General features: G+C 36.5%; 1 protein-coding gene across 1 annotated transcript; it reads left to right on the top strand.

The window, feature by feature from the left end:
• Nucleotides 1–31,002: 31,002 nt before the first annotated feature.
• On the top strand, nucleotides 31,003–65,176 carry slc19a1 (solute carrier family 19 member 1). The gene is made up of 6 exons (XM_039756358.1): nucleotides 31,003–31,327; nucleotides 35,705–36,436; nucleotides 55,825–56,584; nucleotides 60,864–61,056; nucleotides 63,185–63,326; nucleotides 63,904–65,176. The coding sequence occupies exons 2-6, from the start codon at nucleotides 36,248–36,250 to the stop codon at nucleotides 64,114–64,116; spliced, it is 1,497 nt and encodes a 498-aa protein (XP_039612292.1). The 5' UTR covers nucleotides 31,003–31,327; nucleotides 35,705–36,247; the 3' UTR covers nucleotides 64,117–65,176.
• Nucleotides 65,177–72,089: the final 6,913 nt, after the last annotated feature.

Raw genomic sequence — 72,089 nt, 5'->3', positions numbered from 1 at the left:
CATGCACACAATCATGTCTGTGTTCCACACCCACATTCAAGAAATGGAACAGGAGAACATGTCCATTATGGAAGTGAAGAAGATATTAAACAATATACATACCATTCTTCTTCAACACAAGAGCAACAACTTCATGTTCCTTAAAGTTAAGGGACTACTGGCACAGAAGCGCAAAGATGGACTTGACAAAGGCTGTGACCAGTTTTGTGCAGATGTGCATGGCATGTACAGTGCATGTCTGGAGTATCTGGAGAAGTGGATGACTCCCATGGAAGAGTTCTCAACATTCACGTGGATGGATCTGAGTGAGCCACCAAACTGGAATGATGTGGAGGCATGTATCAGTTACCTTGGAGAGAAGGGGGTGGCAGTTGATGATGTTAAGTGTTTTGAGCAGGTCACCAATCTGATGAAATTCACAGAAACGTGCAACCATGATGAGGAGTTCAGTGGCCTGCAGGTACACCAGAAGTGGACCAAATATTTTGAAAAGGCAAAAAGCATTGCATGTTACTCAGAGCTACTGACAATTGTAAAGTTTGTCTTTGCACTTCCCTCTCACAATGCAAATTTTGATAGGGTTTTTTCACTAATGCAAAGCCAGTGGACCAAGGAGAGAAACCAGCTCTCCATAGAGTCACTAAAGGAGATTCGACTAGTTCAGTACAACTTCAAAGACATGTCTTGCAAAGACTTTTATGCTTATTTGTTAAGCTATCGAAAACTGCTAGGAAAGATCAGCTCTACAGCAAAATATTGATGGGCTGACAAGGAGGATGAAGAAGAGAAGCAGGATGAAGAAGAAAACTAAAGATGAAAAGTCTAGATTCTTTTTGTTTAAGTTTTTTTGTATTTGTGAGACTCTTCTCTTATTTATTTTATTACATTTAAGAGATATATTGTTGAAGCTGGAACAGAATAGTTCATATTTAGAACAATATTTAATTATTTATTTGAAAAGTCTAAGAGAGCTATTATTTTGTTATAAGTTTTTACAGATTTCATTTTATTTTATTACAGAGGTTAATTCTGCACCATTGAAGTATAATAAATAATGTTCATCAACCACCAAGAAGCTTGTCTGAATTCGTCTGGAGGCCGTGCCGATCGTCCTCTTTTTTGGAAATCAAAATATGGTCACCCTAGTTAAACCTCAAATATGAATTGATGCTGACTCTAGTACTTTGATTCTACATTAATGTTAAAATATAAACATAAATTGTATATTAGACAGACAATAAAATATGTTTAACTACATTTGTCGCTAAAAGTTAATACTCCCAGATTTCTTGTGATGCATAAATATTCTTATATTTATTCACATTATAGACATAAAATTTATATTATTATATAAACATAACAAATTTATATTAAAATATAAACATAACAAATTTCCAGTGTACATTGACAAAACCATTACCTTTACCTACAAGCACCATCTACAAGAACATTTCTTGAGAAGGCAGGCACTGTATCTCATGATATTTTACTACATTTACCATATGGTCAGACTGCTTTTCACATGCAGTTACCTACTGTATATTATTACATTTAATTTAAAAAAAGAACTTGACATTTAATTTTCACCTTGAACAGCACTAAATTATTGTTGACACTGCTGTTTTTTTTAATTAAAGTTAACAAGAAGCTACAGCCATGAACATAGATATAAGTTAAAAAATAACAATCAACATAACTAGTAAAACAACTCCCTCCACAGTACCCAAAATAAAAGAATCAAAATTCATTCACTCCATGCATGACAGGGAGAAATGCACATCAGGCACAGCAAGCCCGAAAGCTGACAAGACACAAAGAAAAAAGGGACAAATTAGAAATGAAGACTGAGAAGGCACTCTGGACCTCTAGTCAACCAGCTCCCACCCATACACACCTCTTAAAATTGGAGCCAGATGATCCATTGATCCATACTGCTGACAGGAAAAGTAACACCAGAGGAAAGAAAGAGAATTTCCAGAAATGAACAGAGAATGAATCAGAAGATTTCCAGTGAAGCTAGGAGTAATTTAGCTCTTACCATAACCCAGAACAAGTAACCTGTGCTGGACAGGTCAGGTCAGGCAAGAGCAGAGAGCTTCAGAAGAAAGAATGTATTAGGCAACAACCAGAGAGAATAGAAGATAGGCATATCAAAAAACAGAGACTGTATGTTGCTGGTATATTTTAGGCATGAATTCTGTAATGTGCAGTAGGGATCCACTTTCTCCTGCTGCTGAATTCCTTCTGTGTGGCAGGGTGTCATTTAACCCCCTAGCAGTACTACACCCTACTTCTGCATCCAATCAACAGTGATCAAGGGACCCTACACCTCATAGGGGATATCTCCCTGCAGGCTCTTCATACCTGATGTTTATATCAATAAGCAAGAAAGAAGAGCAAGTGTTCTTTCTCACTTTATTTATCCCTTAACTGTTTATTCTGTGTAGTGGAATTGCAAATTGCATGAAATGTAATAACACTGAACTCTAAGCAAAAACATAAGAGTAAAATTCTGTTACGTAAAAGTAATAAATACAATGCACAGCCTACTACAAAACTTCAAAAATCAAAGTTCTTTCAATTTGATCGAGTTATAATTTAAGACTGTGAAAGAATAAAAATAGGACAAAAACCTCTAGCAGAAAAGGGGACCAAAATATATAGATCTGGCCCCTAACTGACAGCAGAAACGGTTACTAGCACACAATTGCCTTGCATAATGTTATTGCACTGTTGAAAATTCTATTCCTTTCATAATAATAATGCATTTGATTACAAGAGTGGACATATTCAAAGCATCTTTACATAAGAAAGATACCATGGAAGTTACAGATATACAAAATCTTGTTTTATTTACATTTAAATACACAAGAAAGGAATTAATAGTTAGAACTGAAAATACAAACAAACAAGACAAAAAAAAACCTTAGCTGCTCAAATAAGCTTAATTAACTGTTTTGTAGATGTGGTAGGGTGCACTTCTCTCAAAAACATAGTCCCCTTTCTGTGCAACAAGGTTCATTTTATGGATGCCCAACTCCAATTCCACTTAATGCACACAGCCATTTCTCTGCTATTGTTCCTCTGGAATATAGTCCAAAGAGTCACAGCCCGCAGCTTGTGCTTCCTGGTTCAGATGGCTTGAGATCAGTCAGTCCTAAGGCTGCTACTGGGATCCACTTTGTCCTGCTGCTGAATTCCTTCTGTGTGGCAGGGTGTCATTTAACCCCTTAGCAGTACTACACCCTACTTCTGCATCCAATCAACAGTGATCAAGGGACCCTACACCTCATAGGGGATATCTCCCTGCAGGCTCTTCATACCTGATGGCTATATCAATAAGCAAGAAAGAAGAGCAGGTGTTCTTTCTCACTTTATTTATCCCTTAACATCTTCTGGCTACATGCCAAATCATTATTCTTAATGGAAACATTAAGTCTTTTAAAAATAATTATATAATTGTCATTATAATATGAGAAAAGATTCAAGCAGAATTTATTGGCAATAAATTTAATTGCACTAATTTACAGCTGGCAAGCTGATGTTTGTGCCACCCAGAGCTTCCCACAAATGTCTAGATGGGCCAACATAACTGACATTTATAAAATACAAAATGATAAAATAGCTGAGGTTTAGTGCTCTTACAGGAGGGAAAGCAGAAACATGGAAAGTCAGTACCTCTAAAGGTTAATAGCGTATGCTTTAAAATTTAGGGAGATGGCTAAATTGAAAACTGTGAATATATATGTACATATATTAAGAACCAGAAGAACCTAACTAAAAAGATTGCTTAAAGAAGTTTTCTTGCCAAGTCTTTCCTTTATTTATCAACAAAATTCAGACCCAAAAGTCTGGCTACCATAATATTGTAAAATGCCTAATAATCATGTGTAAACTGTTGTGTCCATGTAAACTAGAAACACAAAACTGTACTGTCCACTCGAAATGGTGTCACCCATGAAAAAGCATAATGAACTAATTTTAACAAAATAATGCCAAAATTAATGAAGTATAAAACAAAGTCTAACATTATATAGACCGTCATGATAATGTGTGTTTGAGAACATAAATAATAAAGAGCAGAACAGATACAATAACTAACCACATGGATGAAAATCCCTGACATTACAGACAGGCAGACTGTAAAAGAAGAAGAGAAAAAAGCATCACAACCATTTTGTCTATTTGTTTTCTTGTCTTGGTGAATGCTATAGTGATAATAAAAGGAGCAGGATGGAATCAAATAAGATAATAAAAGATTCCTTCTTCCATGCAGTCAGTCAGTCAATCATTGTCCAACCCGCTATATCCTAACACAGGGTCACGGAGGTCTGCTGCAGCCAATCCCAGCCAGCACAGGTTGCAAGGCAGGAACAAACCCCAGGCAGGGCACCAGCCCACCGCAGGGCACACACACACCAACTAGGGACAATTTAGGATCGCCAATGCACCTAACCTACATGTCTTTGGACTGTGGGAGGAAACCAATGCAGACATGGGGAGAACATGCAAACTCCACACAGGGAGGACCTGGGAAGCAAACCAGGTCTCCCAACTGTGAGGCGGCAGCGCTACCACTGTGCCACTGTGCCGCCCTTCTTTCTTCCATTAGTCTTCAAATTGTCATAATTTTCTTGTCTTGAAATATTCACCAGAACTTGGAAACAGGGTAAGGGGTACATCAGGTAAGCTGATTTATGTTTTCTACTAAACAAAATGAAATTCTGCATTTTAATAGATTCTTGTTTATCATGGAGCTGGAAAGTGGCAACATGTTGCAGTCTGGATGGACATGCAGGTAAGAATTTAAATGTACTCTGTACGTGTGAGAATACTAATACCACCACTGCCACCACTAGTACTGCTACTACTACTAATACTTCTAAATTGGTCTATTGCTGGACAATTGGTCTAGGGATGGTGTTTTTGGTTACAGTCCAAATTGACTTCACCAGCCAAAGTGAATGATAAACATTAGGTAAGCAGTTCATCATGGAAGACAACCTAGTAGGGTTGCCAAAAAAGTTACCTAATGTCTGTTATTATGTCTTTAATAATTACTAGCAATGGTACCCATCAAAAATAGGCAATGGAATGACTTAAAAATATTTGCAATCTCTTGCCCTATGTGTACTTCCAGCACCTTTCTTCTCTATTTGCATGTGTTAATGTCTCTTAAGTGGCCCTTCATCTCTTGAGCACATTCCCATAACACCTGCATCTCAGACTCTGTCATCATTTTCATGTTCATCAAGGAAAAAATACAAAAAATTATAAATAATGTGCAATGGAAGTTCACACTGAAAATGTAAATTTGAAATGAACAAGTAAATTAAAAAATGCAATTGAATGGCACTAATAGGGCACTAATAAGATCCTTTTTAATGTTTTGCAGCCAACCACACAGTAGCCAGGTGAGTCCTGTCATAGAAGTCTAGATGCCACAGCCTCAGTGATCTTAGGTAGGCTGTGTATAACTAACTTTTGCAAGTTTGCAGTGATGTCTTGTAAGAACGTTACATAAAAAAACACAAAGAAAGTTTTGCTTGGTTAGGGTATTAGAGCACAGTCCTTGCTAATTTTATTGTACAATACAAGTTGCACCTTAGTCTCAATTTCCTTAGCTATTCATCTACAGTGCAGACCTTTATAACTTCTGTGGATGTGAATCTCTATGCTTTTTTTCAGGGTTCTTTCTTTAAGAAATGGATCTTTGTGTATCAGATAATGTTGTTTCAAGAGTCCTGATATGGAAACATGAATTATAAGCATATGATCATGCCTCAATCGATCCCATGTCTGTTGTTACACCATCCACCTCTCTTTGATTAGCAGCAGCAGTTACTCAGCCCTCACTTAGGAGTCTACTTGATATTTAAGTGCCTTTCATATTTTGTTCTAGTTCATGTTGAGTTTCTGCCCTAAAGTTGTCATGCCAAGACTTCATCTTTCAGCCTTGCAGTTTACACTGTGTGTATGCCCAAGTAATTTACTAAATTCTGGCTAAATCATTTTTGTTATTGCTTATATGCCATTGATACACATGTCTCCAAGTTTATCTATAGTCTGCCCCACATCATTAAATCCATCTTTAGAGAATTTATTTATTATCCTTCCATGCTTGCAAAGTCCTCCACGTCATAGGCTTCTGTGAAGGGAGAACATTAGAACTAGAAGTGTGAGTAACCCAAGCTCGCTTTACAGAATATTTGGCCAATGCTGAATATTAAAAAGGAACCCAGAGGGTTGCCTGCCACTTTAAATGCTAGCTGTGTCTAAGAATTTCAGGGATATCTGGGGCCACTTGTTGTAGTTCTTGGCAGACAATCCTAAGAGCTCCAGAGGACAGTCCTGACTCCAGATATGAGTGGAGAATATAATCCTGAATTGATCCCTTTCCAACACACCTCAAGTGGATTCTGAGTCAGTAAGGATGGCAAGAGCCTAATTGACAGTCTTCTTCCATCAAGAGAGATTAGAAGAGAGAACAGTGAGAAGGGAAATAACCATAAAAGGTACTTTGTGGAAGGCAAGTGGAGAAGCAATCCAACCTGGCACAGAGGGAGAAAGTTAAAAAGGGTTTTCTTCTCTTCTAACTGTTTTTGTGCCTTGTGTTCTCCACTGCTTATGTATTCTCCCTTTGCATTTATTTTTGTAACTCTTCTAAATACCGCCATCTCATAGGTGATTAGCTTTAGATGCCCAAGAGTGCATGAGAACCTAAGGTGGGAAACATAGAGTGTGCAGCAGCATGGCTCATATGTAGTAATTTCTTCTAAATTTGCACATTTCTTTTATATTTGCTTTACTTGGTGAGGTGGACGGCTGGGAATCCTACACAGCCGGGATGCCTGGAGGGACCAGGAGAGGGACAAGGCCTCCCCTGGGCCATGAGAGAGCAGTTGCCCTGGTCTGCATGTGTGTTAAAGTGTGTGTTTTGGGACTTCTGGCAGTGTCTGTCTGTGTCCGGGCTTCTTTCACATTGTAAACTAATGAGAATGTAAATAACATAAAAGATTTTGGGGCTTCAGCCAAAAGACCCTGTTTAATGTGAAAAAAGTGAACCAAAAAACAAAAGGAGAGATGCGTATAGCACAGAGAATGGACACATTGCTAAATCTGTTACACCTTTACACCTTGATTATTGTGTTCTTATCCTGTTGTCTTTAACCTGTCACTCAAATAATGCTGATTTCATTAACATTTACTTTTCATAGTTTCTCTGTTAAGCAAACATTCTAATAGGATTTTTTCTCCACTTAAATCGTACACACTAATATTTTCCTTGTTATGATTGTTTCATTAGTCATGTATTTTAAGTGCTAAGAAAAGTGTTTGCCAAGCAAAAGATTAACTGCCATTACCAAAGCAACCTTAATCATGTGGCATGTTGACAGACCCCCTGGGGCTTCTTGTCCCATCTGTTTTATGGTGGCCGGCCTGTCCTTTGATCATTTACATATATCAAAATATTCTAACTTTTTTGTTGCTGGCAGGCATCTACTCATGGAGTGTAGCGAGAAGGATATAATTTATGATTCAGTGGCAAAAAGAGTTATTTCATTTAATTATTTTTTTGTGATCAATTTTTTATTGAAACACAAGATAACTAAAGGCAAGCCAATTAAAAAGTGAATATTGCAACCAACAGTGCCAAAAAAGACAAGACAAGACAAGACTTTTAATCCTGCAACAAGACGTGATCTTTTGAAGAGAGACACTTGCATGTCCAGCGAGACGAGACATTGTGCCAAGAGATTTAACAACGCCTGGGGCCGGAAATAGAAGACAAAGAGTAGATGACAAAGTAAAACGTCGTAAAGAGGTTCAAAAACGTTGGCGCAATACACATGCAGAGCAGGTTAGAGATAATGAAAGTACTAAAATTCAAAAGTCTCAAAAAAGTGATAATAAAGATCGCATTAGCACAAAGAAACAGAAATTATTACTCGGTGAAATAATGGAACAGTGAAAAGAGATTGAATATATTGTTTAGATTTAAACTTTAAGTCAGAGACTTGTAGATTGTCTAATTTGTGTTGCCATCAGGGAAAAGTAGTGTTTCTTCACAATGAAGGGGCATATCCACAAGAATTAAAAGATTTGTTGTTTGGTGAAAGTGAAATCCACATACGCTGTCACACTTGGGTCACAGAGTTGCACAGATACACAGGAGATTTTAGAGACAGAAATGTTACTCACACACTTCAAACAAACATAAGTCTCTTTCAGGAGTGAATCAAGCTCCATGTGTAGTCGGAGGGGACAGTTCTGTCTCTCAGTTCACTTCATAGGGATGCACATCGGGAGCATGACCCCCAATAGGAGCAGAGGATGTCTAGGGGAGAAGAGAGACAAGGCAGTGAGACAAAAGGACAGCTGCTCTACAGGCTTTTAAATATTTGAAGTGCTGCGTGAGATGCAGATCACGCGGCATGGCAGCAGCAGCAGCAAGCCAACAGCTGATTGAGCAAAGAGGAGGTAAAAAAAACTGTACTTTTTTCCCATTGTATCACCGTTTAAGAGGGGGTTTCGGAGGAGCGACCGCGTCTCCTTGGAGTGCGTTCAGCCCCCCTCTTCACAACACGAGCATCAGAGATGCGAAGTGGTGTGTTGCACAGGCGGGAGGGGGGTTGTTTAAGCAAAGCGAGTAGGGGGCAAAGCCCCCTAATATATTATATAACAAAGTAATACACAAACATTGACAAGTAGTGAGATAAACGTCTTCACAGATGGGAATTTATCTTTAGACAGGAGAAAAATGGCAGTGGTGCCAGCTATAAAGTGAGTGTGGTGGAAGGGGCGGGTCTAGAAGTGATGTCATGTTCCCGCAAGATGTTGGTTCCTGGATCTGCAGAGGGAAGGAGAGAAATGTTACAAAACAGTGCCAACCCTTGGCTTGGGGTGAAATTACAAGTTGGCAGGACCTGAATTTGTCTCTTTGCCACATGTGTGTGACAGGGACCTAGACAACCAGGTTTTAATTGACTCAGCTGAAGAAGACCAGGTCTCGATTGATTTAATTGAAACACAACTGATTCGATATGAGGACAGTTTTTTAATTTATGCAGAAAAAAGTTTGACAGAGATTGCAAGTGACTTAGGTGGCACAGTGACTCAGTAGTTAGTACTGTTGCATACAGCTCCAGGAACCTGTGTTTCATTCCCAGCCAATTCCCTGTCTGCATGGAATTTATGCATTACACCCATGTCTGGATGCCTTTTCTGCAAGTACTGTAGGTCTCTCCCACATTTCAAAGGCATACTGTACATTACAGGTTAGGATGAAATGGTCCCATTCTGCATTAGTTCCTTCATGAAACCCAATACTTCTAATTCCCCACATCCTATTACAAAATGAGCAGGTTCAATAAGATCTTTCCCATATTCCAAAGACATGCTGTACAGTACATATTAGGTTGATATAGTCAAATTCTGAATTAGTTCCTACCTTAAAACTAATACAGTACTTAAAAATCCCCCAAATCCTGCAATAAATTTAGTAGATTTAAAATATGGAAGGATAGGTACAAGATGTCTTGGCAATCTGCTGCCATCTGCTGGAAAGATTAAACACTTAATCTACTTGATCTTTGACAAATCTTTCTTTGATCATTGAGAGATCTCAATGCATTCATATTTTTTTTCTTAGGTTTAAGACATTTTTCTTATTAATGTTATATATTTTCCTGAGGTTTTTAGAAACAAATGTCAGTTTTACTTGTTTTAGTGTTTTCAAATTGGTAAATTTTGTCTTGACTGTTTTATTTTTATACAATGCTATTCCTGGTGGATTACGTGATCGGGACTGTCATGGCTTTGACATCTTCCATCTTCTGGTATAAATATGTCAGCTATTGACAGGTTCAATATTACTTGGTGGATCAACTTTTTTAAAAAGCAATTCTTAAAATTTGTTTCTACTTCCAACTTTCAAATAAAGTTTAGAATTCTGTGCTGCTTTGGTTTTCAGCTCATAATTTTGTAATTAAACAACAAGACACTCTAGTCCCCAAACCCATTTTTTTTGGCTTTGTCCTTTTGGTTAATCTCAGACTATCCATTTCTCTCATGCCATTAATTTCAAATCCTGGTCATTTTTATCTTCTGTAGACTCAAAATCTGTCAGGTTTTACTTTGCCCTGATTGCTGCCATTTAAGTTTAATAAGACAAGAATCTTTAGAAATAGCTGTTCACTTAAAAGTTCTTTTTTTTATTAGTAAAATCTAGAATTCAGTATCTAACATGATAAAGAAAGAGTTGTTTACAATTTCCTCTGTTAAATCTGCTGACAATAAGTCTACCTAAAGCACCTAGCCATGATATAACACTTGTGGATAAAATGAGCTATTTCGGTGAATTGCTTATCTTTGTAGCTGGGTTATAATGCTGATTATTCTATTAGTAACATCTATGTGGTAGGCTGTACAATAATAGGAGTCTGGATTCAAGACCTGTCCAGTCACAGTGTTCAATTTGCACATTTGTCCTTTGTCTGAATGGATTTTTGTGCAGATATTCTTTTTTTATTTCCACATACTGAAGGCACACATGTTAGGCTGACGGAAGATATTGTGGAACGTGACCCGGACACAGACAGACGGACATCGTTTCTCACCCAACACACTTTTATTATATACAACTATTTACAATTACTTTACGTGCACCCCCAGTGCCTCCAGCACCGACCCCCCAAAGTCCAGGCCTCACAGTCCGATTGCCTTTCTCCTGGCTGCCTCCAGTCCTCTCTCCAGCTCCGTCCTTCGTCTACCCGACTTCCACTACTGAATGAAGGGAGGCGGCCCCTTATATAGGAACCCGGATAGGGCTCCAGCTGCTTCACGCCCCAGTGTGGCGGAAGTGCCGGCTGCGTACCAGGAAGCCCTCCGGGTGTCCCCTGTCTTCTTTCCCCCAGCACTTCCTGGTGTGGCGGAAGAGCTGGGCTCCAGGTTTCTTCAGGCACTGGGGCGTCGCCTGGCGGTGGCCACAGGCCCCTACAGGGTTGGGCTTCCAAGCCCTCTACCCGTGGCCCCCAACACAACCAGGGCGGTCGCCCCCTCGCGGTCTGGAGGAGGTACAAGCCCTTCTCTGGTCCTCCTGGGCGTCCCGGCTGGGCTCCACCCCCAGCCGGATGCCACAATATTAAACTACTCTGGTGTGTAGGAGTGTGGGAGTGTATTGTGAGGCTCCTTGTCTGAGGATGGTTCATGCCTTTCACTCATTTCTGCCAAGGTGGAAAAAAGGATAGGTGGATGATAGGTGTGGCAGTATAGTTACTGGTGGGAAAATATGCAGCAAAATGAATGGACTGTTTGAATCATTACATTATTTCCCCAACCCTTTGTTCTGACAAATACATCTTGCGACCAGTATTAGAGTGACTATACTGGAAAAAGTGGGTTTTGAAAATAAATTTAATTAGTTACCATTAATGTAATATCCTTGAAGTAGATCTGTCCAGGGTTTCTTCCTACCTTTCCTTCTAAAACCCCTAATCAAACTGTGACTCTGTTCATGACAAAGCAGTTTAAAAAATTACTGACTGACTGAGCTTTATGTATTGTGCTGTAAGTCATAACAATGAGGTCAGTATGATTTAAATAAATAGAACATATCTATACATTATTGATTGGAAATATATCTCCCGTTTGTTAGATGACAGAACACAGTAACCAAATAGAATAAATTTAGCTGATCACAAAACTTTAAATGCTACTGAAGGCTTACATTTTGCACATTGGAAGGAAAAAGGAACAAAAGATGAAATAGCATCTAAAGAAAAAAATTGATGGCTATTAAATACATAAAGAAATAGAAAGGGCAATATATATGACAGATGTACAAAAAGTTATTGATGGATGGGTGCTGCTCTTTTGGTGACAAGTCTGTTCATCTCCGCCACTGTCTGAGTTTTGTTGAACTTTTTACTTGTTTGGATTAATTATTAAATTCTAGGATCATTTTTCTGCAGTAAGACATTTTTTGCTTAATTTGTCAACTAGTCACATGAAAGTGTAACAACAGTTACTTTCACAGGTTTCTGGTGTCTTTCTTCTTTTTTTTTTGTTTCTCATTTCAAACACCTTTGCTGGCTTTTAAGCCTACTTGCTGTATTTTTTTTCCCTAGGGGTGCCTCTAACCTGGAGAAGTGACTTTTTATGAGTGACACCACCACGCCGGAAACACGTAAGCAACATTGCACCTTGTTATTTTCTATTTTGTGGTTGTGTGTGTGTAGACATATTGCTGTCAGTTTTTTATACTTGTTTTCAGAAATAGTAGTCAAGACACGTGGAGTTCACCCCACCGGGCCGAGACAAGACCCCCGGTGTTGTAGAGCTTCCAGGAGTAGTTCTAATAAAAGAAGTCCCACAAGCTCATTAACAAAGGATGAGCTAGACAGGCAGAGATCACTTTCATCAGCCTATGCAAATGAGGTATTGCCTTTCATGAAAGTTTAACACCCATTATTATTATCATTATTATTATTATAATTATTATTACTTTCTTCTGTCTTTCTTATTTTATTTTTTTGTTTGTCATTTCAGTCACCTCTGCTGGCTTTCCAGCCTATTGGCTGGTTTTTTCCCTATGGGTGCCTGCAATCTGGAGAAGTTCCATGCGTGAGAAGTGAATTTCTAGACCTGACACCACCAGGAAGGCAACACATAAGCCATGTTACATCTTGATAGTTTCTTTGTAATGACCGTGTGTGCAGTCCTATTGCTGTCAGTTTGATATGTGTTGGGCTTCCTCAGCCGGGGATATGTGCTGTATACACTACCTGTCTAAACTTTTACAACACCTCATTTTTATGGAATTGCACCCAGTGGCACAATGGCTGAGAAAAAAAATAAGTCAAGGAATTTTGTAAAAACTTTTATTCACATATTCACAAACTTTTCTTCTGGCTCTGTTGGATCTCTTCCTATCAGAGTATGTTCCACTTTCCAATTGCCTTTGGATTGTCTGGGACAGAAGTACTCACTGTCACTTTGATATATATATGTTTTTTTCACCATTTCTCTAAATGAAAGACCTTACTTCTAAGGATAATAATGCTCTGCCTCATTCCATCCATCATCCAACCCGGTATATCCTAACTACAGGGTCATGGGGTTCTGCTGGAGCCAATTCCAGCCAACACAGGGCGCAAGGCAGGAAACAAACCCCAGGCAGGGTGCCAGCTAACTGCAGGGCGTACACATACAAACCCACACACCAAGCACACACTAGGGACAATTTAGAATCACCAATGCACCTAACCTGCATGTCTTAGGACTGTGGGAGGAAACCGGAGTACCTGGAGGAAACCATTGCAGACACAGAGAGAACATGCAAGCTCCACACAGGGAGGACCCGGGAAGCGAACCTGGGTCACCTAACTGTGAGGCAGCAGCGCTACCCACTGTGCCACCATGCTGGCCCACTCTGCCTCATTTCATTAGTTAATTGTCTTTTTGTTGCCATTATCTCCGGAATGTACAACTTTCTACAGTGTAATATTGTCCAACTAGCACTTTGCAGGGTGTAGTGACACAATCAGTTCCAACTCCGCCTTAACACTGACAGAGGGTTTTGAAATAGTCAACTGAAATTGGGACACCTGTGCAAATTGTTGGTTCAACATAAAAGGTTTAGTTTACTTATGTCAATTGCTGCAAAATATCCTTAAGTTGTAATCTATTAGTTGTCCCCTGAAGAAAGCACTTTTGTATTATTCTGAATTTCCCTTTCCTTTCAGTTTTTGCAAATTTTGTGTGGATGTGTGTGTGTGTGGGGAGGTGGGATTGGCGGGGCTCTTATTCCTGTTTGTTTAATATGTGATTTTTCTCAGTTGGGCTTATCTGTTGGATGTTAAACAGATGTTTGGGAATAGTAATCAAAATCATCAGGCTTTGTTCTATCATCCTGATGCTCAATCCCAGTATTATGAAGCTTCTTGGATTGGTTGTGAAATACAATATTCCACTGTTCCATCATATGTGAAAGAGTTAATTAGGCAGGAACAGAGAGGGATAAAACACACCTTGAAGTTTTTCTTCCAAAGCCTCGATAGGTGTCTGAAGCAGATATGCCTCCTTCCTTTCAACCTATCTATTAATATCCACTACTGTGGCTGTGGTGCAGCCTTCAGAAGGACTTGGGGTTGGCTTCCTCATCTGGGGTTGTCTGCTGTATACACTACCTGTCTAAACTTTTAAAACACCTAATTTTTATTAAAATATGCCCAGTTTAGTGTCTTCCTTTTTCATAAAATCAAAGCATAGAAGAAATAAACAATGACAGAGAAAAAATAAGTCAAGGAATTTGGTGCAAAATTTTATTCACATTATTGATTCATCAAAGTAGCCACCTTTGGCTGATATAACTGCCAGAGACTGGTAACCCTTTGGATTAAGCTCTTCTTCAAGCTGCTGTGCTGTGAGTCCCCTATCATGCAAGCTGGTTACCTTCAGAAACTTGTCTTCTGATTGGTTTGTGACTTTGGCTCTGTTGGATCTCTTCCTATCAGAGTATGTTCCACTTGTCTTTGGATAGTCAGAGACAGACGTCACTGTCTCTTGGATTTTTTTTTTTTTTACCATTTCTCTAAATGAAAGATCTGCACTTCTAATAATGTAATAATGTTGTGTCTGATTTCAAGAGTTAATTGCCATTTGTTGTCATTATCACCGGAATTTACAACTTTCTACAGTGTAATATTATCCAACTAGTACTTCACAGGATGTAGTGACACAATCAGTCCCAACCCGCCTTAACACTGACAGAGGGTTTTGAAGTAATCAGCAGAAGTTGGGACACCTTTGCAAATTGTTTCGTTCAATTTGCAAGGTTTAGTTTACTTCAATTGCTGCAAAACATCCATAGGTTGTAACCTATTAGTTGTTCCCTGAAGAAAGCTCTTTTATAATATTTTGAATTTTCCTTTCCTTTCAGTTTTTGCAAACTTTAAATTTAAACCTCTGGCAGTTTACTGCTTACCCTTTCACCATTTTTGGTCTTTCATTGCATTTCAACTCATGAAATCTGAAAAAAAATTGGAAAAACGAAGGTGTTCTAAAACTTTTGACCAGTAGTGCATTAAATACGTTTTCGTAATTAGTGGCCAAGACAGGTAGGGCTTGCCCCACTGGGCTGAGGCATGACCACAGTATTGTAGAGTTTCTGGGAGTAGTTCTAATAACAGCGATTTTCTAGGTGACCCCACCAGTCATACCTTAAACCGTACTATGACAGTGACAGTGACGGTATGGTCTCATTCCTGTTTATTTGATATGTGGTGGATTTTATCAGCTGGGCTTGTTTGCTGCACGTTAAACAGCTGTTTGGGAATAGTAGTCAAAATCATCAGGCTTTGTTCTGTCGCCAATCTCAGTATCGTGGACCTTCTGGGATTGATTGTTCCCTGGTAGAAGAATTCCGCAGAAGAACAACTGTACAACCTATGTGACTGGGAAAAACCACATCTTTAAAGACTGTGTGAATAAAATTAAAACAAAGGAGACAACAGTGATTCGCATAGACTTGGGAGAAGAAGATGAAGAGGAGAAATAAGAGGTGGTAAGTCCTGCACTTTTTTTGACACCAGTGGCAATAGTTAAAACTGGGACACCAAGCACAGTCCCTGAAGATGGCGAAAATAAAATCCATAAAGAAGACACAATATTCCCATTCTCCCTGCCCAAAGAAGAGTTGGATAGAATAAAAGAATTAGACAAAAATGTAGAAGGGAGATTACAAACTACAAGAGTACAAGCAAAAGAAATCGAAACAATCTTTGAAGACACACCAAGCATCTCACTGATAGGTAGTTGGTCAGAACCAGAAAAGATTCAGCAAGAATGGTATGATGTGTCAAGAAAAGAAGAAAAGGTAGAACTGGAATCCTAAACACTTGTGCAAGAGAAAGGTGCCATGGAGGAAGGTTCCCAATTTCTCCAGAGAGAGGCAATTAAAACCTTTTAAAAACATATATCAGGGAGAATAACAAAAAGAGCGAAAGAAAAATGGTGAAAGAAGAAAGAAACAAAAGCAGAGAAAGGAAACTACTAGGCACAATCCAATGGGAAATCGGCTCCATTAATGTAAGAAGCATAAAAAAGACAAAGAAGGGAGGTGATATATAGTTCTTAAGGGACAGTGGATTCATACATAATCTGCGCAATTCCTTTCTCCGAAAGTTATAACCAGTATGAAGAAGGATGTGAAAAAGGGAAAGCTTTTTTCTCCAGTACTAACCTAAATAGAAACGCAGGTATTAGGATTATCATCGAAAACAGGGAGTTGTCAGCAGAGAGTCCAAAGGTCCTAGTACAGGGTAGGGTGATAAGTATTAGCATCCAAACAGTACAAGGGGAAGAAGATTAGATAAATCCTCAAGAATATTAAAAACTCTCTTGGACAACCATAACCAAGTTTTTTAAAAAAAAGAAGAAGGACATACTTGGAAGGGAGGAAGAGGAGAGAAGAAGTCAAGAACAATTATAAGACATAATGCAATCAGAGGTACAATAAAAGTTGCAGCGATATCTAAGAAAGTACAGGACAGTAGACTCAAGTGGTATGGACATGTGATGAGAAGAGACCATGAATATGTGGGTAAAAGAGTGATGGGAATGAAGTATAAGGGAAGAGAAAGAGATGGAGGGAGGCCAATATGGAGGTGGATGGATAGAGTACAAGAAGATCTGAAGGAAAAGGGTTTGACTGAGGAGGAGTTACAGGACCAAGCTGTATGGAGAAGATTCATCAATCTCATTGGCCCCACATAGAAGTGGGTAAAGATGAAGTAGATTGAAGATTTGAGTAGATTGATTTTACTGAGCAAGCACAATGCTTAAATCAGTTTTTGATACAGGAGAGATTTTTTTGTTCAAAAGAATATGGAGAATATTTAAAAAAAATTACTAAATCTTGGGCCAGATAATCTTAGTGGAAGGCAGTTAAATTTTTTATAGGGTATGTCTGTCTGCCTTTTTTGTCCTCTTAAGTGAATTCAGGCTCTGACATCACTGACAATGAAATCATTTAAAAAACTTAAAGAGGAGGCTAACAAAGAAAAATTGGAATGTTTTAGATGGACTTCATTTTCTCTGCCAGCCTAAGAGAGGAACATAGGACACCACTGTTACTTTGCTTCACCTTTTGTATAATCACTTAAAGGGCATCAAGACTCTTCAGAGTCTCCTCTGTTTTGTAGACTTGCCATCATCATTTAGTGCCACTCTGCCCCACCTTCTTGCACAGAGATCTCTCTATTATATAAAAAAAACTTGGGCCGAGATAAGACCTGTTTATAGAGACGAGACGTGACCTTCTCAGAAGGACACTTTCGTGTCCGGTGAGACTAGACTTTGTGCCAAGAGATTTAACCATGCCCGAGGCTGGAAAAAGAGTAGATGACAAAGTAGAACGTTGTACAGAATTCAAAAACATTGACGTGATATATGTAGAGATAATGGAAGGAGGAAAATTCAAAAGTCTCATAAAATGAGAGTAAAGATCGCATTAACGCAAACAAATGGAAAATATTACTCAGTGAAATAACGGAACAGCGAAAAGAGATTGAATAGTGTTTGAGGATCTCTGATGGAGAAGAGAGACAAGACAGTGAGACAAAAGGACAGCTGTTGTATAGGCTTTTAAATGTTCGAAGCGCTGCACGAGATGCAGATCACGTGGCACAGCAGCAGCAGCAAGCCAGCAGCTGATCTATCAAAGAGAAGTTAAAAAAAATATTGTATTTGTTTCCCATTGTATCACCGTTTAAGAGGGGTTTTGGAGGAGCAACCCCATTTCCTTGAGATGCATTCTGCCCTTCTCTTCACAACTGCATGTAGTGCAGGCGGGTTGGTGAACAAAGTGAGCAGGGGGCAAAGCCTCCTAATTTATTATATATTTAATTTAGATTTCAATTTGGTAGGGTGGCCAATTGAACTTTTAAGGGAGAGGACTCTGAAGAGTGAAAGTCAATGGCCATCTAACAAGCTGTCCTCCCCATTAGTGCTACCTTCTTTCACCTCTTTTGTACATCCTCTACACAAATGGTTGTCACAGTTAACTTGAAAATTGGTTCATCTTAAAATCTGCTGATGCCTCTTTGATTGTTGCCAGCTAAATGAGAATCAAATCAGTTAAAATTATTGGTTTGCAGTTGATCTGTCACTGAACTGTATTACAAATTTATTAAAAAGAAGACTGACTCAATTCTGTTAGATGGTAGCCATCCTCATTCATCTCTATTTTTCCAAAATATTACTTGATTACTTCATCCTGTGTGTCCACATTAGACTGCTTGGCAGAAAATGTGGTAGTTTGGTCAATCACAAACAAGCAACTTGTGTCATAACATTTTGAGGTGCCTTTCTTTGAAGAAAATGAATGTCAAAGCACTCTATGACCTTCACTATGTGAAACATAGTTCACATTTTTGCTCAGCTTGATGGTTTTCTTCCCCATGGTATTGAAAATCAATGTAGTAATCCAATTATACTTTACAAAAAAAGGGAACACTGTTTCAATTAAAATTATGTACATGTAAATTCAGAACCTCTTATGTGGCGAAAGAAAAGCATTTCATGCTGGACAATATGACATCAGAAATACAAAGAATGGGAATACTCCTTCAGACAGTGAAGACTTTCTATAGACTGGCTTTATTAACTGTCTGAAGATGGCACAGACCAAAAGCATCATCTTGACAGGAGAACTTTAAAACAAAACCACAAACTAATCATGATGGAGGACATCATCTAGGCAGTTACAGTATATAAATCATTTAAACCACCAGTCCTGCAATAGATTTTTCAAGAAGTGAAGAATATAAAGGACAATAAGGATCAAGACTGAGACTGAACTCCTGCAAAGCAACCACCATGACATCACCCTGCACTACACTGCATGTATGTATCATATCCCATTTCCCAATCCCAATTGTTTTTTAGAAATCTGTTCAGAAGGGTTTTGATGGTAAACAAATATGTATTTGTTAGAGAGGGTGATTACAAATGGGCCTAGATTCACTCAAATCATCCTAGAATAAAAAAACCATAATAGCATTATTCCAAACTTACTAAAGAAAACAATCAAAGTTACATAAACTAAATATACATATGCAATGCAAATAAAATAATCAAAAAAATAATTTCTAAATGGCTAAATAGGTGCAGCAGAAAAGGCTATAAGAAAGAAAAGGCTAAAATAAAGACAGGTAGAAAATGAATGCTATTATCATAATTTTACATTTGGTTCATATCTATATCCAAGGCACATTACAAATCAAAATACACATACAAATACAGTACAATTTTTTTTAACTACATATATTTTTATAATTTTACAAAACTCAGATTGAGCAGCTTACTCAGGGCTATTCACTAAGTCTGAGGCTGACAAAAAACTGCCAGGTTTCTGATTTTCAGTTCAGTTGCTTACCCAGTATGCCACGTTGTCTGAAAACAATCGATAAATACACAAGATCTTTGACAAAACAAAAATTATGAGATCGACATGGCTTTGTCAGACAAAGTCACTAAATAATGAAAACTGATAAAAAGAAGAATATTTTAGGGAACCACACAATAATAATGAAATGTCTCTTGTTTAAATATGTGCAGCACTTGTTCAAATACAGTTTGTTGGAAGATTGGAATGTAAAATGGTGGAAAATGGAGAAGAACACAGACAAATATTACATTAAATTTACTAAATAACAGTTCATGGGAAGAGGTTAAAAATCTTGATAGACAGAAACAGGCAATTGATACCAAGTGACAAAATGGAAAGGACAAAATTAAAGTCTGTAAAACACCGGATTTTAATAAGATGGGGCACTAAAGGTGATTAAATCACCAAGGCCAGATGGCAAGTAAATAATTTATATGTACTCCTGTGTAGTCATTAGAAAAATAAAATGTTTTTGCAATTTTGAAAAATGGTAACAAATCAAATCAAGCTAATAAAAGTCCAGGAAGTATAGCAGATCATTTTTTTGGGTTAGATATATCTAATCAATAACAAAATATTTTAATGAAACTGTATGGCTTTGGCAAAAGTATCTATAGTCAGATTAGCTTCGAAGAGTTTTAAATCTGTAAAATATGCAATACATTCAAAGAATAACATACAGTTTTACTAATATGGATTCTCTGAAAGCATTTGACCCAATACATGATGAAGGTTACAATAAAAACATTGTACTTAGTGGTTATCAGTAAGTAAAAAGCATTGCATGTAGAAATGCAAGAACAGAGATTTTTTTCTTTTATTAATTTTATTGTAATCATTCCATACAAATGAATCGATTTTTACAAAAAGTAGGATTGAGAACAAGTTGACCCCCACCCCTGAGAGAGAGAGCATGACCAATTGGGTAAAACTTAAGGCTTGTAAACATACCTAAATTGATGAGTTTGATAGGCAATAGAGATGAATGGAAAAGAAAAAGAAATGAGGAAATAATTGCTTCCTCGGTGCTTTAAAAGCTTATTCTAAAATATTATTGATTAGATCCTGCCATCTTTCTGAAAAAAATCTGTACAGATCCTCTAACTGAGTATTTGAATTTTTCCAATTTCAGATAGTATAAAACATCGGTTTTCCACTGACTTAAAAGAGATTTAGGATTCTTCCAGTTTAGAACAGAGAATTTTATAGAAAGGCACCAGTAATATAGCGGGTTTCGATAAAGAATGGATGAATGGATGGCACCAGTAATGGCGCACTGCATGATAACGTGCAGTGAATACACTTGACTGAAAGCGTTCTAGCTATTCTTATGCGATCAGCATCTCTTTGTTGTTGCTGGATAGCATTTTGTTTCGTCTCATTTGCCATTGCAGTTCTGGCACATTTGACCACTGATTGCCGACATGAATTAGCCTCTTCCTCAGTCTTATTTGTGCTTGCGATTCTCTTTCGCTCAGTATCGGCCTGTCTTCGTTATATGGTCTGTTCTTTGCTCTCAGTTGCTCGAGCAATTTTCTTTTGCACTGCGTCAGCCTGTCGTAAATGCTGAGTGTGCTCTTCATAGTTTTCATACTCTTTCCTGCACGTTTAGCATTCATTTGCTCAGAGGTTGATGGGCTTGATGCTTCCTGAGCAGATCTTCTTTTCTTCACCGTACTGGCCAGCTCCTTCTCTTCTTTCATCGGCATCTTTTCGCATTAAAACTGATTAAGTCAGTTTTTGTGTTGCAGTTACTTAGTATGTTTTCCTTAATTTTTCACTTAAGCTGGCACTTAAGTCTTCAATCTGCCTCAAGAATGGGGAAGTGACGGTGAAAGTATAAGGGATAAGAACGGTGCCTGTACGCATGCACCACACGCCCGCCATGCTGGCAACTGCCGAGAGTTGATTCAACAATAAAATACAATAAAAATAAAAAGAGTAATACTTTCAAAATTCTTTGCTTTTAATATAAAGCTGTAGTGCAGAGTTTCAGCATTGTATTTGTGTACCAAATTTCAGGCTACAGGTTATTGTATTTTTGATCTTGACCTTCCGGTGTTGACCTTTGACCTTGGAGGTCAATCATCACCCTGAAAATGGACAGTAGAGGTTACGCAGTATATGTGTACCAAATTTCAGATCAATAGGTCAAAGGATTGCAAGCTGCAGGTGATTTAAAATCCTGGATAGACAAACGGAGACCCACGGTAGCGCATTATATAAGAAGAAGAAGACCAGGAGCAGTCTATGATTAGCACCAGGTTTTGTGGGAATACAATTACAAATATTGAGTTGCTTATTTTAGATGTATTTACGTATTCTGTTAAAATAAGTTCATATTGAGGACAGTGGAATACAGTTTAAATTATTTTATTGCATAGTAGACATAGCAGTGTTTGGAAACATTCAAAAAAGACTAGCATGATGTACAGTATACCTATATTAAGCACAATAGTTGAAATAAAGAGGTTTTAAATTATTGAAGAGCATGACCAAGATGCTTTTCTTTCAGAACGTTATGTTTCCTTTACAAGTTCAAACAGGAGTAAATCAAGTTCAGGAAGTTCATATGGATTAGCCTGTGGAATGTGCTGCCTACACAGAAAAATGAATGCCTAACCCTTTTAAAAATAGCCTGAACCAAATGCTTATGTATATCCATGGTGGGATGAATGATTGTATGGCCACTGCATTTAGAGTGTTTTTCCTTTTTTACATGTGTGTGGCAGCAACAGCATGACAAGTAAACTAGGGCTTAAAATGGCAAATTCTTAATGAGCACTTGTGGGATGAGTAACTTTTTTTCAATCACATTTTTTATGTTCAGTACAGTATCAATACCACTGATCACAAGGTGACAAGGTCTTTGTGTGCTGACTATGTCCCGTCTAATATCCAGATTAGTCTAACTTGCAGGCATTGTATTATACAACTTTACACAGCAAAAATATCTAGCTAATTTGAAAATGGTAGGAAAGGTAAATACAGTGCAAGATAGCATTAAGACCCTGAGAACTTTTGGAGACATGGAAAATAGAACAGACTTGATTTAGTTAGATAATCTATTTCTGATATAGCCAAAACATTTCTGGTACTCACTGCAATAACTGTGTGGCTCCCATCAGCAGCAGCACCAATTGCTCCATACTGTGAATGAGTGTGTAATTTGATTTAAAGATAACATGCCAGAGAGCAGAGCGTAAATGGAGAAAAACTAAACTAACTATCCACTATGAGATATCGAAGGTTAAAATAACAGAATACAATAACACAGTCCATTTTGAGAGGCGCTGTTATTTCTCTACAAATATAAATAACAATGCTAGTAATCCCAGAGTCTTATTCTCTATGATTGATTGTCTGCTAAACCCAGGTAACTCAAAGGAATGCTTCCAAAATACTTCCAGTGAAACTTGTGAGGCTATTGCTGTACTTTTCAATCAAAAAATTAATGATATTACAAATAATATAGTATATCTCCCCAACACTGTGGATCCTCTTAAGCCTCAGTACTCCGTTATAAACAAATTAAACTCTTTCACCAGGACAGATTTACCTGATTTATATATAATAATTTCTCAACTGAGACCCTCCACCTACGTCCTCGACCCAATACCATATCGGGCGTGCTAATTGATAGTATTCTTGACATAGTAAATTCATCATTTGATACGGGGGTCTTCCCAAATTTTAGACCCATTTCTAACCTGCCTTTCTTAAGTAAAATTCTAGAGAAGGCAGTCATTATGCAGCCAAATGACCACCTCAATAAACATGCTATTCTTAAGTTTCAGTCGGGTTTCAGAACAAATCACAGCACAGAAACTGTACTCTTTAAAGTAGTAAATGACTTGTGGGTAAATTCAGACAGAGGCCATTTATCTGCTCTCATCCTCTTAGATCTGAGTGCCGCATTTGATACCATTGATCACTATATTCTTAGAAATCGCCTTAGTCAATGGGTGGGGCTTTCTGGCAGGGTCTTAAATTGATTTGAATCCTACTTGGCAGGTAGAAAATTCTTTGTTAGTCGTGGTAATTATAACTCAAAGACACATGATATTCTGTATGGTGTTCCACAAGGTTCTATCCTGGGTCCGCTGCTCTTTTCGATCTATATGCTTCCGTTATGTCAGATTATCTCAGGGCATAATGTGAGCTACCACAGCTATGCTGAAGACACGCAGCTGTATTTATCAATAGCACCTGATGAGTCTGACTCTGTTGTTTCACTAACACAATGTCTTACTTGTGTTTGTAAATGGATGAATAGTAATTTTCTCAAGCTAAATAAAGAGAAAACAGAAATTATAGTGATTGGCAATAATGGATATAATGAGGTTATTAGAAATAAACTTGATGCATTAGGATTACAAGTCAAGACGGAGGTAAAGAATTTAGGGGTAACCATCGACTGTGACCTGAATTTTAAATCGCATATTAATCAGATACAATTATACAATACAATTTTTATTTATAAAGAACAATTTAAAAACAACCGAGGTTGACCAAAGTGCTTTACAACACTATTAATAAATACACAGTAAAACAGACACAAATTATAAAACATGATATCACACAAGCTGTAAACACAGGCGAAGTTCCTAAGGCCAAAAACACAGAACAATAGTTCAAGAGATGTTGAATGCCAAGGAAAATAGATACGTTTTAAGAGTGGACTTAAAAACAGACAAGGTTGGAGCAGTTCTGATGTGAAACGGGAGATCATTCCATAACTTTGGACCAACAACAGAAAAGGCACGGTCACCTCTGGTTTTTAGTCTTGACCTAGGCACTTGCAACAAATTAAAATTAGTAGATCTGAGTGATCTTGGTGGAATGTAAGGCTGTAACAAATCAGTTAAGTACTGTGGGGCCAGACTATGTAAAGATTTAAAAACACATTAGGATTTTGTAATCAATTCTATATTTAACTGGCAGCCAATGAAGTGAAATTAAAACCGGCGTAATATTCTTGTATTTGCAGTTTCCTGTGAGAAGCCGGGCTGCTGCATTTTGGACTAACTGCAATCGAGAGACACAAGACTGAGAGACACCGACATATAAAGAGTTGCAGTAGTCAAGCCGAGATGTTACAAATGCGTGCATAGCTATTTCAAGCTTCTTTGGAGATAGAAATGGCTTTACTTTTGAAAGAAGACGAATATGGTAAAAACAAGACTTAACCACTGTACTTATCTGCTTATCAAATTTGAGGTTACTGTCAAACAAAACACCCAGATTTCTGACACATGAGGTACTGTACGGTGATAGAGATGTACTTTTAAAATCATATACGCATTGATCAGTGGGACCAAACACTATGAATTCAGTTTTACTCTCATTGAGGCTCAAAAAGTTTGTTGCCAGCCAAAGTTTTAGCTCCTCCAAACAATCCAGAATAGGCTTAAAGGCATTCTTATTTCCACGCTTTAAAGGAATATAAATCTGAGTGTCATCTGCATACAGATGGAAAGAGACCCCATATTTACTAAAGATAGACCCTAATGGAAGCAGATAAAGAGAGAACAACGCTGGACCCAGAATCGATCCCTGAGGTACACCAGATCTTAACTGTATCTCAGAAGAGGAATGGTGCCCAATATTGACCACAAACCTCCTATCAGAAAGATATGACCTAAACCATTGTAATACTATGCCCGTAAACCAACGCACGTTTCAAGACGTGAAATTAGAACGTTATGATTGACCAGATCAAAGGCAGAGCTGAGGTCTAACAAAACCAAAGCCGTAAACTGGCCAGAGTCCGTAGTCAACATGACATCATTTAAAACTCGTAAGAGGGCTGACTCCGTGCTATGGCAAGATTTAAAACCAGACTGAAACTTTTCGCAAATAGAATTATAAGATAAATGTGACTGAAGTTGGTTTAAAACAACTCTCTCAAGGATTTTAGATAAAAAAGGCAGATTTGAAATGGGACGGAAATTAGACAGCAGTGTGGAATCGAGATTTGTTTTTTTAAGATGAGGTCTCACTGTAGCAAGTTTGAAATCATGGGGAACAGTACCAGTTTGGAGACACTTGTTAATAACAGACAGCAGATCAGGGCCAACAGTGTCAATAATCTGCCTGAGAAAGCGTGGTGGAATAACATCCTGGGGACACATTGTGGATTTCAAACTAGACATAGTCCTAATCAAGGTGTTCAGGTTCACAGACTCAAATCCAGACCAAATAGAACCAGAATATGGAGCTTCAACCAATTTATATGAAGACATTGACAATGTAGCTGTTATTTCAGAGATCTTATCATTAAAATAAACAGCAAAATTCTCACATAGAGTGACAGATACCTCAGGAAAAAGATTAACTTTTGGATAAAGTGCAGTCTCAATAGTAGAAAATAAAATATTTGGCTTATATCTGTTTTGTGTTATTAACTCTGAGAAATATTTACACTTTGCTGCCTTAGCAGCTCGCTGAAAGGCAGAAAGAGAATCCCGTAGGATTTCATATGAAACTTGTAATTTGTCTTTTTTCCACTTTCGTTCTGCCTTTCTACAAGCCTGTCTAAGGGAACGAGTGGTATCATTATGCCAAAGTACTGAATTTTGCTTACGTTTTTTCACCCTTAGTGGTGCGATAGAATTTAAGATATTTAAACAATTATTATTAAAATTACTAAGATGTTCATTTGCATCCAAGCAACAGGTGAGAGAGTCCATAACCTGAGTAGCACTTAATAGTTCATACTTCGAAGAGAATTCTTCTCTTGAGCGATCCGTAAAAATACGAGTCCAGCGTAACAGTGATGATTGGCTTGGGTTATTTCCGTCGAACAACATAGAAAACCGAATAGGCAGATGGTCAGATATACCAGCGTCCATGATCTTTATATCAAACAGTGACAGACCACGAGATAGGATCAAATCCAATGTATGTCCCTGAGCATGAGTAGGTCCAGTCACCCATTGCACAAAATCAAAGGAATCAAGTATACTAAGTAAATCCTTTGAAAATGGTTTAGAGCCACAACACACATGGATGTTAAAATCTCCCAGTATTAAAATCCTGTCATAACTAACGACAATTTCACTCAGAAATTGAGCAAATTCATTAAGAAAATCCTTATTAACATTGGGTGGTCGATAGATGACAGCAAAAACAACAGGGTTCACTAGAGAAAGTTGAAACAGCAGAACTTCAAAACAGTTATGAGGCCCAGTTGACAGTCGGCTGCAGAGATACGAGTTTTTGAACACTGTAGCCAAGCCCCCACCACGGCCAGATAACCGAGGTGAATTTAAAAAGCTACAGCCGGGGGCAGGAGTTCGGTGAAGGGACTTAAATCACCAGGTTTAATCCAAGTTTCGGTAATACATAAAGCATCCAGAGCATGTAGAGTAAAAAAGTCATTTAAGATAAAAGTCTTATTTACCAGAGAGCGTGCGTTGATTAAAGCCACATGAAACGGCAACTCTCCCTGGGGTTGTGTGGATCTACGAAACGGTCGAAGATTAGACTCATTTACTCCACCACGACGAACACGCGGAGGAAAACGGCGCAAAGAAACAAGGCTGGGGACAACTGGTCGAAGCCAACGATACGATGCATCCAGCGAACGCCAATGAAGACGTAACCCGCGGATCATCCCAGTCCCGACAGACAGCAGGCAAGCAGAAGATCTCAAACGAGCTGCGACTCCACCTCGCTTTCCGCGTTTCCTCCTTCGCTTCCTTTTCCAGGGTAAGTCAGTAAGATGCCGACACTGGCAAACAGGGAAAATGCAGGAATGAGTGGGCCGCGGAAAGGGACAAGGCGCACAAGCGTCAATCCTAGATGACACGCAAGTGTCGGTCCTAGCTGTTTCAAAAGCCACTCGAATGTTCAGAAGTGTTTGGCGGTCATAGACCAACGCCGTTTCACAGCTAGTAGTTAAAATAGACAATAATAAAAACATAAGCACTAAAAACAACAGAGACAGAGAGAGCGAAAAATGGCATGCCAGATACAACGGCGCCATCTTAAATCAGATCACTAGGACAGCATTTTTTCAATTAAGAAATATAGCAAAAGTTAGACCTCTTATATCATTGAAAGATGCTGAGAAATTAGTTCACGCTTTTGTTTTCAGTTGACTAGACTACTGTAACGCACTCCTCTCAGGACTACCCAAAAAAAACATAAATCACTTGCAACGAGTGCAGAATGCAGCTGCTAGAATCCTAACTAGAAAAAGAAAATCCGAGCACATCACCCCAGTTTTGATGTCACTACACTGGTTACCTGTATCATTTAGAATTGACTTTAAAATACTGCTTATGGTTTATAAAGCCTTAAATAATCTTGCTCCTTCTTATAAATCGGAATGTCTGACGCCTTATATTCCAAATCGTACCCTTAGATCTTCAAATGAGTGTCTGCTTAGAATTCCAAGAGCTAAACTTAAAAGAAGCGGTGAGGCAGCCTTCTGCTGTTATGCACCTAAAATTTGGAATAGCTTGCCAATAGGAATTCGCTAGGCTAATACAGTGGAGCACTTTAAAAAACTGCTAAAAACACATTCCTTTACCATGGCTTTCTCATAACTTAATTTTTAGTTTAATCCTGATGCTCTGTATATTCAATTAATTATCATAACTATTCATGGTGGCTCCAAAATCCATACTAACCCCTACTCTCTTTTCTGTTCTCTTCCTGGTTTTCTGTGGTGGTAACCTGCGCCATCACCACCTAATCAAAGCACCATGATGTTCCTACATTGATGGATTAAAGGTCAAAAGTCCACATGACCATCATCATCAAGTCCTTCCATGAGAACCTTAAAAACAATGAGGACAGATCATTTATGTTAGGTAGAATGCCCAGAGGGGGCTGTGCGGTCTCATGGTCTGGAACCCCTGCAGATTTTATTTTTTCTCCAGCCGTCTGGAGTTTTTTTTTTGTTTTTTCTGTCCTCCCTGGCCATCGGACCTTACCTTTATTCTATGTTAATGAGTTTTGTCTTATTTTAATTCTTTAATTCTTTTTTCTCTTTCTTCATCATGTAAAGCACTTTGAGATACATTATTTGCATGAAAATGTGCTATATAAATAAATGTTGTTGTTGTTGTAACTTTCAGTCAGACAAGGTGTTGAACTCAAATGCTGAAGGGTCTCATTGGCTGCTGGTTTTCTTTCCAGTCATTTTCTTAATTGCTAGTGAAACACGCGTCATTTGCTTTCATTTGCTTACTAATATTCTGAACTCTTTAATTGTTTCTTTTCTCTTTAACCAGTAGCCAAACAACAATATGGCAAACCAACAGATGAACATCAACTTCATTATGTTTACACCTGCATGTCCATTATGCATTATCTATTTCAATAATGTATTTGAAAAGAAAAATATGAAAATCAGAGAAATATTAATGAGCTCTGTTTTACAAAAGATTTGGATAGTATGCTCAGAAATAAAAATCATCAGTTTCCCAGACGTTTCTGATAAGGTTCATTTATGCGTACTAAAGTCAATTGAAACTCCTTGACAGGTGATCTCAATTGAACAAGTTCTGTGTCTTCTAAAACCAAGTGGCTGCACCGGTGATGATTTAGACTTGTCAACTTAGGGGGGGCAAATATTTATGAAATCAATTATTTTATGTTTTATATTTGTAATTAATGTACACCACTCTGTAGAGATCTGTTTTCACCTTAGCATTAAAGAGTATTTTTCTATTGATAAACAAAAAAAGCCTAATTAAATCCACTGTGATTCAATGCTGTATAATACAATTTGAAAACTTATAAGGGAGTGAATTGTTTTATAGGCACTGTATGCTACCTATCCATCTATATAAATAATTTTGTACTTTCAAACAGTGCAGTGTTTCTTTCTCACTAAAGAAATATCTTAGAAGTATAAATTTCTGGCTGTTCACAAAATAACACTTTTAAGATTGCTAATAGATACATACATGTAAGGTTTTTTTTAATGACTGAATTTGATTAGCAGTACCCTGTCCAGGGTTTGTTCCTGCCTTGTGCTCTATGGTGAATTGGACAGGCTTCAGCAGACCCCTGTGCCCCTTTTCAGGACTAAGCAGGTTGGAAAATGACTGACTGAACTTGATTTAAGTTGTTTGTTGTACAGTGCATTATGTTAAATGTTACTGACACTGGCTGGATCATCGCTAGAGGTCTTAACTGATTATTTGAACCCTCTCTTGTCCAGTTTTGGACTATTCTTCCTGGTGCTGATTATTTATCAATAAACTATATAATAAAATGCTACTCTTTGTGTGTGTGTGTCCAGTCCAGTCCTCAATATGATTGGTCAGTTTGACATGACAGCATTTCAAAGACAACAAAATGAATAACTTACTAAGCGATGTTGGGTCACTAATACTAACAAAGAACAACCTAGGTCACCTTCAAAGACAGGAAGTATTTGCAAGAATACAAATTATGTTTTCACAACAGGTAATAGGGGCTTTCTATCATTGGTGCTAGTCAAAATGCTGTCAGGAGGCAAGCAAGACGCCTTGAAATGACAAGAGTTTAAAAAGCAGGCATAATGGGAGCGCAATCAAGAGAGGAAACGGTGGATGAGAGCTTGACACACATGAAGACAGTGAAAAAAGTATAGGAGACATGCCAAGGGTACACATAGGGCAATAGATATCAATTTCTAAAAATGATTCATTCAATTACCTGTCTTTGACAGGTAAGCAGAGCTATTATATCATAAAAATGGTATTGCATAGTTCTTGCCAGTGCTGACCCAAATGATTATTTCTCATTTTATTGCTTTTGTATGTAGTTTACTACCCTTGTATGAATTGCTTGTTTGTGGCACAGTACAACGGCGATCGAGTGAATGTGACAGACATGCATGCCCTTTTCATCGGCTCCCCTGCAGCTTGAAATGAAACTGCTGATTTGACTCAGCAATTACATCATTCTTTGTCCTGCCTTTCCTGGCTGATGTACTGTAAAAGTCACTGCTGTATTAATACTATTCTTCTCTCTCATATTTCTCTACAATTAACTCTTTTGCAATTTTTGTTTAAAAATACATATACCCTCTGTTTATTTAATTAGCTAAAGGGAAATTACATAATTAAAGCAGAGTAATGTTAACCATCTATTCTCTAATCTAACCATTTTTTTAAAATCACCATAAAATGAAATACATTGCCTATTTTATTAGTTGTTATATGTATTGTGTATTTTATTTCATATTACTCTATTAGAGTACTCCAGTATTTTTTTAGACTTTATTTCTTTAAATATAGTATTATGGATAAGATCTTTTACAGTTTGTTCAAAAGATATATTTAAGTTTTTTTATGCTGTGGCATGTGAAGTGACTATATTATTTGTCAAATTATTCATTACCTTTGTAATCTGCTTGTCAGATGCAAACCTGCTATTTTGTATTTGATGTAGATGTTCTACCTTATAACATTAGTAATCCAATTCAGGGTCGTCATGCTAGCCTATACTACACAGAAGTATCAATGTTAACACTCCTCTTCCAGCCGCGTAAATACGGTATTTCTTCCACGCCACAATTTGTCAAAATTACCCAGAACTCACAGCGCGCTGTTTACCGTAGACCAGTCGCGAATACAGCATGTGTACATAGTTGCACATGTTTTTTTTTTTTATAAAAAGACGCATAAAGGAGGTAAACCATCTTAACAAAAAGGCAAACCCCGAGAGCTGATTTGGCTGCTTTTCAAAACCTCGGACAACAACCGTTTACTCTTCGCGTTGCTTTCTGGGAATTGTATTTCACAAGACCTTTGACCCAATTCCTGAGCTTGGACACTCAAGTACTTATTGTCTTAAAGCTTAGACACTCAAAGGGAGACTTGAAAGGAATACAAGTATTCGAAATTGAAAACATGCAGTGTCAGTTTTCAGGTAAGTATGCCTTGGCGGTTTATTTATTTTAAAGGAGAATTTAAAACTGAATGATGCCACGTGTATCGATACATTTTAAAAGCGCCTGTTAAATAAAATGTTAAGACTGTAAAGACTGTTAAATGGGCGACGAGAAACAACTACAGTGGGCTGACACTCAGGTTCCGTAGAGTAAAGCTCTACTAAGAATCAGATAAAAAAGCATTTACTCCGCAAGTGCACCAGGGAAGAGGTAACTTTTACGTGTTCTTTAACGAAAAAGAATGTATCCACTTATCAACGGCTTTCCTTCCAACCGAGCTCTTCACTGGAGGCCGTGCTTTATATGGTGAATTCTATGCAATGCAGCATTTTTCCGTAGCTTACGACTATTGTGGTTCGCGCCGTTTTAATATGCAATTTTGACTCATTGGTGTACAAATTTATTTAATTTTAGTGAAAGTTGTATTCTTTGAATATAACAAGTTAAAGTTCAGTCAATCTTGAGTAATATCCTTTTTCTAAAATACACAGTTCACGTTATCTTCAAGTCCGGATCATCGAAAAAGTCTTAACTCGCCTTTTCATATTAACTTTAAGTAGACTAAATATCGGTAACAGATCTGCCTTTGAAAGAATTACATACACAGTGTGAGTTTTGTTTTTCAGAGTTTTTATTTTGTATGTTTGTTCCCCCAGGTTCTGACTGAATATGTATTTACTTGTGATTTTTTTCTGATACGTGTCGTTATGCGTTTCAGATAGCCAAGCGTTGGCCTCGTGTACTGAAAAAGTAATACAGTTGCCCCTTGCAAGATTTTTTTGTACAGCACTAGATTTTAGGATCCTTTAGGTCAGACATTAATAGTAATTAGCTGTTTCATCGCAGTAAATAACTTGAGTTTTTACTGAAATAGGAGTATCGGTCAGGCAGAGTCCAGAATCGATTTGTGTCTCAAATGGTAGCGTTCTTCCTGAACCCGGAAGGTATGATAAAATGTATAATAGACCCCCATCTGTCATCATAATGCTTATTTAACAGGGCTCTCAAATGTTATTGGCAGTTCAGTTTATTTTTAGTTGTTTATTCTATATTTTGTCCGAACATGTGGAGTTCTTCCCACTGTTTCAGTATTTTCATATGATTTATGCTGGACTGGAATCATCTTGTAATGAATCTTGTATCTTGCGTTGTGCTGTATAGTGTGTGTGTGTGTTTTTTTTCCTTGTGAAGTGCTCAAGGGATGGTGACTGCAGTGAAGGGTGCTTTAAAATACCGACTGATTTGCGTACTACAAGGTGGAATGACATTAGATAGGAGTGCCATTCGATCAGAGTGTATCTTGTATAGTTCTTTCACTGAGCACATCATCATATGGTGATGTACTTTGATATGAAAGACCATAACAGAGAAAGAAGTGAATGCCTTCAGGGTGTATCATGAGAAAACGGCTGTTACTGCATCTTGCAAGGACACTAAAACTCTTGTATAGCAAAGCCAAGAAAAGATGTATCTTTATTTGCGCAACTCATTCCTTGTTTGCTTGTATTTATAAGATCTGCACATGCTTTATTAGAATACACACGTTTGATTTAGAGCTTTGCACAATACCATTGACTGTTTAAATAGTGCTTTTTTTGTTAAAACCATGAAATAGTTTGTTCATGATTTTCCTTGATATTATGAATGGCTGCATTATGCAAGGCAACGTAGCTGCGCAGAGTGTTCACATATTCCTCTTATTCTGATTGCCGGAGTGTTTTTTTTTAAAAACTGCATTATGATTCTGCTGAGATTAATTGATCACTAGGTCAAATAGCGTGGCAGATCAGGCACTGTGACCACCTATTGAAATCACTGAGCCCCTAAAATGCAATGTCCAGGTTTTTTGGCACATCTTTTACCTAGTTTGTATTTAAAGTGCCACGCTTCTAGAACTGTTGTGCTCTGCCCGATTAATAGTGACTAAAACAGAGTCCCCTTGGTTCCCATGCACGCATCCTTTGTATGGTCAGTTAGGTTATTAGAAAAAACCTAGCCTCTTGGTAGTCTGTGAGTGTCTTCTCAGTTTTGCATTATTCTGTTATTAATACAGCTAAGATATTACGATAACTTAAATTAGACGTCTGCTTTTTAATACCTATCAATGCACACCACACCTGTCATGACTTGGAGGGAGCCAGGTTTCTCTGTTTTGTAGTTCCTTGTAGTTCGATCCCTGGGTCTTCTCTGGGGTCTCCTCCCAGCTGGTCATGCCTGTAAAACCTTTTAGGTATCAGATGCCCAAACCACCTCAACTGACTCTTACCGATGTGGAGGGTCAGTGGTTCTATTCCTAGCCTCTCTCAAATGTCTGTGCTTCTCGCCCTATCGCTAACATAGAGCACATTTCGGTCGCTTGGACCCGTGATCTCACCCTTTTTCGGTGATTGCCCAAACCTCATGACCATATGTAAGGGTAGTGATATAGATCAACTTGTAATTCTAGACCTTTCCCATCTGGCTAAAGTCCTTCTTCACCACTGCAGATTGGTATAGTGACCACACAACTGTGCTTACCTCCCCGATTTATCTGTTGCGCTCACCATCATGTTCGTGAACAAGACCTGGTGGTAATTATTTGAGGCAGTAACACAACTCTCACTCTGAGAGGACAGTCCAATTTGTTTTTACTGACAACCATAGCCTATTGGTTAAATTGGCTTTGTTGAAATTAGAATCAACACAGGGTAATCTCTTAGAATGTACTGCAAGTATGTGTTTTTCATAGTACTGTATCCACTGCCATCAAAACCCTGGTGTTGGCATGTTGTGGTATGTGGAATGCAATCAGGAAAACACTGAGCAACTCCCTAAGAAGCAAAATGGACAACACCTGATCATAAAATAATCCAGACCAGCTAAGCAGTTTTTTTTAGACTATTTTAATTTAATCATTGTATCTGCTCAGCAGAATTAAAGGTCCAGAATAGGAGCTTTTTAAACAGATCTAACTTAGGGCCGAATGCCTCCCACAAATCTCGCACCCTTTAACAGACGAACTACTCCTGGTGGGAACTGTTAACCTTGTCACCCACTCATTCATGCCAGACATGTTATTTCTACTCAAGATAAGTAATGGGGGAAATTTCAGTGCAGCATTTATAAAGAAAATGATTATGGACTACCTGATTTAACTTACCATTTACTTGCATGTACTCAGTTTAACTGCTATTTTCTGTTCAGTAATAAAAGTACATTACTGCTTAAAATCAATGCTAAATAAAAATTCTAACATGATATCGGTGACACGTAAATTGGTGAATGGCAAGATTATTCAGGATATTTTCATTTACATATACTCTCTTGTAGCTACACATTTTTCAGATCAGGTTTTCAGCATGTCTTTTTGTCAGGTTTGTCATCTTTCTGTTGGGAGATTTATGCTTGTATCAGCGTATGGAGGAAACACTAGATGGGTAATATCTATTACCGAAGGGTAATATTTAATAGGAAAATCAAATGAATTCAAAATGTACAAAATTTTATGCTGTGGAGTTCCAAATTTCACTTCAGTAAAATCGATTATTGCCAATTATTTCAGAGTTTTTGTAAAACAGCCTTTATTTTGGTGTTTTCAGTGTGCTGCACTTGAGTGATCAGATTTTATTAATGCTTATTCTGCATTCTAAATCAGGATTGGCCATTAAAATGAACTGATCTCCTAACTCTTCCAAACTAATCAAATAAGTTCAATATATTTTAATTAATAATATTTAAATTTTTATACTAATGAAAATTACTTTGGTTTCAAAAACCTAAAGAACGATACAAGTTTGGAGTTGCCCTGCTAACTACACATTACAGTGATTCTGCTTTTCAAGTCTACTTTCAAGATTGAATGAATAATTGTAGTAGTCTAGTTTGTCTTGTGCTCAGTGACACTAAATGCTTAAATTTTATTTTGCAATGAACGTACAGAACAGGTCACTTAGTAACTTTTGTTAAATGGCCTCAGTTACATTTAAGCCAGTAAAAAAATGGATGGAGAGTTGAACAGGCAGGTGTAACCATGTCCTTTTATATTGGTATGCAAACTGCATTAAAAAAACGATTTATTTTTCTGTAATTTTTAATTCATTTATTCAGGTGTAGGAAACAAATTAAAGTGATTACAACTCAGAGCTGATTGGTCAATAACTAATCATCTTGTTGTCAAAACAAACACAAATTAGGTGTTTTAATTTCTGAACTAATTCAGAATGGGATAAGTGTGCTAATCATGAGAGCCTTTTCTGATTTGAAAGAGACCAAGTTAAACCAGTGGGATTTTAAATAAAAACATGATAATGTGGTGAACAAGGAATTTTTTTAACTATTCATTAATTTTATTAACCAATTTTTATTTTTTTTTCCAGATACAAATTTGATATGACAACTGTACATGGTGGAGTAAAGAAAATAAGAAGTCCTTCCAACAAAATGGATTAAGCTGAATGATGAAATAAATAAGTTTGAATATATTATACTCCACACTATTTTAATACTTTTTTCCTCGAATGTTAATATTTCCTTTTTAATGTCTATGCAGTCTTCAAATTAACAAACAGAAACAATTTTAATATGGTTTGAGTGCCCCCTATATATAATCCATTCCTAATCAAATTTGAAAGCAAAATATTTTAAAACGTTTACAAAAATACATGTTTCATTTAATAGCTAAAGAGATGCTTGCAACATTTTATAACAAGGTGCACTTAAGTATATATCTGAACTATTTTTTAGTAAGAGGATTTATGGCAACTACATTCTCCTATACATAGTATAATAGACTTCCAGAATTTTCTAAGTTTTGCTGGCAAAACTGAGGAAGCATAAAGGTTGTCGCTTGTCTGTTATATATATTTTTTATTAAAGAGTAGTTTTTTATGAAAAAAAGTTAAATACTTTAACTTTTTAAAATGGCCCTGACAGAAGACTCCTCAAATCATGAAACAAACGTTTCTCAACAGAATGAACAAATCAATCAGCGCTGGAAGTGGTCTGTGATATTTCTTTGTTTTTATGGCTTCATAGTTCAGATTAAACCTGGTGAGAGCTTCATCACTCCATTTCTCCTGAGTTTTGAAAAGAACTTTACTAAAGAACAGGTAAGAATAGTAAAGAATTTCTGCATTTTTTGAGAAATTTGTTTTGTTTCCTTCTAATCTCTGGGGGGTTGGGTAGTGTGGGAGATTCTTTTTTATTTATTTTCTTACAATGATGTATGTTATTACTTTGAATAATGAGTTATTGGTACTGCTGGATGCATTATTGTTAATATTTTTAGAAATATTTTTTTTTGTTAAAATATTACTTTTCCCTGACACACTCCAGTAATCTGTGAATTTATGATTATTGCCCCATTGATAGTACGTACATCAACTGTAATGTATCGTGTATTTCAGTGAATAACGTACATTTGTATAACCAAGGTTTAAATTGCTCTTTTCATTATTATGTGAGTGTAATTCATCCTAGTTTTATAAAAAAAAAAGTGTTCTAAAGTAGTTCAGTAAATTGTGTAAAAGATTAAAAAATCTCATCATTATATACATTTTGTTTGCTTTATTTGTATAATATTTATTGTGTGATCATTTTGTTTTGTGTTTTTGTTAATTTTATATTTTCCTTATTAAATATTTCACCTTTATGCTGTATTGGACCATTAACAAGTTCTGTAACATTATTTTCACATGTGTAGTGAAATACTGTCCAGTGTAGGGGATTGTTACTTTTCTCATGAAATAAATAATTTTAAAATCTTAAAAAATGAGAAAAAGTGGTGCATATTAGTTGGGTACTGAACTAAAATACATGTAGAACTGAAAAAGAACAGATGGCACGATATTAAGATTCACATTATCACCTGTATTGTCAGCAAGTGTTGCAACATTAAGGATAGTGTCACATTAGAACATGTTAACAGTCTGGAAATTCACTCCTTTATGTACCCAGTATAGGGGACAGTGCTTAAGCTTATTGATGTGTATTTGATTGTATAGAGATGTTCAGAAATATTTGTGTGATAGATGCAAAGTATTTGGACAACTGTAAACATCAACCACTGATGAGAAGTTAAAGGAAGCTAGGTCAATAGTTCTCAGTGACAGACAATGGACAAAAGTGGAAATAGCACTGCAATGAGGAGATGCCATTAATTTAAATGTATTTGTGAGGTTTAAGGAGTGATGTATAAGTGAATGTTTTTTTTTTTATTGAAAGGCATTTAAATGTTTATAGACAGGTGGCGTAAATGTACTAAGAAATGGGTGGACTAAATTGAAGAATAAGTGTAGTTTGAAATAACAAAAATAAAACTTACAGAAACACTTTGAAGACCATTTGCACACTTTGTGTGCCTGAAATTCATTAAAATTATGTGTGAAAACAGAGTACCAAAAATCTCAACCCATATTTCAACGCCACTTCCACCCTGCCATAATGAACAGTAGATTACATGACATATTAATGAAGTATCTATCTATCTATCTATCTATCTATCTATCTATCTATCTATCTATCTATCTATCTATCTATCTATCTATCTATCTATCTATCTATCGCCTTGCTCAGAGCAAGACTACTACTTCTTCTTCTTTCGGCTGTTCCCGTTAGGGGTCGCCACAGCGGATCATCTTCTTCCATATCTTCCTGTCCTCTGCATCTTGTTCTGTTACACCCATCACCTGCATGTCCTCTCTTACCACATCCATAAACACATGTATCATTAATTCAAGACAAGTACTCAAATATAGTAGGATAATGATGGCAGACACAATTCTTGGATAACCTATGGACTGACATTATGTACTTACTTGTGGGAGGGGCAGAAAATAGATGGATTAATAGATGCTTTATTCCAGCACAGTGGTGCAAGAAACTGAAATTTATTTTGAGAATGCTGGTTTCAAGACAAGAACCACTAGTGAATGGAAGTCTATCTTGCTTGGGGGAGACTTGTGCACATAGACACTCATTTGTTTCTAAACAAGTTAGAGTTGCAGATTGCCAATTTCTTGCCTTTAGCTGACTAGGCTGATTTCGTGCTTTCAATCTAAGAGAAAAACAGAGTCCTTACATGAAACCTCTGAACATTTTAAAATTTTTATTTAGTGTGAAACTCTCAAATGAATGCAAAAGGCAGATAATCAAACTTCACTTCATAGAGCAACTTTCACACCACACACTGTCATAATGCACTTTGCAAAGTACACAAGCATACAGATTTTTTTTAACCAAAATGGTGTTTTTGAATGTAAATAATGTAAAATATTCACATTTTGGTGTTTTGCATCCTTAAATGAAGACACACACAAAATATTTTTCCACCTGCATCTACTCAATGCTCTTATGTTTGTGTGTGTGTGTGTGTGTGTGTGTGTGTGTGTATATATTTATATGTTTGTGTGTGTATATACACATATACACACCCCCGTGTTTGGTTTACCAGATATACAATTTAAAGAGATTAATTTCATGGGAATTGTTACATATGCATTATTTTCACTTTTACTTTAAAAACTTTTGTAAAAACAATATTTGTCCTTTATTTCCGGCCCCGGGCGTGGTTAAATCTTTCTCGCAGGATGTATAACGCTGCTCATGTTGTGAAGGGGAGGCTGAACGCATGCTAAGGAGATGCTGTCGGATCATCTGCTGTCTTTCTGCTGCTGGTGAGCTGCGAATTCTTTTTTTCGTGCTGCACGTCGATCATTTAAAAGCCTGTACAGCAGCTGTTCTTTTGCCACTTCGCGTCTCTGCCGCTCGCATTGTGAAAGGGGGGCTGAACACAGGCTAAGGAGGAGCAGTTGGATCATCTGCTGGCTTCCTGCTGCTGCTGCTGGCAAGCTTGTCGTTGTTTTAAGAGCTGGGAGCACATGATGTCTGTCTGCCAAAAGCATTCCAACAACTGCTTGGTTTAATGTCCGTGAACTTGTTTTAAATGTTGTCTCCCTGCCTTGTCTCACGTGACATTAAATAAAGTGACTCTCGCGGGACGTCAAATTGTCATCTGAGAAGATTATGGCTCGTCTCCCTCCCAGGAATTTTTTTGATTTTATTTATATAAAATATATTTGTGAATTTATAGATAGATAGATAGATAGATACTTTATTAATCCCAAGAGGAAATTCACATACTCCAGCAGCAGCATACAGATGAAGAACAATATTACATTTAAAGAGTGATAACAATGAAGGTATAACAGACAGACAATAACTTTGTACAATGTTAACGTTTAAACAGGGGTGGAATTGAAGAGTCGTATGGTTTGGGGGAGGAACGATCTCCTCAGTCTGTCAGTGGAGCAGGATAATGACAGCAGTCTGTCGCTGAAGCTGCTCCTCTGTCTGGAGATGATACTGTTCAGTGGATGCAGTGGATTCTCCATTATTGACAGGAGCCTGCTCAGTGCCCGTTGCTCTTCCACAGATGTCATACTGTCCAGCTCCATGCCTACAATAGAGCTTGCCTTTCTCACCAGTTTGTCCAGGCGTGAGGCATCCCTCTTCTTTATGCTGCCTCCCCAGCACACCACCACGTAGAAGAGGGCGCTCGCCACAACCGCCTGATAGAACATCTGCAGCATCTTATTGCAGATGTTGAAGGATGCCAGCCTTCTAAGGAAGTATAGTCAGCTCTGTCCTTTCTTACACAGCGCATCAGTATTGGCAGACATTCATATAGAGTTAAAACATTCAAGTTCCTAAAAAAAGATAAAGTGATACTGGTTTGGTACAAGTTATATAATAATACTTTGAGAAACATTTTGTGAAAATACGGCAAATAAAAAACACTATTACTAAATGTGCTTACTCTTTTTCAAAAGTGATGAATGTTGGGGCTGTAGATTAGTAGTTATGATCTTCCTTTTTGTACCATATATGTTTCCTATAAAAACACATTAAGAGATTTATTTGAAATGAAAAGTTGCATATTTTTCTTTTGTGCTTATAAACCTAATATTACAGATTTACTTCCAACTAGTACAAGCATGCGTTAGAACAACTGTGGTACGAACAAGCCATTCATCCTAACAAGCTCATTAATCCTATTTATTTATGCATGATTCCATTGATTCCTTAAAACACTAACTGGCAGATACCAGACTCTATGGTAGGATAGGATATTTCAAGTGTAATTTATTGCATCTCAGTTTTTTTTCTCGGTTTAAAATCAAAGAGGGCTTATGGATAGTTACTGTTGATTAAAAGCAAAAGGGAAAAAAGTCTTAATTGTGAAAGCCTGTTTCTTAGCTACAGAGTCCATGGAATCTGACCTGTGTAAAGGGGCAAGTGTTTTCAGCATGACTTAGATTAACAGCAGAACAGAAGGTAACTGAAATGCATATTAAATAAAAACAGAAGAAGGCAAACTTGTTTTATGTTATTTTCACACATTTCCCTAGAAGTTAAAGACTGGCTAAATTTTTAACCCTTTATCTTGTCAAACAAGCTGCTTTTCATGCTTACTGAGGGCTTTCAGTTATTTCTGCTCCTTAAGTTTTTTACCCTACTACTTGTTCAGCTCTTATTTTTTACCTAGTCTAATTAACCATTCCTCTGTAATTCAAAGATTTCTTGTGGCGGATAAAAGAACAGTTTCTTGGCCCAGGTAATTAGAATTTTATAACACAATGCTTAAAATATTCCAGACCCTGGCTTTGATTTAAATTATTAGAAAATAATTTGTACACCTCAGGTATGTGTTATAGTTAAAGCAACAATCTAATTAAGAGAAACTTTCTTGTGATGTCTGACTTGACTAGTACTAAAACTAGCAGATTCAAACTCTACAAAATAAATTTGAGAGATTTTGGATGATTTGGTGGGAGGCACCAATGATGCAAGTGCTTGACCTACTGTGTTCATGTCACATGATATACCACTGAGCAAGGTACTCCTCACATCCACACAAAGCTGATTTTACTCAGCTGATTTTTATGGAATAAAGTAACAGTTGCTAATTTCTATTACTTGCCAACTGTTCACCAGCAAACAATTTTGGAAATCTGAAGGGTATTGTGAATGTTGTATTCTCAAGTATATCAATCTTGTTCCAAATATCTTTGTGCTGCCAGCTAGGTAATTTAGTGGTACGTTTTCCACTAGTCTTGACATGAATTATAATGTAGTACTTCGTTTAGTTATGAAATTACTTTTTTAATTTTAGTGCTATGGTGAAAATATGAAATGAGCAAGTAATTTATTCCAGGTAGTTTATAGCCATTCTTGATTGCTCAGTCCTATTTAAGATGTATTTTGTCAATTTCTGTCTGTATGAAGAAGAGCTTAGGTTATGCACCCCAATCAATTTGTAAACTTCTTCTTTCTTCTTCTTCTTTTTCTTTAGGCTGCTCCCGTTAGGGGTCGCCACAGCGGATCATCTTTTTCCATCTTTCTGTCCTCTGCATCTTGTTCTGTTACACTCATCACCTACATGTCCTCTCTCACCACATCCATAAACCTTCTCTTAGGCCATCCTCTTTTTCTCTTGTCTGGCAACTCTATCCTTAGCATCCTTCTCCCAATATACTCAGCATCTCTTCTCTGCACATGTCCAAACCAATGCAATCTCGCCTCTCTGACTTTGTCTCCTAACCGTCCAACTTGAGCTGACCCTCTAATGTACTCATTTCTAATCCTATCCATCCTTGTCACACCCAATGCAAATCTTAGCATCTTTAACTCTTCTACCTCCAGCTCTGTCTCCTGCTTTCTGGTCAGTGCCACAGTCTCCAACCCATATATCACAGCTGGTCTCACTACTGTCTTGTAGACCTTCCCTTTCACTCTTGCTGATATCCGTCTGTTACAAATCACTTCTGACACTCTTCTCCACAATGCCTGCACTCTTTTTCACCTCTCTTCCACAATCCCCATTACTTTGTACTGTTGTTCCCAAGTATTTAAACTAATCCACCTTCGCCAACTCTACTCCTTGCATCCTCACCATTCCACTGACCTCCGTCTCATTTACACACATGTATTCTGTCTTGTTCCTACTGGTCTTCATTCCTCTCCTCTCTAGGGTCTCCTCAACCTGTTCCCTACTATCGCTACAGATCACAATGTCATCAGCAAACATCATAGTCCACGGGGACTCCTGTCTAAACCCGTCTGTCAACCTGTCCATCACCATTGCAAATAAGAAAGAGCCGATCCCTGATGTAATCCCAACTCCACCTTGAATGCATCTGTCACTCCTACCGCAGACCTCACCACGGTCACACTTCCCTCGTACATATCCTGTACAACTCTTAAATACTTCTCTGCCACTCCTGACTTCCAATAACACACCTCCTCTCAAGGCACCCTGTCATATGTTTTCTCCAGGTCCACAAAGATTCAATGCAATTCCTTCTGTCCTTCTCTGTACCTCTCCATCAACACTCTCAGAGCAAACATCACATCTGTGGTGCTCTTTCTTGGGATCAAACCATACTGCTGATCACTAATCATCACCTCACTTCTTAGCCTAGCTTCCACTACTCTTTCCTATAACTTCATGCTGTGGCTCAACAATTTTATCCCCCTGTAGTTATAACAATCCAGCACATCGCTCTTATTCTTAAGTATCGGCACCAGTACACTTCTTCTTTTCTCCTCAGGCATCCTCTCATTTTCTAAGATTCTACTAAACAGTCTGGTTAAAAACTCCACTGCCATCTCTCCTAAACACCTCCATGCTTCCACAAGTATGTCATCTGGACCAATGGCTTTTTTCATTCTTCATCCTCTTCATAGCTGTCCTCGCTTCCTCCTTGCTAATCTGTTGCACTTCATGATTCACTATCTCCACATCATCCAACCTCTTCTCTCTCTCTCTCTCTCGTTCTCTTCATTAATCAGCCACTCAAAGTACTATTTCCATCTGCTCAACACACTCTCCTCGCTTGTGAGTACGTTTCTATCTTTATTCTTTATCAGCCTAACGTGCTGCACATCTTTCCTAGCTCGCTCCCTCTGTCTAGCCAATCAGTAGAGGTCCTTTTCTCCCTCCTTAGTGTCCAACCTCTCATACAATTCATGGTACGCCTTTTCTTTAGCCTTCGCCACCTCTTCACCTTGCGCTTTATCTCCTTGTACTCTTGTCTACTTTCTGCATCTTTCTGACTAGCCCACTTCTTCTTTGCCATCCTTTTCCTCTGTGTACTCTCCTGAACTTCCCCATTCCACCACCAGGTTAACTTTTCCTCCTTCCTTTGTCCAGATGTCACGCCAAGCACCCTTTTTGCTGTCACCCTTACTACATCTGCTGTCATTTCCCTACTGTCTGGTAATTCTTCACTACCACCCAGTGCCTGTTTCACCTTCTTCCTACACTCAACCTTGCAGTATTTTTTTTTTCAACTTCCACCATTTGATCCTTGGCTCTGCCCTCATTCTGTTCCTCTTCTTGATCTTCACCATCATCCTACCGACCAACATCCTATGCTGCTTAACTGCACTTTCCCCTGTCACCACTTTACAGTCTTCAGTCTCCTTCAGATTGACTCTTCTGTGTAGGATGTAATCTGCCTGTGTGCATCTTCCTCCACTCTTGTATGTAACCTTGCACGTAACCTTCCTCCCTCTTCTAAAAATACGTATTCACCACAGCCACGTCCATCATTTTGGCAAAATCCACTATCCTCTGACCTTCTTCATTCCTCTCCTTGACACCATACCTACCCATCACCTCCTCGTCGCCTCTGTTCCTTTCACCAGCATGTCCACTGAAATCTGCTACAATCACCACTTTCTGTCCCTTGGGTATACTCTTCATCACTTCATCCAACTCACTCCAAAAATCTTCTTTCTCATCCATTGCACACCCAACTTGCGGGGCATATGCACTAACAACATTCATCATTACACCTCCAATTTCTAGCTTCATAATCATTACTCTGTCTGACTCTCTTTTCACATCCAACACACTCTTGACATACTGTTCCTTCAGAATTACCCCTACTTCATTGCTCCTCCTATCCACACATGATAGAACAATTTGAATCCACCTCAGATCCTCCTGGCCTTACTCCCCTTCCCTTTAGTCTCTTTTACACGCAACATATCAACCTTCCTTCTCTCCATCATATCTGCTAACTCTCTCCCCTTACCAGTCATACTGCCAACATTCAAAGTTCCTACCCTCAGTTCCACTCTCTTTACTTTCCTCCTCTCCTCCAGCATCCAGACACATCTCCCCCATCTTCTTCTTCTTATTCGGCCAACACTAGCCCAGTTTCCGCCAGCACCCTGTTGGCTAACAGTACTGGTGGTGGTTGTTGTTAACCCAGGGCTCGACCAGTCTGGTTTGGAAATTTGTATTGTTGTCCGCACATTGATTTGGCAAAATTTTACACCGGATGCCCTTCTTGACGTAACCCTCCCCATTTATCTGGGCTTGGGACTGACACAAAGAAAAACACTGGTTTGTGCATGCTCTGTGGCTGGGTATTGTAAACAATACATGAAATTCGCATTTCACATCAAGTTGCTATTTCTAAACTGAACAATTTAATTCTATCAAAAGCTGGCAAATCAGATAACTAGACTGTTTTTATCTTTTAAAACCTCACTGGTGGTAACTATAGTGGTTGTCTTAATTCAGCCTCTGTTCATGCATTTTGATCTCACAGTAAAATGCTTTTTTGTGTGACATATTTTGTTTGCTAACATAATGGGATGGATGTTATCGTTTAATATGCTGATTTTATTTCTTACTAAATAATCATACTCTTCCTGAATGTTACAAAACGTCCATAGTGGTCCTGTTTTTTCAATATTGTCATTAAAACAGGGCAGTCTACAAGGATTTGTTAAATGGAGAAAGTACATTGTTCAGAGAGCTGTCCAGTATAATCTGTCAACTAATCAAATTAATCATTTACTTGGTCATTGATTGTTAGAATATTTTGTCCTTTTTACAGTGTTGCTCAACATTGTTATCTGTTCAGCAAAACTTTTACAATGTTAAACTGAAAAGGTGGTAAGCCATTTTCATAAAAATGTTTATGGTGAGCTTATGCTGAAATAGCTAAAAGAGATGAGGCGAAAGGAAATAAAACAATTTCATTCATATAGTATAAACTTATTAAAAGCAATGGCTTTAATGTACGTAGAAATTTTATTTTAACTTTTGAAGGTTTGCTTTCTTTTAACATTGATGGCAGCGCAGTTTGCATGTTAATTATCTATGCACTTATTTTACTTACCAGCTTATCAAGTTTAACCAGTGTCCATTCCAGCAGCTTTGGGCACAGTGCTAGCCTTTTTGCAAGGCACACTTGTTGACACACACTCTCACTCTTACTTAAGGTAATTGACCTTTAGGATGTTTGTGGAAACCACCATAAGTGAGGCAGCCATTATTAATTAAAATTAAAAAAAAAAAAATCTAAAGTTTTCTTATTCCAGTTTCCAGTATTCAATTTCATTGGGGCAAGAGCAAGGCAGAAACCAAACCTGAGCAGGGTGCCATTTGTCTGCTAATGAGTAAAGTTAAACGTACAAAAATAAAACCCCAAAACTTGCAACATGCAAGTCTTGAGCAAAAAATAAATGGATACAAATGGAGATTTTACAGTTCTGTGTGGGCATGGTTGCTGCAGGTTAACTGTTTAATTTCTATTCCTACACCCCAGTTTCTGTATACCATTTGTTATACTCAAGTACAGTACAATTTTTTTTAAATTATAGAATTACTAAGATCTGCTATCACAGGAACAAAAATTAAGGATTTTAGCAAAAATATTTAAGTGAATATACTCACTCCACTGTACCTAAAGCACAAAGAAATTATCATTTTGTTTACAAAGTTTTTTTTTACATTAAGGTGTTAATTAAAATCTAAAAATCCTTTTTTGAAAATTCCAGTTTCTTGATGGGAAGGCTGTACCATCCCAACAAAACCACAACCAGGAAGCAACAAGGAAGATATTGTGGTTTGATTCCTGTTATGCATCACCCTGCAGCCTAAATTACCTTCAGTACCCTGAAACCATATGAGTCAGGGTTAAAAAAAAAATGGGTTCAGCATTAGTGAAAGTCACTCTAGTTTTTTTGCAAATTTAGCACTCCTTAAATTTTTTCATCCTCCCAGTCCCGACAGAGACAGATGCAGACACAAGTCTTGCCACACCGCACACCTTTATTATAGTGGGGAAGTGCTTTTCTTTCACTCTCCACAGTAGCACAGTTCCCACACACCAAAGCACAATGCAGCACAGTCGTTTTTTCCTATTCTCTTCCACATTCCACCTCCACTCCTCCTCTGGCAAGCTTTATCCTCTTCCTGTCGATTCTGGCTACCCAAGTGAAGTGAGGCAGCTCCTTTTGTTCTGCTCCTGGGAGTGCTCCAGATGGCTCGTTAGCTGGATCTGGAATCACTCCCAGGTGTGGTGAAAGCTGAATGTACCAGGGCTCTGCCACCTCCACAGCTGTCCCAGGTGGCATCCACCCAACCCAGCAGGGCTGCAGCAAACTGCCAGAAAGCCCTGTGGGAATCCGAGGTACCACTGCAAAACTGAGGGCTGCCATCTAGTGCTTCAGGGGAGGCAGGGCTCCCCCAGTCCTTCCACTTTATTGGTCTCCTGGCTGGGAAAGGACCACAACCATCTATCACAACATCCAGAGTCACTAATTATTCTTTGAGGTTGCATGCCCTCTGATGTAAAAAGATTGAATTCAAATATGAAGGGTGTTACTTAAATAAAGTTAAAATTTTGTGTGTTAAAAAATGTCATTTTTGAATATATTCAGTTTCCTCAGGAGTAAATGCATTGCCTTAAAAGTATTGTATGCTTTAATATACATAAATACAGTATTTAATCCTTATTTCAAAGGTGCTATAATATAATAGTATGGGTTTACAATTTGTATTTACTCGATAAAAACTGTAATTTTCACGGAGTACTTTTTTTTTCTTTATTCTTCCAATAAACTGATTACATTTGCACCTGTGCATCAATGTTATACTAATTTATACAAGCTCAACAGAGCTTAGAACAGGAGGCTGATGAAAATGTGAAAAATGGGGATTATAAAGCAGTTTCAATAGAATTTTTAAATATTGCAAGGTGTTATTTCCAGATAGGAAAAATCAAGAATTAGCAATCTGCCAAGAGTACACTAACACCAAATTGTTCAAAAAAGCCTTCAACAAGGTTTACATCAAAATACTGTATCTAAAGTCAGCTTTTTCCATAAATGTCGAGGAGCATTAAAACTTGGAAACACCAGGGAAAAGTCATTTGAAAAAACATGGTATAGAAACTGGTTAGAAATCATTTTATCTACATGGCACCTGCAAAAATTGTGAAGTAAGGGCAAATCTCTATCCAAAACTCAAAAGAAAATCCACAACAGAATGATAAATAAATGAGAGTTTTAAAATGGCTGAGTCAAAGTCTTTTGCTAAAATGCAGAGCAAATGTTGAAGGAAATTAAGTGAACTTTGCAATAGTCAGGAGTGTCTAAAGCCCTCCGATCGTGAAGGGCTTCAGGTTTTAATTAGTAATCAATATGTAGATGATTTCCTGTATGTCATTGAGGACCATTATAAATGTACTTTATATTGTTTTCTGGGCTACTTTAATACCATGTGTATGCATAGTCATGGACTTCTAAAGTCTGTTCACAGTTAACAAGACTGTTGACACAAGCAGTTCAATATCCGTTAATTGTGATAAATCTGTGTATACATAATAAACAAAGGTAAAGTCTTAAAAACGCATTGCAATTTGACAAATTACAACCATTTAGAAACAAAGCAGTAGGAATCAATTCAGTGTCTCCGGTCATATTAGCAGCCCCAAAGGAGTAGCAAATCCACTGATGCAGAGTCACAATATGTGTAACTATTTAATTCTTTGGCTTCTTAGTGCCAACATTCTGCCATAACACGACATTTCCAAAAATGTTAATTTTGTTTCTCAGAGAACACCATCACAATGTTTTGTGAACCAGAACTGAAATATTTCTCTAATCATTTGTTTTTCTATTACTGATATTGTACAGTGGACATGGGTGCGCATAGGATTGAGCTAGCTGTTCATCTGCTGGCTTGCTTTGCTCATTATTTCTTGGCTGCAGGTTAAGGATAAAAAAAAAACAGTTAAGGATTTTTAATCTTAAAAAGCAAGGCAAACAAATTTCGGGCAAAGGAAAATTGCTTTATTATTAGTCATAACCGGTTATTAACTAATAAACTAGCTGAATGAAAATTTATTTAACATACATTTTACATGCACAAAAACATTAAAACATCACACAATTCAAGCACTTTTGCATGGAAGAGCAAGTTTTTCCTCTAGGCTGATGTAAGCTGCTACTGGAATCTTACAAGAAATACTTAATGTGAATTTTTTTTCTGCTGAACGGGGCAACAACAGGTATTGTAGCTAGTTCATGTTCCTATTGATTTTTATTGAGCAATGTACCACCATATTTAGGGAGTGTATTTGAGTTCTCAGAGATGTGCATATGCATTTTTTAGTCAGTAATGTTATCTAATGCACAACATTTTGACTGAAGCTCCAAGTGGAATACTGTAGTATGTTGAAGGTCTCGACTTTTAGACAGTTGTCCGCATAATCACAATACACTGGCGGCAACTTTTTTTTTAAAAATCTGTACTTTAATTTAAACATAAGGCTTTTAATTTTTTGTCTAGATTGTTGCACTTGAAGCAGAGTATTATGTAAGAGCTGTAATGCAGCATTTAAACCATGTAAATATATTGTTGTTTTTTGTACCATTTCCATCATTTTAATTTCCTGTGTGATATATAAGCCTGAAGATGGTTTTCTGATTGAAGTCTAAGTACCCCCTTTGCATCATTTACTATGAATTATACTATACAGTGGGATGCAAAAGTTTGGGCAACCTTGTTAATAGTCATTATTTTCCTGTATAAATCGTTGGTTGTTACGATAAAAAATGTCGGTTAAATATATCATATAGGAGACACACACAGTGATATTTGAGAAGTGAAATGAAGTTTATTGGATTTGCAGAAAGTGTGCAATAATTGTTCAAACAAAATCGGGCAGGTGCATAAATCTGGGCACCGTTGTCATTTTATTGATTCCAAAACTTTTAGAACTAATTATTGGAACTCAAATTGGCTTGGTAAGCTCAGTGACCCCTGACCTACATACACAGGTGAATCATATAATGATAAAGAGTATTTAAGGGGGTCAATTGTAAGTTTCCCTCCTCCTTTAATTTTCTCTGAAGAGTAGCAACATGGGGGTCACAAAACAAAAGGATACAGAAAGCTGTCCCAGAGATTTAAGCTGTCTGTTTCCACAGTTAGGAACATATTGAAGAAATGGAAGACCGAGCCTTAACTTGAACTGAGCCTGTGAAGTGGCATACCTAGAAAGATTTCGGATAGACCGAAGCGACGAATGGTGAAAACAGTCAGAGTCAACCCACAGACCAGCACCAAAGACCTACAACATCATCTTGCAGCAGATGGAGTCACTGTGCATCGTTCAACCATTTGGCGCACTTTACACAAGGAGATGCTGTATGCGAGAGGGATGCAGAGGAAGCCTTTTCTCCGCCCACAGCACAAACGAAGCCAGCTTCATTTTGGAATAAGGTGCTGTGGACTGATGAAACTAAAATTGAGTTATTTGGGCATAACAAGGGGCGTTATGCATAGAGGAAAAAGAACACAGCATTCCAAGAAAAATGCCTGCTACCTACAGTAAAATATGGTGGTGGTTCTATCATGCTGTGGGGCTGTGTGGCCAGTGCAGGGACTGGGAATCTTGTCAAAGTTGAGGGATGCATGGATTCCACTCAGTATCTGCAGATTCTGGAGACCAATGTCCAGGAATTAGTGACAAAGCTGAAGCTGCGCCGGGGCTGGATCTTTCAACAAGACAACGACTCGAAACACTGCTCAAAATCCACTAAGGCATTCATGCAGAGGAACAAGTACAATGTTCTGGAATGACCATCTCAGTCCCCAGACCTGAATATAATTGAAAATCTGTGGTGTGAGTTAAAGAGAGCTGTCCATGCTCGGAAGCCATCAAACCTGAATGAACTAGAGTTGTTTTGTAAAGAGGAATGGTCCAAAATACCTTCAACCACAATCCAGACTCTAGTTGGAACCTACAGGAAGTGTTTAGAGACTGTAATTTCTGCAAAAGGCGGATCTACTAAATATTGATTTCATTTCTTTTTTGTGGTGCCCAAATTTATGCACCTGCCTGATTTTGTTTGAACAGTTATTGCACACTTTCTGTAAATCCAATAAACTTCATTTCACTTCTCAAATATCAATGTGTGTGTCTCCTATATGATATATTTAACTGACATTTTTTATCGTAACAACCAACGATTTATACAGGAAAATAATGGCTATTAACAAGGTTGCCCAAACCTTTGCATCCCACTGTATATCCCCGTGGTTATGGAGATTTAACACATTGCAATATTCCATTGATCTTCTACTGTATAATCTGTCTATGCTAAATACGGTGCATATTACACAGCAGTAGAATGCAATTTAGAAAATAAAGAACAACTATTTTGTGTTTTTACTATTTTTTATTTATTTTATACCTGTTGCCATTCCCAACATGTATTGTTTCCTATTACAGTAACAACTTTTTACCAGGTAGGTATAAGTAAAGGCACATATATTGGTATGTTTGAAAATTTTATACTGCTTTTTGATATCTGTAGCACACAGTCTTATATAATTATATTGTAAATACATTTAACAAGTTATTTAGATTTTATAATATGTGGTTTTCTTGAGCACAGGAAATAGTCACACAATGTATGCTGCTGTTCTCAGCATCCTAACCTCTCATTATATCATCTTAGGTTGTATAGTAACATGTTCAAAGGAAAATATGCAATAAAATATATCAGTTGATTATTATGATTTTGATTATTATAGTTTTGTAGTAAGACCCATGCCACTTGATTAGAGTCATAAAAGAACATGATTTACACATAATTACAAAACTTGTAAAAGTGTCACGTTGCAATTATATTTACTTTTGTGTCCTAAGCAAAAGAGATTTGAGTTAAAACTTGAATCCTAAATTTCCAGTTCAACTTGTTTGGCTTGTGTGAATAAGATTTAAACAATTGCTATATTCTGTACACTGCTTCTTATGTCTGTAATTTATGGTAATGGTTGTAAATAACACCTCTGTAAACTATTATCTGCTTGTTTACTATTTTGCAAAGCTGCCTTTCAAATGGCTTGTGATCAGGCAGAGTTAAAAATATAAGATAATTCAAAATGCATTTCCATTTTACATGTGTCTCGTGAGCTTTAAGAATGGTAATTGGAGTACAGGTTAAGTGCAGGTCGGTAAATGCCTATTCTTTAAAGAAACTGAGAACAGCAAATATTTGAAAGAAATGAGTCTGACTGTATTGTAGTAACTGTGTTAATGATAAACTTTTTTATACCATAGGCAATATTTGAACAGTAGTCACTTTGACACACATTCTACATTGTAAGCATTACATGTTCAGTTACTTTTTAAAGACAAAATCAATTTCTTTGGTTTTATAGAGACTAAAAAAACATAGGCTTACCTAACACAAAAAATTGTACTCTGTTTTCATCTATACACATAACGCCTGTCTGTTGCATGATTACACACAAACTACTTGGGCTAGCACCTTGATCTTGATTGAAAACCTATGCTCTGATACATTCTGGTAATTCAAAAAATTTTAGGCAGCTGCAACCTCAGCAAACTGACCTGTACTCGTGGGTTGCATACTGTAAGTGATAGTCTAATGAAGTGACATGGAAAAAAACTCCAGAACATTCTGGTAAGCATCAAGCAAGTTGTAGATGATGTGATGAATAATGCCATTATAGGTAGAAGAGCAGCACTGCCATCTGCTGAGCATTCAGTGTAGGATACAGAATTTAGAAACGAGATGGAAAAAATGGATGAGACTTGAGGTCTCTGTGTTTCACTAGTAGTGTATGTTTATATATTGTGTTTATTAATATATTTTTATATAGTTGACTTTAACATGTACAGTTTCATAGTGCACAAAATCACATTTAATAAAGCACAAAGATGCACACTTTCAAATGTGTTTATTAATAATATTAAGTGCAGTAAATGGCAAATGTCTTGAATCCCCACTTGGGACCCTTTCTGATGTTAGCTGGTCTATCTTAATCAACATACAGTGCACAAATCCTACCTTAATCAACTTATGCTTTCATAGCTAAATATTTATTTATTTTTATACCTGCATGATCAGCAGGTTGTCTCACCCTGTGGTAAGAAATCATGTGACCTGTGACTCAAGACACATGACAAATTATATAGCTAAAGATTATGTACATGGTGAATCAAACTGAAGTACCACATTTCTCAAGTTCATCGCATGAGGAAGAGGCGGCTGATTGGGTTGAGGTGGTGGTCCTTTGATAGGCGATCCCTTGTAGTTTTCAGTCTGCTACATGTCTTGTTCCATTTCGCACCGTGCTTTTGCTGTCGAACCATTCTTCAAAAGCAACAAATCATCACTATGCAATGTGCCTGCCGAGCGCACTTCAGCATTCCTCTAAATGGTTGCATCCCAAAAGAATTCTTCAGTGGCTGAATTTTCAGACGGGTACAATTTTGAACAGAAAATCTCCCAGCCATCATTGAACTGTACTAACACTTGAAAACATCCAAGCTGTAAGGGCATCAATTTTGCAGTCTCCTAGATGTTACAGTGTGCAAACATGCTTCTGCCTGAGGCATTTCCAACACATCTTTGAGGAGGAGTTTGCATGAGGACCTTAATATTCATCCATATAAAATGATGATAGTGCAGGAACTCACTGGGAGAGCCATAGAGAGTTGTGCACAAACATTCTGCAAACCATTCATCAAGATGTCATTATCATGTGCAGCAAAGAGGCACATTTCCATTTGAATGGTTGCATAAATAAGAAAAACTTTCGCTCTTGGGCTGAAACCATCTCTACACAGTGAGCGTGTTACAGTTTGGTGCGCCATTGCGGAATTTGGCAATGTGGGCCCTTACTTTTTTGAGGACAGGGTAGCGATAGTCACCGTCACTTAAGAACATTACACTGAAATGCTACAGAACTTTTTGCAGCCAGAAATGGATGTGGTGGATGCCTGGTTTCAACAGGACAGAACAACAGTTCATACTGCACGGAGATCCACACAAGTTTTGCGGGAGATGTTTCCAGGTAAGCTGATCTCCCTGTGTGGCAATGCTGGGTGGCCTTCATGTTTACTTGATCTTGCTCTGTGCAATTTTTTCTTGTGAAGCTATCTCAAGTCACAGGTATGCACTCACTGACCTCAAATCTTGAAGCCCTCAAGGACACTATTCACCACGAAATCAACGATATTCCCTTTGAAATGGCTAAACGAATCATGCGAGCATTCAGAAATCGTCTTGAAGAGTGTACCGCTAATGATGGCCTCCATCTTGAAGACATCGTTTTTAAGAAACAGTGAACAAAATCTATTTTTTATACCCTTTATTGTGTCGTAATGAAATTTATTTTATCTTGTAGCGTTTTTTAAGAATAAACATTTGAAATGTGGTACTTTTTTTTTGGTTCACCTTCTACAAGGTAAACAGGGCTCTAGAGTGCGACCTAATTTCTCAATGGTGCGACTAAAAAAAATCAAAGGTTGCACCTTTGCGACCAGCCGTTCGAGGGGGAAAAAAACGAAACTCTGTGACTTTTAAATTCTCCCTGTTGTTCAACAACAGACACACATTAGGCCCATATCGTGGTCTAAACCAATTGAATATGGATGAGTGCCTTACTATCCGCACATTATGCTACAATTTTATTTTGTAGATATCACTGTTGGTATGGCAATTTATTCTGACCATTCCAATTTCTTTCTGATTTTTATAGTCCTCTTTACTTTGTTTGTCATTGAAAACACCTGAATTCTATCAGTAAGTTTGTCTGCTTTTTCTGTGACTTCTTGCTTCTCCTGACTCGTTTAGCCGAAGTGTATCAAGAAACGTTTCTGGGGCTTCTTTATACCAAGAGCACTATGCCTGCATAATGCCTTACTCTGACTGTGACAGCCAGGTTAGACGTTTTCTTTCTTTTTGGCAATTCTGGTGTGTGTTCAAACCATATTGTGTGTGAGTGTGTGTGTGTTGTGTTTTGTTTTATTTTGTTTGTTTGTTTAAAACACTTTTGCAAATAGAAAAATTTCCCCTGGGGACAAATAGAATTCTATCCATCCATGCTACGTTTTACAATGTGTTTTTGCCACACTTAAACTTACAAAATTGTAATGGATTATTCAACTATTAGTGAAAATTGAGAGTCTGTGGGAGTGTCTGTCCATACACTGACCTCCCCCTTGGACCAAATACTGCTGGCATATAATCCTGCTACCTGTGACCCTATAAAAGAAAAAGTAATTTTCTGAACCTGAAAAGGATATATGTAACTAACTGTGAGCAGTATCAAAGTTGAAGATTGTTAAGACATTGAAACCTTGGTGATGCAAAATTGGAATATATTCTGTAAAACATGTCAATAAAAAAAGAAAACTATTTAGTCATAAACAGTGTAATACTAAAAAAGTTTAGTTTTTAAAATCAGCCTGGGTTTGTCTTTTTTGGTGAATAAGGAACTAACAGAAGTCTGTCTAAAAGAAGAGCATAAAATGAAATTTAGTACATATGCGTATACCTCAGATATAAATGTCCAGTGAAAATAATGCTGCTTAATCATATTTTTCTTCTTCAGTTAATATTATAGAGTGCATATCTTGGAGGGAATGCTCAATTTGTGTATATTTATATTATTTATAGTGTTTAACTTTCAGTTGCTAATGACACTTTTACTAAAATGTAATTTATTTCTTTTGTATTTTGTTTTTCAATTTGACATGAAGCAGTTAAGTCTTAACTGAAAGTGCAAATCAAAATGTAAATGTCAAAGCCATTAAATGGGGTGAAAATATGATCATAATATTAAAACTGAAGTATCCAAACCACTTTTCTAAGTCCCACCCCCCAGTTTTTTCAACCTTTTTTCTGTTCTTTATGCATAGATATTTACCATCTCCAGAATGCTTATAGTAACAAGATGACATTTATCTCCTAGTCTTTGGGTGGTCTGAAGTAAAAAGTATTCTTAAATTTTATTTCGATTAAATTGTTTTAATTAGTTGAATTGAAGTAACAAGATTAATTTATCATTTTAATATTTGACCACTCAAACACACAATTTTGTTTTTTCTAGCTGCATATTACAATTAACCTTTGCTTCTTTATTACCTGTTATATATTACAAAAGTCATCTTTGAATTTATCTTCACAAAGCAGCACATTGTTTGGGAAATATTAATGCTGTTGTATGCTGTTTTGAGTCATAACACAGATGTCTTGTGTTACTTTTTAAAATTCTGTGTGTTTCAGATCAGATACTTGTACTATAACAGTTTTTGGATATCCAGCACATGTCTAATTTTTTTCTTTCTTTTTTGTTGAACTACAGGTAACCAATGAGATTACTCCTGTATTATCATACTCTTATATGGCAGTTTTGGTTCCAGTTTTTCTTCTCACAGACTTTCTTCGGTACAAACCGGTACTAATTTTGCAGAGCCTCAGCCATATTTCCATATGGTTAATCCTTCTCTTTGGCACTAATCTTTTAGAAATGCAGTTCATGGAGTTCTTCTATGGAATTACCATGGCAGCTCGTGTGGCCTACTCTTCGTACATCTTTTCACTTGTCACACCTTCATTGTACCAGCGAGTAGCAAGCTATTCCCGTTCCTCTGTTTTGATGGGAGTTTTCATCAGCTCGGTTCTGGGACAAATGTTCGTGTCCATTGGAGAATTCACATATATCACTCTTAGTAAGATATCATTGGGATTTGTGGTCTTTTCATTCCTATTGGCACTCTTTTTACCCTGGCCTAAGCGAAGCATGTTCTTCAACAGGAAAGTACTGGAGCAAAATATTGCTTTGCCTACTGAAATAGAGAAGGAAGGTTCCAACAACCTTGTGTCCTCCCCTTCCAGGACAACAGCTTCCTGGAAGAATTCTACTTTATTTGAAATGTTGAAGGAACTTGTGAATGTAGTTAGAAAACCTCAGTTACGACTGTGGTCAATTTGGTGGATCCTAAATTCAACTGGCTATTACCTGATTATATATTATGTTCAGATACTTTGGAATGAAGTGTACCCAGCCATTGAAAATAGGAAGGTTTATAATGGAGGAGTGGATGCTGCATCAACTTTACTAGGTAGGTTTTTAAAGTATAGTGAAAAATTATCAATTGTATAAAAAACTTCAGAAGGTCTGATGAGTTTGTTTTTTATTTATTGATATTTTACATTTTTATATCCTTGGATTTTCTAGGAATTATTGCTCTTCTACTCTAGTAATGTGATGTGCAGGAGTATGTCCAGTGAAGGACTAGCAACCCATTCGATGTTTATTCCTGCCTTACTCATATTGTTGTTGCTTTTGTCAACACATTTTTATAATGGAAAAGACTGGTTCAGAAAGTGGATTAAGGCAACTAAATACAAGGTTCTACCTTTTTAAATGTGGAAGTATCGCTCAGGGAATGCTGTTTTGCATTTCTTATCTGACATCTGTGGAGTGTATTTGTGACATCAACAGTGATTTTAATTTTGATATGTTTTTAATGTTAAGTGTGTACTACAAGTAGAGCATTACAAGTATTTAAATATATTTTAGGGTGCTATCAGTAAAGTGCATATGGAAGTAGTGGGCAGTTTACAATAAAGTGAGATGGGTTATCTTGCAGTGAAGTCCTTGAATGCTTTTTAAGTCTCCTCCCAGAATGGGGAATGCTTCTTCACTGTAGTCGAAGAGAGCAAGGCTGATTTTTAAAATCTAGACTGGATTGTCTGATGTTACCTGTTTTTGAATGACATTTTTATGCCACAGGGTTGGGGGAGCTACTTGTTAAAAGAGCACATGACAGCCCAACAACTAGTTAAAGATGTGCCTGACCCTTGATAAAGTTTTTAAGTATAGAAGGAATGAATTTACGGGATCCTGAAATAGACTAGGAAATAACGGGGAACATCCACTCTAATTTGGAATTTTCATTTAAACTTCTTCACATTCCTCAGAAAAAAAACAAACATAAGTACACTCTCTAGAGTTCTTTCAGCTACATCATCCAAAAAGATAGTCTTTAAATCCCCAGATAAGATACTTGAAGCTACAGCTCTTCTTGAAAATCATTCCCAGAAGGGGGAGACAAAACACACCTTTGGTAGTCCAATATTTCCTTAAAATTACTTCCATTACATAAATTCAAGAACACATTATCTGACATGTTTAGGACCAATGAATTTCACATTTTCCTTTTGTGGGTGAATAGTAAATGATTAAACAAAATCTTTCACTCCTTGAAGTGTAACAAGTATAGTTTGTACTGTGTCTGCCTATTTCTCCAGGACAGTGGGTGGTACCTTTCATGAATGAAAGGCCAACAAAATGGAGGGGGACAGTAAATAGGGTAGCATATTTACCCAGCATGCTAGATGGCAACTGACCTCTAATTGCTGCCTCAGGTGGGACTCCTATAGGTTTGGCCTGGAGTTGTAATCTGAGCAAGCTGCCCTGGCAGAAGATTATGTGCCACTATGGGGAACCGTCAAAAAGCAGCTGTATTATTTAATTGAGGTCAAACTGACACAACCACTTCGGAAACCAGGTAATCATGGGTCAGACTTTAAAATTAACCATTTGATTGAGGCTAGAGTTGGGAGAGAAGCGGAGTTAAGATTTTTGTCTGGCAGTTGAGAAAAGCAGGCGGCCAGTGGAAACGTATCAATAAGGTGACACAGAACATTCGACATGGACAATATGCTACACAGAAGGAAATAGTATTTTGAATGTTGCATTATGAGGAGTTAAGATTAATGCATTATGAGGAGTTAAGATTAACTGAATTGGAAACGATCAAAGTTCAAATTCTTGGCAAGGATGATTGGGTGATCATATACTACTCAGGTGATGATAAACACATTAAAGGGCTTTGCAGTAGATTGTGAAGCATGTAAAAAATGTACTGGAAAAAATGTACTGGCTTTCCAACCAATTTCAGACAGGTTAGCCATCTTTAAATGTATTTACAGTACATATATGCAACAATAGAATTGTCTAGCTCCAGCCAGCCTTGGAATCGGATCTAATTGCTGGTGATTTCAATGGCAATGTTGAAGGGAATTCGCAAGGCCTGGAAGCCTGTACTTGGTTATTTTCAAGTTAGAGAGATAAATCCTAATTGTCTGAGAATTTTGACTTATACATGCAATGATTTTACTTGTAGGAAGCAACTGATTTTAACATCAACTCACATAATAAAAGTAACTGTTAATCAACACTTGTTTCTTTATCTCACTCAAAGACGTATGTTCAATGGGTGCAGCAGAATGCATATCTGATGTGTATCTGATTATCATCTGTCGGGTACAAGGATACAGTTTACACTAAAATGCCTCTGCCGTATGACACCCACTGCAGTCAGGCAGCAGTTTCATTTGCTTTTCACCTGCCAACAATGAGCATGAGGCAAATTAATATTTGAAAACAATATGTATGCCGAGAAGAATTTGTACTCCACTCTACAAAGATGAAGACAAGGTTGAATATCAGGTTAGTGCCTTGACTTTGGTGAACAATGCAAACTGGCAAATATGGCACACTGGGAACAGCTGACACCCATAATTAAATGGAAGAAGCAGTCCATTGTCATGAATACCATATCTAGTATACAATATTGTGACAATTCCGTGTTGGGTACATGCGAAAAATAAAACTTTCTTTAAGTCAGTTGGCAAATTAGAATTTTCAGCAATCGGTGATCAAGTCTGTTGTGAGAATACCTTCAACAAACTCAGTCAAGCAGTGTCTGAACTGCAGAATGTCAAACCACTATAGATAGATTATCAATTGTTGGCCAAGTATAAGGAATATCCAACTGTGCTTCCAGAAAATTGAGAAGCAAATAACATACGATGAACAACCTGGATAAAAACTGTAAACATCTTCTAGTAGATGCACAAAGATTCAAGTAGCAGAATGTGTATCATTATTCTAGTACACAGCAGCGTGCAAGAGTGTTGTGTGTTATTACAGCTCTTGTTCAGTATTGGTTGTTTTGTTATGAGTAAAGTTTTTAATGGCAGACTTGATATCCAGTGAAGAGCAGTTTATCAAGGATCTCATGTATGCCAACAATAATAGGATTTTCAGAGACGATGAAAATGAGGCCTCCAGCATCCTCCCTGACATCTAAACTTAAGCAGACTAATTGTGATACATGCAGACAAGACAAAGCTATAATGGACAGATGGCTTGCATCAATACAGTTGAGTTGTGTGCTGTTACAGCAACTGCGTGTATTTAAGCAACTTAGGAGAGCAAGTTTAGAAAACCATGTCTTTGCTAGTGTACAAATTTGTATACAGTAGGGTCCTCTAGCAACTATTTTCATTGTTTTACATAGTGTAAATTGAGCATTACTATTTCAAGAAAAATGCACATCCTCCTTTGTGGCATGTTTATCAGCAACATAAAGAGTCAAACGATTTGATTTACATTGTGATTTTTTAATTATTGTGCTTCAGTGTTTCAAGCAAAATAAACTTGACTTGCCTTTTTTCCTTATTTCCATAGTGGACAGTTAAAAAAAAAAAAAAATTCTCTCAGCTTATGGCGAAAAGACATTTGTAAATACTTAGGCAACAAGCCATGAATGGTCATTTTAAACTGTGTTATCTATTTATAATGTGGCCCTTGTACACATTCTTTCAGCTTTTCTGTGGCCTATAGTCTAAAAATAAAGATAGGTCCCTCATCTGTTCACTAACTGCAGCTGTTTCTGAGGCAATGGTTTCCAAACAGGATAGTCTTAAAGGACTTGCTATGTGCCACTTTTAAGTAGGAATGGGACGTGGACGTTTTAGTTTTCAAATGCAGCTTATAGTCTGCACACTCTGCCAGGTCTTGCCTTTTCCTATCTGCGTTAGTGCATAAAATGTTCTTAATAGCAAGACAAAAAGGCTGTTCGTTTTCTTAACATGCTTGACCAACTGTGGGGCCACAGAGATGGAGCCACTGCCAACCCTGTAAATATAAGGCAGGAATTAACTCTTGACAAAGTACCATTTGACGACAAGACTGACACACACACTGATTCGGTTTAGAAATGACAGTTAATCTATAAACACAGATTTGGGATGTGTGAGAAAACCACAGTAATGGGATAACCAAGTGGAACACAGAGGAAGGATGTGCAATCCTTACTTAGACCAGTGAGTAAATTATCTATAACATGGAGGCTACTAGAGGTGTGGGCTTGCAGGTGTGTTTGTGTGCTACCAACAAAAATATTCATACAAGAATTTATTTAAATATGTAAGGTAATTTGTACTGAAGGAAATTTTGGCTTTCTTTATACTTATTCTTGTAAACCTGAATTCTACTTTATTTTCAAAGTGTATTAACATGCTGTCCTAAATCTTGCCCCCTTTCAGGTGCCATCACTTCTTTTGCTGCTGGTTACGTAAAAATTCGTTGGTTTCTATGGTCTGAGCTTGTGATTGCCATTATCACAACCGTCCAGGCTGGCCTCCTGCTTCTCATGAACACCACATCCAACATCTGGGTGTGCTATATTGCTTATGTGCTTTTCCGAGGTTTCTATCAGTTTCTTGTTCCTATTGCCATGTGAGTACTTTTAACATCAGTATAAGTTGTGAATGTGTAAAAAAACATATATTCTGAATTGATTTCACATTAGTATTGCCTTTTCCATTATTTCACTTTTAACTAAAAACTGAAACTGTAGTCTGAGTAAGAGTAGGTAGAAAATAAGTATATGAATTCAGAAAACCTAATTTTAGAAGTATAAAAGCATTTTTAGTAGTGACATGGACTGTTTTTCTGGAGTATATTTTTAGTCGATCATCTCTACAGATAGACAAACAGAATAAAACAAAAACATTTACAAAGTTCTCCATCCATCCATGCATCATCCAACCCGCTATATCCTAACTACAGGGTCACGGTCAGCTTCCTTTTATTGCAACCTGTAATGCAACAAAAAGGAAATAAAGTGGATGTATCCTTTCACATACAGTTAGACAAATACAAGTTAATTATATCTTTACAAAGGTGGTTCCTATAGTAACTACATTTCGTGCAGTTATTTTTTTCAACTTTCATTATTTGTAAACCTTTTAGGAATTCGGCCTTTTAAAATTACATTTTGTAAAATTACTCTTTGTAATTAGGTGCAAAATTATCAAATGAGTATGTTCAAACTGTACAACAAAAAATAAAAATGTAAAATTTATGACACAGAGCAACAGTGTAGAGTGACTTATGTTAGTGCACTACATTCTAAAATAGACAAATCAATATATTGTGCCTTGCTAAACGGTTGCAACCCATACTCTCCACAGTGTGAGGACTCCCTCTTACATACACATAGCAGTGGCCCTGCCCTAGAGCTTTCCATGTCAAATTATTTTTAAATAAATGTATTAGTCTACTCAAATTTTTAAAATGTACCCTCATTTAATTTAGATTTATGTTTAAAAGGTAAAAATCATCGTTTTTCTAAATCTCCTTATTTTATTAAAGGTTGTGTCCCATTAAATCATTTTTTTCCATCAAGTTCCAGTTTATTTTTTTCCCATTTGTAGTTTTCATTTTTTTTTTTCTTTTTATTTGGATTTTTTATGCATTATCAACTACAGTAACAGAAACAATATAGAAACTGCACTTTGCATTTTTTCTTTAAATTGCATCAACTGCATGCAAATGAAATTAATAGTAGAGTTAATGATTAAATCAATTAAAGTTCAAAGTATAATTGAAAAGTAGAACTATGAATTAAAGTGTTATCTGTAATTTAAAGCATTCATCCAACTAAAAACCTTACAATGCACTTAATCAGTGGGATTTGTTTTAACTTGGAGATGTGCTTAGCTGGCTTATTTCCATCACTGACATTCAACCACATTGAAACGCAGGATTGTGATGCACTTGCTGTTCATCTTACAGAGTCTTACCTGTAAGGAGAGTCTTGTATTTGCTGAAGCTCTTCTCATGGTTAGCTAAGCTAACAAAGAAGTAGAATGTGTGTGGGGCAATTAATATGTCTGAGAACGTTAGGGGGTGCAAGACAGCATTTTCTAACTCCACAGTAGGAGAGAGAATTGTAGATACACTTCAGAAAAGCTGTTGCCCAGATTTATAAAAATCATTGAGATATTATTGTGCCATGGATTTTACACTTAAGCTTGTGTTTGTTACCTTTTGAATGTTTTAGGGCTTGCCAATGCCAGTTGCTTTAATGTTTTCCCCATTATTCCCATGCAACTAGCAATCCAGGTGTCTTTCCTAATGTGCAGGTGCTTAATGCCCTTCATGTCATGATGGGACATATGTGCACAAAGGCAGTGTTTGCTAACAAAACAAAACATGTTACTGTGCTATTTTCAAGTTAAGGATCGATTACTAAGAATGTGTTTAATATTTTCAGCAATTCTGTAATAACCTGTAATAATTGTATAGGTCAGTTCCCTGATCCTTGTTCTCCACACTGCAGAAGTCATATTGCCTTATAAAAGTTGACAGTAGTCAGATTAGCAGTTGAAGCAAAGTGTAAATCTGTCCTGAATACCAAACTAATAATGCCTTATTGGGCACACTCACTCATACCTCCACAATAATGAAAATAAAACTGAGAAGTATATCATAAAAACAAGCTTTAAATGAAAATTCAGTTGTAAGGTTGTTTTTCCTAAAAGCATTGTGCATTTGATTGAAAACTACCCTTTGTTTAAAGATTCCAGATTGCATCATCATTATCTAAGGAACTCTGTGCATTGGTTTTTGGAGTCAACACTTTCCTTAGTACTGTCTTAAAGACAATCATCACCATCATAGTTGCCGATAAGAGTGTGCTTGGCCTGGCTGTGCACCCACAGGTAAAACTAAACAATTTCATATGCCATGTCTCATATTTAGGGGTAACCTGATTCATAATTCCACGTGTTACAGTAAGAGAAGCATTTAAGGATAAATAAGGAATGTACTTCATAACAGAAACAAATATTGGGGTACCTGTTTAACTGAAGTCTTTTATAGAAGAAAGAAATTTCCTGAAATGGAGTGTTAGTCTGTTTTAAACTTGAAGACAGAAGTTTATATTGGACTTTTGGGTGATCTTTCTAACAAGAACAAAACAATGTCAGTTAAAGCATTCTTTTAATAAAAGTTACAATTCCAGAGTAAATTTTAAAAAGATCAATTGAAAAGGTAGCCTACTGACTTAGCTATTAGACTTTGAAGAACAAGATTTTTGATTTAGTGAGCAAGCTGCTTATTCTATTTGTAACAATTACTCTATTTCTCTACCTTACCACAGTTGTACTATAACATAATAACTGTACCATAACTGAAAGACACTATATAAATAAAATATGCTTGTTAGTACTGGCAAAAAAAGTGTGTTTGGAAAGAATTATCTGTACACATTCATTTTCTTTGTTTTTTGTTTTTCAGTTTTTTGTTTATTTTGGCTATTTCACACTACTGTGCCTGGGCTACTTTGCAGCTGCTGCCTTCAACATTATAAAGCATTTTCGCAGGAATTCTCTTCCAGAAACTCCAAATGGGAACAAGTCAGAAAAACTTTGTAATGTTGTGTCTGACACCCCTGAGGAACAGAAACCGTTGGATGAGGCTGTCTTATTTACTAGCACCAAGGCTATTTAATGAGGGTGATGGGTAATTTCTAGTTTAAATTGTTAAGGCAAAAAAACAAGTCTTATGTGGGAAATTTTAAAATAAGTCTTTGTAAACTCATTTGATCAGTTGTCTTTACTATCCACCATGGTAGGTACCATTATTTAATGTGGCCGAATTTGTAGTCAGTGTTTTACTAAATAGGTCTATACAAATATATTTTTAAAATAAGTGAATTAATGGGCAACATTATTTCTACACATTGAATGTAACCAATATGTTAAAATCAGAAAATATCAAAATCATATTCAAATTTAAGTAATGCACTTTGTATAAATCAATATGTCAAAATAATCTAAACATAGGTGGAAGCAGCTCAATTGTTAGCATTTTAGACACATTTTATGTCTAAAAAATAAAATTTCAATAAGTGTCCTGACAGTATTATATTTTGATACAGGATGTTTGGATGTTTTAAATAAGCTAACGTGTTTCATGGTACTTGCTGCACATGAGACATACAAATATGGAGGTTGTATTCATTCTAGTCATACATAATATGCCGTAACATTGCAGTTTGAAAGAAATTTTATAGATCTAGGAGTGGGTCTGAAATATGTGTATTTCTCAGTGTTGTTGATCTTTGGGCATCAGTTATAATATTAAATGGTATACATTTTTAGGAAACCTAACAGAATTGAAATCTATAGTTCTTTTTTTTTTTCAAGATTGTTTTAGTTGTTCAATAGTTGTATTTAAAAGAAAATTAGTAAGGCAGAGGTGAGCACATGACATATATCACACATAAAAACAGCAGCCTTATTATTCAGTTAGGTTAGTGTTTTTATCACACATAAAGGAACATTGAAAGGAAACATTCTTTTGTAGAGGACACAATTTCTAAAAGTGTCACAAACTAAAATAAATCCAAGATACGTAATTTTACTTTCTGATAAGTTATTTTTAAATTCTCTTTGATGATGACTGTTCTTTTAAGTTTTTATGTACAGATACATATTTTCAATATTAGTACTGACCAAGGTTTATAGTCAGCAACTAATAATGATATTAATAGTGTTACATAAAAAAATCTGGCAAAAAATCTAGCAAACTGTGAATGTAATGCCTCTTGCAGGAGCACATATTTTGTACGATTTTTACAAAGAAAACATAGTTGTCTATATACATGTATTCTCTATGTGCTGGAGCATCACAGAAGTCAAAATAGTAAACTATAGTGGTGAAATAGTGAATACAAAAAATGCCTTTTCTCTGCCTGTCTTCTATTACACATTTTATAAACATTCACAATTTTTTTCATAATTTATTATTATGGGATTACAAGTTTTAATTGCATTCTGTTATCTGTTCATTAGTTCATGTATTTTAATAAACTGAGGTACACATTGAAGTCTTTTCATATTGGTTTTATTACATTAACAACTTTACGCTAATTCCTTGTTTAGATGTGATGATAATGTGGTGTTTTCTTTTATTTGCAACAGCATCAGGTGGTAGTTCTACTGTATAGGACAGTGTGCAAGTTTTGGACATCATCTTCTTTCTCCCAGATTGTTAGACAACAGAGTGTTTGGTGAAAATTAAATTTAAATTAACTTTTTTTAAATATATATTTTCAAGTTACTTGATTAATAGACTGCTGTCAAACATTTTATTTAGTGCAATCCTTCTATTACGTGTACTGTATATAATACGCAGCATGTATGTGTGTGTACAATATATATGTCCATAATATATATGCACTAACAAAATTTTATGGTTAATGTCATTCTGAAAAGTCACTGGAAGACAACTTGCATTTAATTTTTGTCTTACTTGTGTGTTTGCCCTGTTGTAAAAGGGTGGATGGAGCTACCACTTTGTTACAATTTATAAATTTCTCTAAATCGAAAAAGGTGTTAAGTCTTGCACAAGATATCTTGGGATAATATACTGGATTTGCTAAGAGCATTCACCTTATTCTGTACTTGAGGCCTGACCTTTAATTCCACTCTCATATTTTAACGTTCCCACATTCAGAAGTGAGTTAGGGAGTATAGCTTAAGTACAACAGCTTAAACATTTCAGGTTAGATGTGCCTAATTCCTAACTAGTCAAGAGTCCAAAAAGCACTTAACGTATGGCTTGTACATTTTTTTCCATTTGTCTCCTCTGTGCAGTTGTCTTTTGGCTTTGTTTTGTACTTTCTTTTTTATTTACTTCAGGCACTGCAATCTTAAGTGAGGGAAGAACTTTCTTAAATATTTATATACTTTCTACATTAGATGTCAGTACTTACTTTTTTGATTTACTGTATGTTTACTTACCCTACTGTATATCCAATGGTGTGGATTCATTCAGAAATAGGAAACGTGCATGTCATGAATTCCTGTTGAAACTAAATACATGTAAACTGTACCATACTGATATCTTTTTGAACTGTAAGCTGCTACAGGGCTGTTATGTGACAACTAGCATTTCTAATTATATTATCCTGGGACTTTAAATACTGAAATTTCTTGAGGTAGTCATTCTTCTCGATTGCTTTTTTTCACACAGATCATTTACATGAATCAAGGTATATATTTCTTACTTGTTTCCAGCAGTGTATTTGTTGCAAATAGAAGTTTACACAAATCAACAGTAGAGGGCACTGCTTCCAAAAATACAACTAAAAAGAAAGGATTAATTGCACTATGTGAAAGATTGCAGTAAGCTAAAGAGCAATTACACTTGGAACTTTATGAGCAGGTACAGACACAGTACCACAAATGGATTTTTGGATAGCATAGTTTGGCCTTAAAAACGAATCCTTCAAAATAATGGCATTTTGAAACGAACAAAGTAGAAAACATTTTCATGATGTGTATTTGATCAGATTTTTATATTGTTTGTATTTAATAATGTATTCATTAATTACCCAGTAGCTTTGAGATGCCACAGAGTTTCTCAATCATCATTGGTTAATAGACATTTTCTGTGTTTACCCAGTTTGGCTGATTGTCTTTTAACGATGTGTTAATTTTTCTTTCACTCTGTGACATTCCATACATCCATCATTTCATTCTCATGTCCATTCTTTTCAGCCTTGCTTCACTGGCCATTTCTAATTACTGTAGATCATACTACTCCTCACAGAGTTTTCATAATCTTTAGAGAGAGAGAGAGAGAGAGAGAGAGACTCCTGTCTGAATACCAGACAACTGCTGGAAATATTTCTGTACATCTCATACAATTGCATTCACTTCTGTACCTACACCTCCATCTGCATTTAAGTAGAAGAACTTGACTGCTTTCCCCAAAATGACTCCATTGCTAATATCTAAATTTACACACACAACATTAGCTTACTGCACCCCTGTCACACACTACCTATAGTAACTGCATTTGCTGCCTTCAGACTACCCTTCACACCACTACACTGCTAAGTAAATGTTAATTTTTTGCATTCGCCTAAACCTAAAAAAAAAAACTTTGGAAAAACATTGAATTGAAGCAAAGAATTGACAAATACTACTCTGCAATACAACTGAGGGAGAAGACAGAGTTCTAATTTGATTCATGTGAAAATGTCTGTTTAGTGGTATCAGTTTATTTTTGTAATTTCTGTTTAATGCAGTGAAGTACTATTAGCTCTATTGATGCTCTTTGGAAATGAAGGCCAAGCAAGTAAAGGAATTAAAGAGTAATTATAATGACTTCATATCAGTCAGCCCACAACATGCACACATACTTTTTTATAAAATGTGTGTGGATATATCTAAATAAAAATATCTAATATTTTTAGGTTTATAAATAAAAGATCTCAAAGTAATTTTCTTTTCCTAAGATAAAATGTATGCAGATGTGAGATAATGCTGTACTATAGGGCTATCAGATTATAACAAAATTAGAATTTCAGTGATAAGATTAAAAGTAAGGAAATATCTGAATGTAATTTAAAAGTTCTAAAGTGTACTTCATGTACGTTTGTTAAGTAACCGCCTTTGTATGCTTCGTTATTACTGTTTTTGCTTGTGGCGTGTCACATGCACTACTTATGACTCATGCACTAATACTACCTCCTTTTCTGTGCAAGGAAACTGACATGATGAAAGAGAAAACTGGAACCTAAACACTTCACATGCCTGTAAAGCATACACGAAACCTTACAAAACTGTTCACATAAAAACATAAACAAGGTTAAGTGCACTTGTTGTTTTAGTGTGTGGTTAAAAGGAAAAAGACTTTTCTTTTACAATCAAATGTCAGCATTTGCCTTCAAGTAAGAATTTTCTTTACATAGCTTTGATAGCTTTTTTTTTTTTTGAATAGTGGTGTTAGTTCTGACAACCATACACAATTGTCATGACAAAACTGTGTAAACTGTTTAGGGTTTTCATTCATATAAAATCCTTTCCTGTTTTTTTAACATTTGTTTATAAATGCATTTTCAGTCAGCTTATAATTTTGTTAAGATTATAAAAATGATTCTAAGGATGCAAGTGAAAAATTAGATCCATGTTCCACCTGCCTAGACATCATTTAAGGAAATATTGTATGGTTATTAGTGATACACAATGAAGGTTTATACAGTTATGTAATAGAATTCTATGGATTTTTTTTGTGTTAAAAATCAGTTAAATTGCTCCTGTTCCATTATGTGCTTTAAAATGCTGTGCTTAAAACTTAAAGACTAACATCATCCCAGTTTTTCTTTGAAGCAGATAGTTTTATGCAAGCACATTATGCCACAATATGGGTGAAACAAATGCCTTTCAATACATCCATTCATTAATCATAAGACACATTCCTTTCCACCGGTAGATTTTTTTTTGTAATTATAATTTTTTTCTTTTAATAGTTACCTTAAAGAATGCCGTTTCAGTTTGTGAAAAATGTATAAATGAAACAAATGGTATATAGAGAGCATTTAAGTGAGTTTATTTTATGTTATTTAAGCACAAGTATTTTGTTACATGTTATGTTACATGATCACCGAAATCTGAATTGTGTATTTTTTAGTGAAAACTGTTGCTGTTGATTTTAAATATTCCTGTATACAAAGGCTATGCGAAGCTCATAGCTAATAGACTATTTACTTTGTATTTTTCTACAATATGGAATTTTAAAGGCATTCTCAAACCTGCTTAATTCAGTTTAGGATTGTGGCACCAAAAATACCTCTGAGCAAAATATAATCTAAATTTTAAAAAAGCAGAAAATATGGAATAACTGAATTTGCCCAGAACATAGGGATGTAGTAGTATGGTTCAAGACACATGGACATTTACACTCTCATTTATTTACTGTTTAATGATTAGCTTAAAAATATATTTATTTACTTTGACATTATTTAGTACTTTTTTTTTTAAATAAATAACAAAAAATACAATCGAATACATAAAAGTGGTAGCAGAAAAGTCAAGGGGGGAGAAAGTGCAAAATTTAAATTTTGAGAATAAAATTATTAAAAGATGGTTCAGTTTATTTTCATTTCAATATTTTAAAATAAGTTATCTACCATGAACATAACTGTATCGTAATAAGAATAAAATCCTACATTAAAATTACTTCGGCAATGTTTACTGGAACAGTAAAAAGTAATTAAAATTAATAATCCTGCACAATTTAGTAGTAGTAGTAATCAAGTAGCATTGCTACAGAATTCTAATTTCTTCCTATGTCTCTTTGTGTATATTAATAGGTCTTAACAGCTATGGCTCCAAGCACTTTTAAACCTAACATTGTCTTCATTCATAAGTTTCTACTTATTCTAGAGTAAACTGTGTGTCTAGCTTCACAATACTTTTTTTTCTGTAAAGAATTAATATTGTTTAATTGTAAACATAAGCTGAAACCAAAATGTTTTATGATTTTGTTAGAGAAGTAACTGGTTTGTGGTGATTTTGAATGAAAATAACACGAGAATAAAGGTAAAAATGTGTACTATAACAAATTGAACATATTTTAATCATAATGTTCTAAAAATAATTCTACCTTAGATTTGTACTAATTTATTTGATGTTTTTCAAAATTATTACTTTTACAATATTTTATAGTACTTAAGACTATTGATTTTTATGTTTTAGAGATAAAAATTGTAATCAAGTAATTATAGTAAAACAAATTTTTTTTGTCCTATTAAAAGCAATACTTGATGAAGTATGTGTGTTATATTTATAAAGTTATTATTAAAATTCTTTCATAATTTCTTTAGTAAAAAATTAATAAATAACTTTTACATTATTGGAATATAAGGATCTTGATATACAGAAAATGTCTCTTTAGTGATAAGTAGAGTTGAAAGAGGGTTGAGCCCTGACTATAAAAGAATTGATCTCCAGGAGATGACAACTTCATTAAATGTATTATCTCTAAAATGTACTTTTTATACAGGCTAATGCAAGTTCAGCCCACATCTGCAGGAACACTTTGGGATGTATTGAAAGTATATCTGAGGAGACAATTTATATTATTCATTTTTCCAAAAAAAAAAAAAGATACCTAAATGGACTAATTACTGAGATTTTCAAAGTTGACAGAGACAATGCTAGCTTACCAGACATGGCAGTATATAAAAAGGTTGTCACTACAAATTGAATTTTATCTTTTCACTACAGAAGAAACATAGCAATTAAACTTCAAGTCATTTCATTCTTATTATGAGCCTGGGGAAAAGAACTAACAAGTTTTTAGTCTTTATAGATGCCAGACTGTAATGAAGTAGAAGCTCATCGTAGTACTTTTCTTGATAAATTAGAATTGCCACATCTTCGCATGGTACTTGTACAGGATCTGGACAAGCCACTGAGTCCCATTAAAATTCAGCAAGCTTTGAATTTCTTGCAAAGAAATAAGGCTACATGTCCAGATAGTTTTACAGCAGAATTAAAAAAAAATGCCTGCTAAACTTGCTCTGTTAATGTCATTGTTTGCTTCTTCATACTTAGCTAACAATATTCTACACCACCCCATATGCCAGGGGTTGATCTCTTCTCAATTAAAAATTAAGACCATTTGGAATAAGGTTTTCAAAGTATTGATCAAGGTTTTAGCAGAAAGAATTGACAAAGCCTTCCGTATAATAATATCACAAGACCAAAACAAGTCTTGTATTGTACTGTACACTCTTCAGCAACTAATATCCCAGAAATTGTAGCATCTCTAGACAGAAGGTTTTGATAGAATATAATGAGGATATTTCTTTACTGTTTAGCAAATTACTTTACTCCAGCCCAGAAGCTTCAGTGGAGGAGCACAGTATAAACTGAGATTAATTCAGATTAGAACATGCAACCTGAGAAGGCTGTATACTGCATGCAGTGCTACTTACATTACTTTGAAACCACTGGCCATTTGTATTCAGCAAAATTTTGAAATAAAGGAAACTATAAGACAATGATTGGTGCAAATAATCTCTCTATGCAGATGATACTGTTCTGTTCATTACTGACAGCAAATGGATAACTGCCCTTCTTAATAAATTTGTTAAATTACTTACAAGATTTATTGTTTTAAAATTAATCTGCTTAATCCAGTAAACTCCTTAGCATGTAATAATATATTAGAAAGATTTCTGCTGACTGTTTCAGTATAGTTCAAGTGTCTGGTGATTACAGTTACAAGGAAGCTTAAAGATCCTTAAAAACATAATTTTGGCAGTTTCATGGAAAGAATCAAACAAGATGTGAATAGGTGGTTAGCTTTTAACTTCTCTGTAGAAGGCTGAGTTAATATAGGTAAAACAACATTCAGTATATGGTTTTCTTTTTTTTTTAAACTTGACTCGGTTATAAGCTAATTTATATGGAAGACAAAAAGATTGTGTATTAAAAAGTTAGCATTACAAGGATCGAAAGCAGAAGGTGGCATGGCACTAGTTGACATTCAGCTATTCTACTGCATTTTGATTATTTGTAATTTGAGGCAATGGAAAAAGGAACAAAGAGAGGAATAAAGCACTTGCTTAGTTGTAACTGGAAAGAAAATCTTGTAAGAAACTCTCCCTGTTTGTTGTCCAT

This window comes from Polypterus senegalus, chromosome 6 (assembly GCF_016835505.1).
Source record: "Polypterus senegalus isolate Bchr_013 chromosome 6, ASM1683550v1, whole genome shotgun sequence".
NCBI classification, from domain to species: domain Eukaryota; kingdom Metazoa; phylum Chordata; class Cladistia; order Polypteriformes; family Polypteridae; genus Polypterus; species Polypterus senegalus.
The sequence above is the reverse complement of the archived record's forward strand: the minus strand, read 5'-3'. Positions and strand labels throughout refer to the sequence as shown.

Coding starts and splice junctions, on each gene's coding strand:
- slc19a1 (XM_039756358.1), top strand. CDS start 36,248: ATGGCCCTGACAGAAGACTCCTCAAATCATGAAACAAACGTTTCTCAA. Junction 56,585..60,863: donor TGCTGCATCAACTTTACTAG/GTAGGTTTTTAA, acceptor GCCCCCTTTCAG/GTGCCATCACTTCTTTTGCT. Junction 61,057..63,184: donor TTTCTTGTTCCTATTGCCAT/GTGAGTACTTTT, acceptor CTTTGTTTAAAG/ATTCCAGATTGCATCATCAT.